This window comes from Puccinia triticina, chromosome 1A (genome assembly GCF_026914185.1).
Source record: "Puccinia triticina chromosome 1A, complete sequence".
Classification (NCBI taxonomy): Eukaryota; Fungi; Basidiomycota; class Pucciniomycetes; order Pucciniales; family Pucciniaceae; genus Puccinia; species Puccinia triticina.
In genome coordinates this window covers 2,781,354-2,851,034 of record NC_070558.1, presented here as the reverse complement: position 1 = coordinate 2,851,034, position 69,681 = coordinate 2,781,354, and the positions used below count along the sequence as shown (strand labels likewise).

The 69,681-nt window shown below is 49.5% G+C and overlaps 11 protein-coding genes across 11 annotated transcripts; 7 read left to right on the top strand and 4 right to left on the bottom strand.

Annotated features, from left to right (window-relative positions):
- Window positions 1-9,932: 9,932 nt before the first annotated feature.
- Window positions 9,933-10,469, top strand: PtA15_1A351 (uncharacterized protein; the record flags this gene model as incomplete). Its single annotated transcript, XM_053165370.1, has 4 exons — window positions 9,933-9,948; window positions 10,034-10,054; window positions 10,136-10,199; window positions 10,280-10,469. The coding sequence occupies 4 exons, from the start codon at window positions 9,933-9,935 to the stop codon at window positions 10,467-10,469; spliced, it is 291 nt and encodes a 96-aa protein (XP_053016568.1).
- A 3,322-nt stretch (window positions 10,470-13,791) lies between these two features.
- On the top strand, window positions 13,792-14,365 carry PtA15_1A350 (uncharacterized protein; the record flags this gene model as incomplete). The annotated part of the gene is made up of 2 exons (XM_053165369.1): window positions 13,792-14,169; window positions 14,255-14,365. The coding sequence occupies 2 exons, from the start codon at window positions 13,792-13,794 to the stop codon at window positions 14,363-14,365; spliced, it is 489 nt and encodes a 162-aa protein (XP_053016567.1).
- An 18,166-nt stretch (window positions 14,366-32,531) lies between these two features.
- PtA15_1A349 (uncharacterized protein) lies at window positions 32,532-38,386 on the top strand (the record flags this gene model as incomplete). The annotated part of the gene is made up of 6 exons (XM_053165367.1): window positions 32,532-32,714; window positions 32,780-32,824; window positions 35,553-35,628; window positions 35,743-35,823; window positions 36,332-36,729; window positions 38,378-38,386. The coding sequence occupies 6 exons, from the start codon at window positions 32,532-32,534 to the stop codon at window positions 38,384-38,386; spliced, it is 792 nt and encodes a 263-aa protein (XP_053016566.1).
- Window positions 38,387-47,220: 8,834 nt separating this feature from the next.
- On the bottom strand, window positions 47,221-50,087 carry PtA15_1A348 (uncharacterized protein; the record flags this gene model as incomplete). Its single annotated transcript, XM_053165366.1, has 13 exons — window positions 47,221-47,260; window positions 47,354-47,456; window positions 47,540-47,565; window positions 47,687-47,787; window positions 47,888-47,927; window positions 48,055-48,238; window positions 48,335-48,515; window positions 48,601-48,720; window positions 48,807-48,913; window positions 49,005-49,099; window positions 49,221-49,334; window positions 49,419-49,498; window positions 49,593-50,087. 13 exons carry the CDS (start codon window positions 50,085-50,087, stop codon window positions 47,221-47,223), a joined length of 1,686 nt encoding a protein of 561 aa, XP_053016565.1.
- A 1,284-nt stretch (window positions 50,088-51,371) lies between these two features.
- On the top strand, window positions 51,372-55,527 carry PtA15_1A347 (uncharacterized protein; the record flags this gene model as incomplete). Its single annotated transcript, XM_053165365.1, has 5 exons — window positions 51,372-51,419; window positions 51,485-52,251; window positions 52,328-54,987; window positions 55,092-55,271; window positions 55,355-55,527. 5 exons carry the CDS (start codon window positions 51,372-51,374, stop codon window positions 55,525-55,527), a joined length of 3,828 nt encoding a protein of 1,275 aa, XP_053016564.1.
- Window positions 55,528-56,415: 888 nt separating this feature from the next.
- PtA15_1A346 (uncharacterized protein) lies at window positions 56,416-58,643 on the top strand (the record flags this gene model as incomplete). The annotated part of the gene is made up of 3 exons (XM_053165364.1): window positions 56,416-56,759; window positions 58,019-58,124; window positions 58,233-58,643. The coding sequence occupies 3 exons, from the start codon at window positions 56,416-56,418 to the stop codon at window positions 58,641-58,643; spliced, it is 861 nt and encodes a 286-aa protein (XP_053016563.1).
- A 1,469-nt stretch (window positions 58,644-60,112) lies between these two features.
- On the bottom strand, window positions 60,113-61,477 carry PtA15_1A345 (uncharacterized protein; the record flags this gene model as incomplete). The annotated part of the gene is made up of 5 exons (XM_053165363.1): window positions 60,113-60,433; window positions 60,524-60,586; window positions 60,673-60,726; window positions 60,812-60,975; window positions 61,063-61,477. 5 exons carry the CDS (start codon window positions 61,475-61,477, stop codon window positions 60,113-60,115), a joined length of 1,017 nt encoding a protein of 338 aa, XP_053016562.1.
- Window positions 61,478-62,294: 817 nt separating this feature from the next.
- On the bottom strand, window positions 62,295-62,929 carry PtA15_1A344 (uncharacterized protein; the record flags this gene model as incomplete). Its single annotated transcript, XM_053165362.1, has 4 exons — window positions 62,295-62,397; window positions 62,473-62,580; window positions 62,655-62,726; window positions 62,802-62,929. 4 exons carry the CDS (start codon window positions 62,927-62,929, stop codon window positions 62,295-62,297), a joined length of 411 nt encoding a protein of 136 aa, XP_053016561.1.
- Window positions 62,930-63,443: 514 nt separating this feature from the next.
- Window positions 63,444-63,930, top strand: PtA15_1A343 (uncharacterized protein; the record flags this gene model as incomplete). Its single annotated transcript, XM_053165361.1, has 3 exons — window positions 63,444-63,498; window positions 63,578-63,705; window positions 63,799-63,930. 3 exons carry the CDS (start codon window positions 63,444-63,446, stop codon window positions 63,928-63,930), a joined length of 315 nt encoding a protein of 104 aa, XP_053016560.1.
- A 560-nt stretch (window positions 63,931-64,490) lies between these two features.
- Window positions 64,491-66,520, top strand: PtA15_1A342 (uncharacterized protein; the record flags this gene model as incomplete). The annotated part of the gene is made up of 9 exons (XM_053165360.1): window positions 64,491-64,606; window positions 64,718-64,757; window positions 64,828-64,889; window positions 64,967-65,075; window positions 65,196-65,322; window positions 65,480-65,727; window positions 65,815-66,208; window positions 66,287-66,323; window positions 66,436-66,520. The coding sequence occupies 9 exons, from the start codon at window positions 64,491-64,493 to the stop codon at window positions 66,518-66,520; spliced, it is 1,218 nt and encodes a 405-aa protein (XP_053016559.1).
- A 1,557-nt stretch (window positions 66,521-68,077) lies between these two features.
- On the bottom strand, window positions 68,078-69,006 carry PtA15_1A341 (uncharacterized protein; the record flags this gene model as incomplete). Its single annotated transcript, XM_053165359.1, has 3 exons — window positions 68,078-68,293; window positions 68,379-68,713; window positions 68,799-69,006. 3 exons carry the CDS (start codon window positions 69,004-69,006, stop codon window positions 68,078-68,080), a joined length of 759 nt encoding a protein of 252 aa, XP_053016558.1.
- Window positions 69,007-69,681: the final 675 nt, after the last annotated feature.

The window sequence follows — 69,681 nt, the reverse complement described above, 5'->3', positions numbered from 1 at the left end:
GGTCTAATAAGAGGCGCTTCCTCGTCAAATTCTGACGCGGGAGGATCTGACTCGTCGTCACCTTGCAGTCTGCGGGAAAGTCCGTCCGGCATTGTGAAGGATTTGCCTGGGCGATGAGTGATGTCGAAGGAAAACAAGTGGATGAAAGAAACCCATCGCGTCATTGGAGCGTTGGGTAAGCTCGGCGCATTGATCATCTGAACGAGTGACTGAGCATCGACGAGGAGCTCGAAATGCTGCCCCCAGAGAACGATTTGAAGCTTCTTCAGGATCCTCGCAACTCCACAGAGCTCGAGTTTAGGTTGCGAATAACGAGATTCCACATCGGAGAATAACAGGGATTCATAAAGCGCAGGTCAATCGAGACCGTTGCCGTCTGCCTGGGTGAGAACTGCCCCCGCGGCGTAGAAACTGGAGTCCACCGCGAGCTTGAGACGACCGGCATTCGGCCCGTAATCCACTTTGACTAGAACGATATCCCGCCCTACCAAAGACTTAAGCCGCTCGAATGCCTCCGCGCAATCATCCGTCAAGAGAAATTCAGTATCTTTCCGGGTTAAGCGCCGAAGAGGAAGGCAGATCTGGGACAGCGCTGGAATAAAAATCCTAACTTACACCACAACGCCTAAGAAACCGCGGACCTCTGTAGCATCGATGGGGGTGGGCCAAGACAAAATCTTGTTAACCTTGCTTTTCGCCATCCGCCGCCCCTCCTTGCAAACCACGTGGCCGACAATCTCCAATGCGGGCACACATGCGGCCAGCTTGGCCGCCGAAACGGTCAACCCGGCCTCCTCAATCCGGAACAAAATCCGCTCAAGCGTCGCGGCGTACTCCCATATGAACCGCCTGACACCAGAATGCCAGGACAGAACCTCCCTGTTGTAGTCGGAAGCCGGGCCCTTGATGCCCCCATCATTGATGAATACCCCCGCATGGTCGGGAATCTCGTCCTGCAGGACCCACATCATCTGTGCCTGGTAGACGGCAACAGAGTTGGTGGCGCCCTGCGGAAGGCGGGTTAGCTGGAATCTCCCGAGGGGAGTGTCAAAGGTAGTTAGTGGTCGAGAGATAGGGTCGAGGGCGCGCTCGTCGTAGCCGCCCAAAATATCTCTGAGCCCATAGCAGGCTCGGCCAGAGAATGAGTCCACAAAGTCTTCAGTTGCCGGGGGAACACCGGCGTCCTTGACCGTCACCCAATTCAACGGCTGGAGGTCATGTACGATTCTAAGCTTTCCGTTGCCCTTCAAGACGCAGAAGACGGGAGACGAGTATGATGAGGTCGACTGTTCATACAATCCGGTTCGCACCCGCTCGCGGAGAATCCTGGTGTATTCGTCCAGCTTAGCGGCGGGTATCGGTATACGCTTCTTTTGCCAAGGTTCATGCTTGACAACCGGGATGATGTAGGGAAGACCATACGAATCTTTCAACAGTCCGCGCTCAGACTCGTCGAAAGCGATAGCTTGATTACGCTCCGACAAAACGTTTTTGATGACGTTCAGCTCGTCGGGCCAGAGCCAGCCTTGGGGACCAAAGTTCACCACGGCAAGGCGCTCTTCGGTGACACGCCCTTGCGGAATAAAAGGGCCGGCCAAGGATCGCGGAAGGGGTCGGTAGGGATCCCGGGACAGAGGTGGCCGTCGAAGAGGAGGATTGAGGCCCTGCGGCATCGGCTGGTTGACGGGTTTAACTTTCCGCGCAACGGGTTTGTACTTAGCTGCGAATGCTAAATACTCGCCAGCTCTCCACGCTTCCAGAAGAGCCACTTGAGCGCGCCCGCTCATCCCTCGTTGGAGCAAGCTCCAAGTCCGCAACTCCGCCAAATCCTCAAACGCTGCTTTATCTGCATAGGACAAACCGGAAAGTGGGGGGCGGCTCACAAGTGTGGCATGTCGTAGGGTTTTGACAGAACGGTGGGTATCTACCCTTGGAGGTGCACTATGGAGAGAACTTACTTTGAGTCCCTCCATCCTCCACGGCAGATTGAAATATATCCATCCTCCTTCCGCTTCCATTCGATACTGATCTTGTTTGCCCATCGATCGTAGTTTCACCTCATCTCGGAGGATCTTTAGTTTTCCCTCGTCGCGGAGGCTCGGAAGTTTAGCCTCATTGCTGAGGGTCTCTGCAGACAAGCCTAGTTTAGCCTCATCGCGGAGGGTCACAAAGGACGAAACTAGTTTATTCTCGTCGCGGAGACGAGGATCGGATGATAGTTTAGTCTCGTCGCGGAGACGAGGATCGGGTGATAGTTTACCTCCTAAAACAGGAGAGAAGTTGGAGTCCACGGAGTTGCTCACGAGCGTGGCACGAGATAGTGTTTTTGACGAGGAGGTAGTATCTACCCGGTGGTGCATACAGGGAAGGGGACTTACTTTTACACTTTGTGCCCCCGCTGAGACCCCATGCTGCCCGTCGCGAACTCGTCGCCCGCCTCTTGAAGAACCATAAGAGAATATTTGAGAAAGGTGAGAGAACGGAGAATTGAACGAAACCGGACCAATGTTTTTGGGATTTTGCTGGTTTTCTGGATGTTTTTGATCTTGATGTTTTCTTGATGAGTCGCAGAGTGAAACCGAAGTGGAAAAGACTGGAAAATTACTGGAATTTTGGGCCGCTGGATAGTACAGTTGCGCAAGGCAATAACCTGTACCAACTCACCTGCAAAAAAGGCCCAACTTTGAGGGCTTATAACTTGTGTAATACATATGCCAAAATTACATCAAAAATACCTTTGGAAACTACCAAAGCAATAGAACATGAAAATATCTAGTGACAGCCTGTAGCAAGCCTCAATTTTTTTTTCCAAGTTGTTAGAGGCATTCTTTGGGTATTTACCACATACTTTCATGTTCTCACACTTTTGTAGTTTAAAAAGATACTCAGTATGTAACTGTAGCATGATTATTACACAAGTTATAAGCCCTCAAAGTTGGGCCTTTTTTGCAGGCGCGTTGGTACAGGTTATTGCCTTGCGCAACTGTAGGTCGATCCGCCGGTAAGAAGTCAAGACCCTAAATTAAGACCTCCGGCTTGTGGATCGACCCTACTCATAAAAAATGAGGATCTTCTTTGGAGGTTTCCTGGAGACGCCCGCAGTGCACCAATACACCCTTCCGGCCGTGAGACGGAAACTCGCGCTCCCACCTCCCCTTGTCGACGGGGCAGAGGGTGACTTCGATGTTCCTACCGCTGGGATCCGGCAGGATAATCCGCTCCCCGTACGTAGGCGAAAACAAAAGCGAAGCTCGGAAATCCATCAAAAACGGACGTCCCAAGATGAAGGGTCTGTCCGCTCGGGTGATCCAAAGGTGGCAAGTGCCCACTATGGAGCGCCCTATTTGAACTGGCACGTCTTCAGCGATACCAATCAGCTCGCATGCTTGATTGTTGATCCCATAAACCGCTGAACTAAAATTTACTTGCGGCGTGAGATTCAGTTTGACCGCTAACAAGTCCGAGATTAAGTTGAGCTGGGAGCCAGAGTCGACCAACGGGGACGAGATCGCCTCGCCTTCCCCTACACTACAGCTTAGATAGCCGAGTGGACAGGAATACAGATTGGGGTCGAACTCCCCATCTGGATTGATTCCCTCGGCCAGCGTTCCCGAATTCACTTTTAGGTCCTCCGAGCCAACCTCCACGCGGCGGCGGGAGACCCATTTCTTCACTCCGTCCGAGACCGCTGGGAAGACCGAACAAATCTCCCCTACAGTCGTGGTCACTGGTAGATCGAAAATCCTCTTGACAAGTCCGTCGACCGCATCTGGGTGGTCGCGAGAGACCTCGCGCTCGAATCGGACCTTTGACGGTTGCCCTGTGGCTTTAGAAGGAGTGGCTGGACGTGTTGACTGTTCCTTTGATGGAACGGGCTCGGCCTCCGGCTCATTCATAATCCTGTCGAGGAGCTCCGGTTCGTCCTCCTCTTGAGGTCTTGTTGAATCTGTCGATGCTCCTGGTGTCTTCCGCAGCGGCCTCCGCGACTGAGTTGACGGAACCAAGGGGGCCTTGAATGGCCTTGGCTCTTCGTGTCGCTTCCTTCCTGCTGGGTCGGACTCGTACGCTCCGGCAAAAGACTGAGAGGACACTGCTGGCGGATACCAGGGGTTCAACGATCCGCAGCTCGCCTTGTATTCTGCAGCAGCCGCATTAGATGGCTGTCGAGTCGGAGTCGGAGGCCTTGGCGGAGTTGCGGAAGAAGTGGGGCGAAACGACGCCACAACATGCCGAATAGGTCTACTACGATCAAACAGGATGAGCGCCCCGTTTGGGAGGAAAAAATTGGTGCCTCGTTGCTCAACAAGGCCCGCCTCCTTGTCCTTCACCAGTTCCTGACATCTCGAGGTCCCGTGATTCTCTCGGTGGCAGTAATAGCAGACAAGTGGAGGGCGATCCGTAGGCGCCGATGCCTTTCCGGGAATAGCCGCAATTTTCTGATCAATCTTATTCTCAAAGGCTTCCAACATCCTCGAAAGCTCGTCGATGGTCGTGACAGCTTTCGAAGGCGCCTGAGCCTCTTTGGGACGACGATCGTCGCCCATCTTCTTCATGACGGAATTTCCCTCTTGAAATGAGGGCCCAACAACGGGCTGTCCGGTCCTCGACTCCTCAAACGTGAGCGCAGTTTGCTCCTTCATCACGGCGTCCACGGCATCTTTAAGAATCTTGAAGGTGGGCAGCTTGAATCGGTGGTCCAGGGTCGTCACCATAGTACCATCCCGGATTAACTTCTTCCTGATTTCGTCCTGAGCGGTGGCCGAGAAGGCTTGATAATCCAAGTTTTGGATCTCCTCCACTGAATCGATGTGGGCTTTCGAGAGCAGGTACGACTGTATTGGCTCCCAAGACTGGCAAAACTTCTGATAATCCGTCGCTGAAGCCACACCGCCCTTGGAAACCCAATCTTCGACCAGAGAAGTCAGGTCCCGCGTAGTGAACCTTGCAGTGTCCACCTGGCCCCAGTAGGCAATCATCACGGCCTTGAGCTTCGGCCAATCGGGGGGGCTGAACCCTTCCAGCGTCTCGAGAATATCCAACAGCTCGTCGGTAGCAAGAAACAACCGAATCTGCCGGGCCATGTCCAGCTCGGTGGCCTCGTCCAAACTAGCCACCATCTCGTAGGTTTTGATAAACCTCTCGACCTTGGTTCCATCGAAACATAGCCGCTTGTTCGGCGACTTGATTTTGACCATCGTGACGTCCCTAGGAAGAAATTTGACGGGCGATGGGGTATGGCTCACAGCGTGGCTAGGTTGCTTTTTTTTCGACGATGTGTAGAAATACCCTTGGAGGTGCACTAATGGAGGGGACTTACTTCTACCTCTCCTTTGCCCCGCGACTGAACACTTGAAAAGATAAAAAAGAAATTAACGTCGACCTTGATCGGAAACAAGAATCGGAGACAGAAGCACTCCAAATCAAGCGAGCGAAGAGGTTCGACGAGCGACCACAGGGCGATGAACAATGGTTGGATGGATGGAGATTGCAGAGAATAAGAAAAGAACCGAAGCAAATTCAGCTGCGGTTACCGGATTCTACTCGCCGAGAGCTAAAGAGAAAAGAAAAGAAAAAAATATAACCGCCAAACGGCCTCAAAACCACAGTGCAAGACTGTAAATCTTGAGGTCGCTGGTTCGATCCCGGCTCGGGGGACCAAATATGGAGCTCCGCCCGATGCTAGGCCGGCGGCAGCGCTATGTCGGACTCGGATTCTTGACTCTTGACTCGAGATGGCGGATCAGAATGCCATGCCGCTCCCCTCCTCCAAGTTCTGCGAACTTGGACTCGGGGAGGCAACATGTCACATACATTTCATCATCTCCTTGCGCGCCGTGCGCGCGCACACAACACAACACACAGACAAAAGACAAGAACAAAAAAGAAAAACAAGAAGCAAAACCAAAAGAAAACAACACAACAGATCACACAGCCTAAGAGATGAGAAAGACATGACACACACCAGAGAGAAGAAAGAAAAGAAATAGATAAAACAAACAGAAGACAAGGAATAAAACCAACAGCACAAACTGTGTTAGGACCAAGAAAAGTAGAAAGGGAGAGGGGATAGAGGAATAAGGACAAAACAAGAGAAGAAAGGGTAGTCTGAGAGCCTTGAGTCTTGAGAGTCTTGATCTTGAGATGAGCGCCGGTGGAATTTGAGAACTGAAAAATAATTTGACTACCGGGTTGACCACCACATCGGTCATTGATTGGAGGGTGTACTCCAATTGATGACCGGGCAACATTGGTCATCCAGTGGAGTGGACCCTCTGATTGATGACCGGTGTTGACCGGTTGTTGATTGGAGGCTATGCTCCACTTGATGACCAGTGCAGGTCATTGAGTGGAGTAGTCAGTTTTCTGGGAAGTGACATTGATGGGAGGGACTAGTCACTAGGGGTAATGTGTATTTATGTATGTATCTAAAGAAACTGGTTGCTGTGGTACACCAATTTAGGTGAACCTGTTTCTCAGAAGTCAAAAAAAAAAAAAAATTGGTAAAGTGCTTTTTTGATTCATGTGGGAATCCATTCCAAAAAGACCTAAAACGTATGGTACGCACCCAAATGTTCCCTCAATTTTTTGGAACCCTGGTACATGTAACAAAAAAGATATTCCCTTAGGCCCTGTTTGAAGCCAATATAAATATAGGTGACATAATCATTTGTAAATTCAATAAAAAATACAAAACTCAACATAAAGAATTCAATTTTTTTTGTAGGAAACCTACAGTACTGGTAACTGGTCTCATCAACTATGAAGTCAGATTTAACTGATTCAGCCATCTTCAGCACCATAATACCATTATATTGCTTTGTTTTGGTCAAAAGCGATATAATGGTGCTACAGTACTGAATATGGCTGAATCAGTTGAATCTGACTTCATAATTGAAGAGACCAGTATTGTAGGCTGCCTAGAAAAAATATTTGAAGGCTTTATGTTGAATTTTGTAGTTTTCATTGAATTAACCAATGTGTCAGGCTCGGTGATGCCAAGACACGAAGTCCTCTAGCTACACGAGTGACTGCGGCGAGTGGGCGCGTCTGTAGACGCGGTAAGATGATGGTTTATAAAGATTTATATCCCTGATGGGATGTAACGGAGGGGCCGCGAGAGCAGCGGAATGGTTAAGGTGCCCTCCGGGGCGGTTCTTACAGGGCCTGACAAGCAGGGGTAGTATGTCCTGTGTTGTCTGGGGTCCGACAAGCGGGGGTTGTTCGACAAGTTCCCAAGTATATAATTGATGGGGATTACTCCCGAGATGATAAAGAGAAAATGAGCTGGACTTACTGTTGGAGCAGGAGTCCAGCGACGAGCAATGAATCTAAAAACAATCTAACACAAGCTGAGAGCGAACTGATCAACGAATATGTTCGGCGAAGTAGTGCGCTGCTGGGCGGTTAAAGTGATTGATGATTCTGGGGAGCCAGAGTCCTCCCAACACCGGCTTTTATGCTGTTTCTGGGAGGCTCGTCGGCTCGCTATTCTCCTGGATGGCCTTCCAATACATTTTGTTGGAAGGCACAGCCTCTTTACTGGTCTTGCTACTCGTAAGACCCGTATCTCTTGGATACCGGTCACAAGGAAGATTCTTTCTTCTCGGAACTCGTTTAAAGAGTTCTACTCGAAATGACACGCTAGAGATCCTCTGCTCTCGAGTGGAGGATCACTAGGAGTCGGTTCCTATGCGGAGCTCTTCGGTGATTCGTGTCCGAGTCTTTCCGCTACTGTTGCTGCGACGGAGCTCGGAAGAAGATTGCTACCACGCGACCAGGTACTGTAGTTCTCTGAGTCGCGTGGCTTGATTGTTTAGCCGCCTACTGGCGGCTGTTGTTTCCATGCGACCAGGTACTACAGTACTCTGTATCGCGTGGCTGAGTGATTTAGCCGCTAACAAGCCCACGTAGTTTTTGCGCAACCAGTGGCTGTCTGCTGAGTATTACGTGGGTCTTCTGAGTGGGTCTTTTTATACATGCTCCCTTGTTTTTGTTACTTGTACCTAGTTGGGATATATTGTACAGAAGAGATTCTGGACCGCGCGGCGGTCCCGTTGGTGTCTAGCTTCTCTAGGAAGCTATTTGTAATATTTAAAACAATTTAAAACAAATCTATGCTGCGCAGAGATCCGCGCTGCGGTCTGCTCTGCACCCGGTTTACGGTGCTCTTGGCTGCGCTACCGGAGCTGCAGGCGGGGCTCTATTCTAGAATGGTAGCCCGGCTGACACAATGATTACATCACCTATATTTATATTGGCTCCAAACAAAGCCTTAGTACACACTTGGGAAAAGGGGGTATGCAAAAAATTAATTGAATCATTCAAAGTTGTTTTTTGGGATTTTGAATGCATGATAGTTGTTTTTTGGGATTTTGAATGCATGATAATTCTTTTCAGGATTTTAGATGAATTTTAAGCCTATAATTTGCGTTGCGTAGAAATGAGTAGAAAGAAACCGGGTACGTACGCGGAAAAGGGGGTACGCAAAAACCGGGTACAGACGCGGAAAAACCGGGTACATTTATTGGAGGACTTCCCGTCGCCTAAAAGGCCTGATTTAGAGGAGGCCACTAAACCTTGTTTGCTGGTGAAAACTCAATATCAATCAAATTTCTACAGCCACTAAGGTTTAGCCTGTCCCTCTAGATTAAGCAATTTAGCCAACGGGAAGTCCTCCATTAACCCCCTAAAATTATGCAAACCAAATTTGAACATCATAGTTGTTTCAAAAAAGTTTGTGTAATAACCCCTCTGGGAGTCCGAGTGTCAGGTCGCGCAGCGACGACCAAACCTGAAGACTTGCGTCAAATTTTGCCTCTTTCCTGTTTTCTATCATGTCTTCTGTCAAACGGTTTCTATTATTCGTGCCCTGTCATCCTGTGTTGTTTCAAAACTTCCTGTCTTCAAGCCCGCTGTCATCTCCAAGTTTGTATGATAACCCCTCCGGCTGTAACTTGTAAGGTCGCGCAGCAACGACCGAAACTGAAGACTTGCGTTAAATTTTACCTCTTTCCTGTTTTCTATCATGTCTTCTGTCAACCGGATTCTATTACTCATCGTTTGTGCTCTGTTAGCCTGTCGTGTTTCAAAATTTCGTATCTTCAAGCCTGTTGTAACTTGGAATTTTGTAATTGAACATCCTTTACCAACAGCCCCCCGCCTTTTGAGATTGAAATCCCATCCAGTCAGTGTGAAAAATGTGTTACCATGCTATGTACTTCAGGATGACGAAATGGGCTAAGATTGTATTTATGTGCGGCGTTCACGTCTCTGCTAATACCTATTCCAAAGCATCAGTGCATTGGGAATCCAACAATCTGGCCTAGTCCTATATTCCGAATTGTTTTAACGAGGTGAGGGAGGGCCGGTGACATGACGGCTCGAGTTTGTACCAGCGGTTGAAGTTCATATGCAACAGAAAAACTGATTTCTTCACTGTCGGAAGAAATCAGATCACCCTTTGGCCATACATGCCTCAAGTTGACTGTGACGGCTTTCAGGGAGAGTTCTCATCCAGATTGCGCTTATAAAGACTCCACGACGACCCTCGAACACTCCAACAATCTGCAAAATTGAAAGCCCACTCGTGTTACGTCCGCAGGTTTTTTTGTGGTTCACACATTTTTCAATCCCTTTTCCTGCCTTCTTCAATGTCTATTTTCTTGCAAATAATAGTGGTAATGGCTGTATGCCTCTTTCAAGTAGCAAGGAGCATGCTTCCATTTGCACATGGTTTCGTACACCATGGGGAACCAGGTGCATAGATCTTTTCATTTTCTTGGCGCACCATATTCCGAGCAGCACGATGTAAATTGATATTAATATCCCCTGTAGTAATTGATCCTACCAGAGGGTCAGCAGACTCCAAAAGCTCTCAACTTGCACTAAAGCTTTTTGCATCTGCCAAAGGAAGTGATTGGACGGTTGACCAGATGCCAAATCTCCAAGGTCAATCCAAAATTCTCTACTAGATTTTCAAATCCTTAATGGTTCAATGCTCAACATTGTCTATCTTCCCCTTCGTTATCCACAGGCCGGATTGCCATTGTCACAGGTGGAGTTGACAAAGCTCGAAATCTAATGAGGGCTGCCTCAATCAAATGGTTAACAAAATGGCTCTTGAATTTTTTTACAGGTTCTAGTACTGGTATAGGCTACGCTACGGCTTTGGAACTCGCTCGTCATGGCGCAAAAGTCTAGTGAGCATTGGAATCGAAAATTGGGTTGAACCCAAAAACAGACAAGTCCAGAGGGAATCTAACGGACTTCCGTTGAACAGTCTGGCATGTAGGGCTGACAAGGACACCACGGACGCGATCAAAAAGATCAATGTCATTGTGCCAGGTTCAAACCCTCAATTTCTACATTTGGACATCACCTCACTCAAATCTGCCCATTCGGCAGCTCATGAGTTCCTCGGGAAGGAAGACAGGCTCGATATCCTGGTGAACAACGCTGGAATAGTCTGAGTTGATTTTTTTTCACCACACTCTAAACACCTCAAGCCTTTCATGTTTCTGATTATTGATTTTCTTTTTTCTCTATTTGGGCATGTCTTGACGGTCCTCCAGGCGTTTACACCATATCAGCTGAGCGAAGATGGCATTGAGCTGCAGCTTTGCAACGCTATTGGTCACTAATTTGCATTCACGTTCCCATTGCTAGACTTGCTCAAAAAGACGTCCAAAGAGCCGGGTTCACATGTTCGAATTGTCAATGTTGCCAGTGTAGCGCACTCGTGGGTAAAGGGCACCCCGGATTTCTCGTCGGTGGACAGCTTAAATAGACACTCGTACTTCACTACGGACCGGTACGGCTTGAGTAAGCTAATGGTAAGTTCATCTGATTTTTTTGCCGCATAGAAGATCAGATTTTCTGAGTTGGATTTGTAAAGGAAAACTGACGGGCAATTTGGGCAATTACTGCAATCTTCATGGAAAATACTTTTTACCAACGAGCTACAAAGGAGGCTCAGCTCTACAAGAATCATTTGTACATCAGTTGTAAGTCTTTTTTACTGGGAAAATTACCTCCAGCAAATCATCATTTGGAGGCTGATGGATTTTCAACATGTAACTCTAAAGTATCCTGGTGGGGTAAACACTAAACTTGCAACTGGTAGGTTTAGTTATTGCATTGAGATTGAGTTATAGTTGAAAGAATTAAGCATTGATGCAAGTTTTTGATAATCAAAATATAGGTGTTTTGCCAGTGAAATGTCTTCAACAGTCTTTTTTCCTCGTGAGCTGAAGCACCAGTGTCAATACTATATATTTCACAAAGAACCTGCTGAACTTTAATGGCATGATTGTCTGTCTAGTGGGCAAATAGTAAGGTTTTACTGACACCAAAGGATGGTGCATTCAATTCCCTATATGCTGCCACAGCACTTGAGTTAGAGGATAAAAATTTAAGGTGAGGCTGATTTTCTTTGTTTGGCCACTCATATCTGGCTTTTTATTGGAAAAATATGTAAATACCCTGAGCTTCAATGTTGATGATTAAGGTAATACTTTTCCTATGTAGGGCTGCTTATCTTCACCCATTTGGGGTGGTTACTATACCCTCAGTACTTGCTCAAGATACGACTCAGGCCGAAAAACTCTGGGACCTGTGTGAAAAACTTGTCAGAGAAAAGGTGGCAGATTACCATCCAGATGGTCCAAAATCACACGGGATGGTGACAGGAATTTCAGATCTCACCCAAAACCCAACTCTTGCAAAAACTTTTTGGAATGTGTACAAGAAACAGACTCTGAAAGAAAACGTGGCAAGTCACCAGTCAATAGGTGTTCAAAATGTCCTAGCATCTTCTTCACTTGTGAAAAGTATGGCAATTTATGGCCTTCTTTTTTCGACCTTTCTCCTTCTTTTCGCTCAGAAGGCGGACAGGTTTGTCTGATGTGCTTTAGTTGAATCATTGTTATCCTTTATGCCTTATTGTGATACAACCTAGGAAAAGTTTTAGTTGCCCAATAAGACGTTGACTTTCTCACATACATCCCAAATTTCATGTTACGTCTTCAGTTTTCTTGTGTCTTTTTCAAGCCTCATCTTTTCTTCCCATCTGCATCCCATAAGCTACGACTTTTCTAAAAACAGCCCCGCTCCCCTGCAAGGGGAGCGGGTGGAGAGGAGGGGTACCTTTTTCCGATCGCAACAAAACCCATCTGATAATTTTCCCAGTTTTACTGGACTTGTCATTTGGCGGCTTTTTGGTTGTTTTACGCGGCCACGTCCATTTGCTAGCTGGTTGCACTCATCCAAGTTTATTAAAGAAAGCAAAACATAGAATTCAGGATCAAGGGTTCCCCCTATACTTGGGCACATAAACAAAAAAAAAAGACCACTAACAATTTTACAAGATTCACAAACACTAATTAGCTCTAAATACAAATTAACACAATTTTTTTTTTGTGAATTGTCCCTTCCTGCCTAGCAGGTTTAAAAGACAAAACACGGATGACCCCCAGCGCGCGCAGTTAAGGCATTATGCAAAGGGGGGCCAACAAGTTTAGCCCCTCAAACTGCGCAAGTGCAACAGCGGAGGGGGCAAGGGCAAACTGCACGCTGGAAGTACAGCGGCAGAGGACGCCTGGGGGATATTGTAACCCAAGAGCAGGTCCCCTTTTATGTATACACCATTGACCGCTGCAAGCCTTGATCTTGACTCCGCTTGCATGTATTCTTGACAACAACGCCACCGCCACACTGCCGATGGATTTTTTACCCGCGAGGCGTTAGCTACTGCTTGGATCTTCTGGCCTTCCTGGTCGACACATCGGTTGTGCGCTACTGGAAAGTGAAATCAACTCGCCTCAACAACAGACTCGCTACCTGCTCCACTCCCTGGCCGAAGTCGGGCCGAGTTGCTGGCGCTACGTGAGCGCAGGAGAATCCAGTTCTCTACCGACCCTGAAGAGTATTGTCTTAGCTTTATAAACAAATTCAGCGGGGCAGAGGATTGCTCAGAATCAACTGTACTCATAGAACTATGGTGCGTACTGCTCACTCTATGTGGAACCCATAGTTCCAATCACGTAATTAGATTTATTTTTTTATGTTTATGTAGCTAGGTGCTTTTCTTCAGTCATTCAAGTTTTTTTTTCTTTGGGTTTCTCCATTTCCCCTCTTTCTTGACTTTCTCATTGCTGGCGTTAGGCAATCAGGGTCGAAAGATATGCAGCCACCAACCACGAAGTCGACCAATACCATATTGTGCCCCGTTTCTGGCGGATCTTTGTTGGGTCCATCGTATCAGCCCCCGAAGCCATTACAAGACCGGTTTGTTTCATCTCGTCCTAATCAACGCCACGAGATGATGGTCCCTATCCCCATAAAGTCCTCATACTCGCCAGCTGGATCTGAGCTGATCCCAAACGGTCACTCAACGTCTGCACAACCTGCTCAACTTGAGGTCACAGAAGAGGGGTCAAAGGTCAATCTGAAACGCAGGACTCTGACGATGACGCCAAAAATCAAAGTTTGGAAGATGCCCACACTTGTTCAGGAAGCTTTTTGATACACAATTGTGCTATGAGTCAGCTCAATAAATCCTCATCATCCAAAAATTCATCTGACAGCGACTAAGACTCTGAAGATGACAAAGATGCCGCTGAGCTTTATGAGAACAAACACGTTAATACGCGCCCAAAAGATCAAAAGGCCCTGATAGAAGATACCCAATGGCTTTCCAGATAAACTTAGTGATGATTGAGAAAGCAGAGACAGACAAGTCTGACTCCTCTGCACATCCTTGAAAATTTTTCTCCCGCTCAGTTTTTGTTACCTATGCATACTCTCCCATCCCCAAAGGGTGTAGCCCCCACTACGGGATCGCGACGGCAGGACGAGGTGGCGGACCCAAAGCCGTCAGGCAGTGATCTGGGCAATGCAACATTAGCGAGCCAGCCAACAAGTGTGAAACGGCGGGACTTGGGCCTGACAAAAGAAGACACGGAGGATGGCCTGGATGAATCTCAGCCCAGTCAAGACCAAGGCTGGGAGAAACACCCAGTAGCTAAGAAGAAACGCGTCCGCGCAGAGCTCAATGCCTTCAGTGGAGAACATGCCCCATCTGCTCATCCAACTGGTCTTGCTGGGCAGGAGTTGGCTGTTGGCAGTTTGTCTGGAGCGGGGTTGCAAGAGGTCCGCCGTGCCCGTAAAGAGGTAAACTATGCATTTCCTAGCCTAAACAAGTACGTCTTGTCCATACAGTTCCCGTGGTTCTTTTCATTTGCATACTGATGATCAGTTGGATGGTATTGAAGCTGGCAAAGATCATGGGTCTCAAGAGCTGCATCAACATCTGGTTGGACTCGCAGGTGGGGTTCATGTCAAACACACAGGCCCATACCATCCTTGACCTGCGCCTTGGACACACTGTCAGACCAATTCCCCCTGTTTCTTCTTCTAGGACAAAACTTGTAGGTGTACCCACCAAACTCAAGTTCTCAGTTGCAGAATTCAAACATCATTGTTCAAAAATATTTAGGGATCACAATTATCCCCAGCTTCTTGTACTCACCATTTCCCCTGTTGCCATCCTCTCATTGAGGTTTTATCTGCCTCTCACTTGTTTTTGACACAATCTGATCATCTCTTAACTTGTTCATGAACAAAGCAATGCATGGATTGAATCCAGTTTGCCAAAAGTCAAACTTGATTTTTGTTGAAATGTGACTTTGTGAAGCTGCTCTCATAGCCTCAGGCTTTCCACTTGAGTCTGAATGGATGAAGTCCTGCGTCATTTGGAGGGTGTACTTCCTATCCAAGAAAGTACAATACAGGCACTTAGCAAGTTTTTGCAAGATGGTGACTATGCTTGCAAGGTGTTGGAGCTATCAATTATGCTAGAAAAACAGTTGAACCTTGCAGCGGCGAAGCCGCCTTGGCCTCTAGTTTGTTTCCTAATTTTCACTTTTTACAACCATTCTGGCAGTACCTTTGCATGACCTCGAGTTTGTTCACATGCACCTCATGTTGATTACTGTTGAAATGAAGGTAAAAAGTAGGGTGCAATACGTAGTGGAGAAATCAAGTGCTTCTTTTCATTTGATAATGTCAATATACATGATGCCATAAAAAAATGGGTTTGTAATGTGTGAAAGAATTCTAGGAGGGTACAAATTTAATGAGCAATGAAGGTAGGAACTGCTACAGGATGATGAGATATATTGGTAGCAATCTTGTGATTGGATCAATGGTTAAGGAAGATTAATGAAAGCACTGGAAGCCATAAAACCAGACAAGGGAGGTGAGAAAGTTTCATAACATTATGAGACAAGAATATTTCCTAGATAAAATGAAATTAAGAGATATAAAGCATGAGCTTGAGCTCAGTAATTTCAAACTTCTGATGATCACAGAGCTCAATATCAAATTAAAAGCTTTTCATAAAGCCAAAACTCACCTGCAAGATGGCACCAATGAAAACAGTCACAATGCGGTACCAGAGACATTCTCAAGTGAAAAGATGATCTTTTCCGTCAAACAAATTGCATTCGAGATCCAATTCAACGGAATCCCAATCAACACCACCACCAGAATAACAAGCCTTGTAATTCATCATACTGATTTTGGATAAAAATCTTTCAAGAGGCCAAATGTTTTCGATCTTTTTGATTCTGTTCAGCAAGGGCTTTCGGCGGTCGTTCTGAGAGCCATGCGGAGGGATGAAATCTTGGGGTATATTTGGAGTTCTGACACTGAACAAGAATTTTTGTGATAAGCTTGGTGTCATCAGTCAAACAAACCAAGGAGATGATAGTGGAGGTGGTGAGGGCGAGTCCCTTCTACCATCAGAAAGTTGATTCGCCAAGCTTTCTCGTAAGCCCTCCGCAATAAAATTAATGGAGGACTTCCTGTGAATCTGGGAGCTCAGTTTTTTCCAGATTTTGCGGGGAAATCTGGGCTCAATTGTCCCAAATCTTAGATCTGCCTAGATTTCCCTGCAAAATCTGGGAAAATCTGGGTTTCCAGATTGGCGGGAAGTCCTCCAATGATTGTGTGAGGGTATTAATCTGGGAACTGTAAAGTTTTTGGACCCTTTGGGGCAATGTGGCTATGGTTTTGATGGTGTTCCTAATTAGTAGGACACCGGCCAAAATGCGCGCACAGTAGCACACCCCATTCCTGAGGTGTGGTAATGCCGTGAACCTCACAATATGCTCTTGAGAGGGTTTATGCCCTCTGTAAAATTTTGGCGGGGCTTGGGCGGCGCAGGGAGGAGTTGTTTTTTTTGCCATTTTTGCAAAAATTGACAATCCAACTACACCAGGAAAAATAAATTGTCACCAGACATCAGGTGACATCAAGCAACAATGGCTGTCACTTTTTTCCAGCTCTGGCACTACCACAACTAGGCTAAAATGGCCCCTTTGTTTCCTAGAGGGGGCTGTACATGCGGCCAACTGTGCAACTGGTGGGTAGCTCAGTGGACTTAGGCTGATGTCACCTGTAGTCCAGTGACAATTTATTTTTCCTGGTGCTACCGTTTTGTATTTCCATTTTTGACTTCCAACTACCAAATTGCGCCCAGGTCAATTTTTGGTCCATGTGAACCAGGTGCAAAATTGGGTAGCGGTTCTATCAACTTAAACCTTGGTAGTTGGAAGTCAAATTTATGGTAGTCAATTAATCAAGTCCCTATATAAATAGACCCCCATGGACTGTATCCCTTTAAATATTATTACAGCAAATTTAAACCCATACTATAGTTGAACAGTGCCTTCATTCTCACCCATCATTCAATTCAGGAATCACATCTATTCTTGATTACCCTCACCTTTTTGTAGGTAAAACCATGAAACCAAGTTGAGTTATTCCTTGAATGCCTATTAAAATCTTGTGTTGATATGGATGCACATTCATTGAGCAAGCCTCCCAGTTATGTGAATCCTTTTACAGGTCGTACCACATCACTCCTGGCCCATCATTGGCGTCTTACACTATCAAACTGCTAGTAAAAGCCCTCTGAGACATTTTTAGTGTTATGTTCTGTTCTAGGGAGAGGAAGATGAAGTCTGGGGTCTGGGGTTCTGGGGGTTCTGGATCCAAGATGGTGGATTGCAGGATGAGGAAGAGGCTTGGATCTCCAGCCTCTTGAACCTTGAGTATGGTCCGTGACATGTATGTGTAGTCTATGTACACGTGAGTCTGCGCTGCAGAGCCCGCCCTAAAGCTCATAACATTATTCCCCCTTTAATGCCCAAGCCGCCCCCTTTTCTGGTTGATCAATGAGAAAATAAAATTCCTCCCTGTTGGCTCTGCATTCTGTCCCCGGGCAGCATTAAAAATCCCAGTGGGAAAAAGCTTGCCCTCTCACTTTCTTCTCCGCGTCCTCCAATGCCTGGCCGCCGCCTCCGGAAATTTTGAGTTGAACTCCGCCCATAGGTCCCCGCTGTTCTTCAGGTTTGCCTCCGGTTCCCACAAATTCTCCGCCAGTCCAAATCCGCGCCAGCTGACAAGGTATTGACTCTTCCGCCCTCTCCGCCAGCTGTACAGTATTCCGTCGACCTCCCACTCATCTCCGCCGTTGACCGTCACCGGCTCCGGGGTCCACCGCTGTCGGTGAGCAATTTTTTCAGGCTTGTGTTTGCGGAGTACTGACACGTGGAAAACCGGGTGGACTCCCTGCATGGAGAGCAAAAGGGTCAGTTTGCAAGCGGATTTTGAAATTCTGTTAGCTACTGGGAATGGTCCAAGCCAGCAGTGTTCCAATTCGGGGCTGGGGTGGGTTGTTGAGATATTGCGTCCATCTAGCCAAACCTTGTCTCCGCTGTTCCATTCCGGTGATTTCCGCACTGCGCTGTCAAACTGGCTTTTCATGGCCTCTTGCGCCGCTTCCAGGCAGTACTTCAGCTCGTCCTGTACCTCCGCAAGCTGGCAGAGCTGTTCCGCCACAGCCGGTACGCACTGTTCCGCTGTATGATGGGTTGAAACCGTAATTTGCCTTGAATGGTGACACCCCTGTTGACGTGTGGTCGTTGTTGTTGTAAGCAAACTCCGCCGTTGCCAGGAGCAGAGCCCAATTATCCTCCCAATAGCTCACAAAGTGGCGGAGATATTGCTCCACCGCTTTGTCTGTGATTTCCAACTGTCCGTCTGTCCTTGGATGGTACACCATAGATGGTTGGAGGCGGATGCCAAGTCTGTTGTGCAATTCCCAGGTAATTTGGGACACAAAAATGCTCCCTTGTTCAGAGACAATAGTCTTTGGAGTGCTGTGGAGCTTCCAAACGTGCTCTGCCATCAGGTCTGCTAACTGCTCCGCATTCATGGACTTCCTGCAGGGGATAAAGTGTGCCATCTTTGTCAGGTGGTCAACAACAGTCAGTATGCTTTTGTAGTACTAGGAGTGGGATTCAGGCAGGTCTGTGATGAGATCATAGCTGATGTCTGTCCACGGCCCCACCGGAATTGGCAGCGGCTCCAGTGTCCCAAATGGCTGTTGCGTCAAGGCTTTAACCCATTGGCAAGAATCACATCCATCCACGTATTGGTTGACAAACTTCTTCTGGCCTCTCCACACAAAGCTTGTTGGAATTCTGTCAGATTCCTTTTACTTTCACCTCTGAAACTTGTTTTATATCATTCTCAAGCATTTTCAGAATCACTGTTAGTACAGACGTTATCACACCATGTAGTCTAAGAACCGTGAGTAGTAGATAACATTTTGTCATACTTCTATCAAACATAGTCTCTGAGATAGAATACTTGAAACTTGTCTCATAGTCACCTTCCTTTTGTTTTTTCTTCTAACCACATTTTGGCCACTTGTTGTTAGTCTATTTAAACCTAGCATACAACAAGCAATTTATAGATCATCAGTTCTCCTCATTCTTTCTCTGCGCCCCGCTGAGCCGCATCCGGTGAGAGACTCATCCTCACTGCCCCAATCCTTGATTTTTTTATCAATACTCATCTTAGCCCTCTTACTTCTTGTGCCTGAAAGTTATAAATTTCTACAAAGCTCCGCCGGACTAGGGCAAGGGTGCGGGATTGGCCAGGGTGGCCCGCCGCTTTGCTGTCATGCCAGCTCTTCAATATCTCCGTTGGCAGTGTCGGTGTAAGACTCAAACGTGGTTGTGAAACCCTTTTGCTGAATGGTGAAGGGTATGATGGAGGTGCAAAACTCTGCCCTTCTGCTATCAGATAACAAGACCCACCAAGATAAGCTTGGCAAGTTTTAATCAAGTGATAGGTCTGGTCTAGTTCCAGATGAAGTTGTTTGACAACAGGTTTGTGAGAGTTGAGAGAGTTTATGATGATGGAAAAGGGTGAAAGTTGACTTGATACTTCCGGTGGGGGCTGAACACAGGTCCTCATGAGGGTGATATAAAAAGTTGAGAAGAGTGCCTGGGCTGAGAAGGGTATATGTCTCAGTTGGGAGTTGAACCAGGAACCGGGTAACTCGTGACAGGTATGTGATATGTCAACCAAGAGATATGAGAGTATGAGAATATGAGAGTGAGCTCAGTGGTTATTGCAGATAAGAGGGATGATATGGTATGTTATAAAAGTGTAAGGATGATGATAATGGCTAATGGGTGATATCTGTATAACTGGTGGGTACTGAACTGAGGGAAAAACAACTGGGGGAGAGAGCTCCTTATATAGACAAATGTGAGGGATTTTAGCTACAAGGGGAACCCTGGATGAGGGATTTTAGCTGGTGGTCTGTGTACAAGTGGTGTCAGAAGATACTAAATACAGGTAAAAAGTGGGGTGAGAAATGAAGAATGATGTCATACTAATGCAAGGAGTGCATAAACAAAGCCGAGAAATGTCAAATAAAGGGGTACTTCATGCAAGGGGTGCATGAGTGGTGTCAGACTAATGCAAGGAGTGCAGAAATGGGGTCAGAAGACTGCATGCAGCTGCAAGGGGTGCATAAATGAGGCGGGGACATGTCAAATACAGAAGAAATGGGGTTGGTCCCCTGCATATGCAGTGGAGATAAGAGGGATAGAAAAGAGTATGTTTTTGGCTGGGGCTGAGTATGCATATAACTGGTAAAGGTGACTTGAGGGTTGTGACAGGTTTATGACTGGGGCTGGCTGTGTCCATGAGGGTCCAAGAGGGTATAACTTCCAGTCCAGCAGGGTTACAGTGACTCTTCCAGTGGTGACAAGGGGTAACATTGGCCGTAGAATCCATTTCTGAGGTCCATTTGGTGGTATGTTGAGGCCTAGGGTGAGTAAATATATGTATGAGAAAACACTTTTGATTTTTCACTTTTCCGTCTACCAAATTGGGTCCGCCGGGGCGGTACCACTATCCGTCCCTTGTTGTAAAAAATGCTGTCTGCTTCCGTGTATCTGTTCCCCTTTCCCACTGAGTTTCTTAAGGATTCCATCCATCTTGTCAGTTGTGCGTCAAGCAGAGTCAATTCCCTGATTCTGCTGATGAGCTCCGTATCCGACAGGGGCAGCCCGTCCTCCGCCTCCGCTCCTAGCATGTCAACCTTGAACCAATGCTCCGTCTCCGCCAATTCAATCAATTCGTCCTCAAACCAGGATTCAAACTCCAATATCTCTGCAAAGGTCCGCTGTGTGATGTTGTTGGGCTTCAGCAGCTGCCCAAAGGTCAGTTTCTCGCCAGGGGCGGGGGCTAGGTCAGGTATTCTGGAAAGAGCATTGGGTTTTGTGGCTTGGTGGCCCGGGCGGAAGATGATTTTGAAATCAAAGCAACCCATGGTCTCCGCCCACCGCGCCTGTCTTTGAGTGAGCTCCTTGGTGGTCATGAAGCTTTCTAGGTTCCGGTGATCTGTGTAAACAATGGTGGTTAGGTGGTGCAGGTTTCCCTTGAGGTACTGCTGCCACTCTTTAAAAGCAGCAACAATGGCCAACAGTTCCTTGTTGAAAATCCTGTAGTTCTTCTCCACCTGCACCAATGATTGGGATAAGTAAGAAACGGGATGGAGTTCTTTGTCTTTGTCGCAGACTTGAGACAGAACTGCTCCGAGCGCGAATTTGGAGCAGTCGCATTCCAAAATAAACGGCTTGTACAGGTCCGCAATCTTGAGGATTGGAGCAGAGGTGAAGGTGGTCTTCAGGCATTCAAAAGTGGAGTTAAATTTGCTGTCCCAGACAAATGGGGACGGCAAATTTAACTTGTGTAGGGGTCTGGTCTTCCCCGAGAAGTGGTCAATGAACCGGCGGTAAAAGTTGGAGGAGCCAATGAACCGCTGAAGTTCTGTAACGTTCCGCAGTGCGGGCCTCCGTCACCGCCTTCACTTTTGTGGGGTCCATTCTAATCCGGTTACACGCAATCAAGAGTCCGAGATATTCCACCTCCGGTTTTGAAAATTCACATTTCTCCGGTTTTAGCCATAATTGATGCTTGCTCAGGGTCTCCAGGATTCCATTTGTTGAGTTGTCTGTTTGTCTGCTACCATGATGTATCACCACAGTATGGAGGGCTGTTGGATCGACCCATGTGCACTACCAACCAACCACCCAGCTGGCAGCCACAAGCGTCTGTAGCCTAGTTGGTAAAGGCAGCACTCTAGTATGTGTCTCAGCATAGCTGAGGTCGTGAGTTTGACTCTCACCAGACACATCTTCATTTTACAGTCTCTACACCGTTGACCGCAGCCGTGTGATCAGAGCCTTTCTGTGTGTACACCATAATGTCATCCAGGTACGCGGCAGTGTCCTTTCCAATTTGTCCAAGGAGAATGGCTTGCATGGAGTATTGAAAGTATCCCAGCGCTCCGGCATAGTGAGCGGAGCGGATTGCCCCGTCTCACCAGGGGAGAAAGTGTTGCACTGTCTAGAGAGTGCCAGGCCTGAATTTTATACGTTGCGTGGTCTGATGTCAGTCCAATGTCAGCACTGCAGTCATGTACATGTCATTTCTATCCTTATGTTGAAGTCATTAAGAACTGTTTGAAGCATGAATCAGTCTGGAAACCTGAAGTCATGACTCCAACTGAGGTCATGTTCAAGCATAGTGGATGCTACTTACACAACCAAATTAGAGTTTTGAAGACCCACACAACTGAACCCACAACGTGCGATTTCTGGATAACATCAGAGCTGGGCAATGCTGATCTTGGTAGCACACATCATGTATGTGGGTAAGTCTGTTGAGGTTGATTTTAATGTAGCGGAATGTTGCCAAGTGCACACCGCCATCCCTCCATTGGATCATGGTGCACACCCCTGAGCTACCATCTTTCAACAAGAATAATTCTTGGTCAAGATTACAAAGAAGGTGCTAGTCCTATGTGCATTTGGGAGGGAGGAAAGTATCCCCAAGGGTTGAAGGCGGACCAAGCATTTTTATCCCAATGATCCTTGGAAGGGAATATCCGGAAGTAAACCCATCATGATCCTTAGGCACACCATCCCTGCCTTCCAGCCAGGAGATTTTATCATCTCTTATTGCATTGGCGGCTTTCTATGGCAATTGAGTGTGGTTAATCTCTGGTGGGGATGGATGAAGAGTATTCCTTCCCCTGAGGGGATGAGGTCCAGTTACAAATGTCCCACATTGTTGACTGCTTGGACATCAGCAAGACTTGGAAGTTGTGCAAGTTTGGAAGTCACACTGGTAAATCTAACAACCTCCTTCCCAGTAGCACATATATGTCTGAATGTCTTGACACATCTAGACTGATTTGGCTCGTCAGATCCACCATGATACCTCAATTAGAAATATTGAGTGGGTGGGCTGTCCTGTGGGGTGAGGGAGTTGTTACAAGATAATGAAAAGTCAATCTGCTTGAAAATGCTCTGGGAGTTTAGCCACAGTACTTACCTGTCCTGAAATTACTTCTGTGGCAGTCAAACAAACAATCCTTCATTGAGTTACTTTACATGCAAAAGTTGGACCTAGAGATGATGAAATCCCTTTCCCTCTTGTCCCTATGGAGAAGCTTACGATGTGTCCAAGACAAGACTTTGTCTGCAGCCTATATCAATCTTATGTAGGTAAAAAGTTATCATATTTGGGTTGGGGTACAAGTGTGTGGATGCCGGGGAATGTTATGTAACAGCTACAAACACACATCACATGCAAGGGTCAAGGGGCGCGTGGCTCCTGATGGAAGCTGCTTGGCATCTCGTCAAATGTAACAGATTCAAGAATCCACCAGATATCTGTGATCAGCACCAGTGGAGCTTTTTTTGGAACTTCCGCGGCGACCCTTGCAATCAACACGGCCACCCCATTGCCTGGTGCAATGAGCAACACGTACTGTCTCGGTCAATTTGTTGCTCCAATTTCAGCATCTCTGCACTTGACCGACAACCATGTCCCACAGGTCGGCTTCCTCCAACGAGGTCGCAGTCGAGTGCATGTGTATTGTGCCCCACGGCAGGCGGTAGGAGATCTCAGCACAAAAGCAAGTGAGCACCTGGGGCCGTTACTAGGCCCGACATCGACCTGCTCAAGTCCAGTTTCCACGAACGAAATTGCACCAGACGATATCAATATCATGAAGATTCGAGCGTTTTTTGTGACCCACCATGGGATGCAGCCCGAGCTGTGGGGTTGCGTGTTCAGCCGCTCCGAACACATCCACCGTATCCAGACCTCCTTCGCCGCTGCGAGCGTCGAGCTTATGCCAATCTGGAACTACAACCCAAGACTCTTCTTTGACATCCCCCATTTCGTTTCCGAAAGGCCTGAGGGGGACGTGATGGGTGGAGAACGTTGGCTCGGAGTGGCTCTTCGACAATGCCGTATCAATCTAAAACCACATCAGATGTCAGCACTTCAATTCCTCCAAAAGAATGAGTCCGCCGATCATGATACAAGGTTGCTGTGGAATCATCCGGCCCATGCTTGGATTCGCCGCCACACGGACGACGCTGGTATCAGGACGCCTCACGATGAGACTGATATTCGGCCCCAAGGATCCATACTGGCAGACGATATGGGTTTGGGGAAGACCCTGACCACACTAGCTTACGTTCTCGCAACACGTGATTTGGTGGTCGAGTATCACTGGGCGGATTGGATACAGCACTCAGCAGCGACACTGGTGATTTGTCCCCTGGCAACGCTGTCTAATTGGGATAATGAGATCAGATTACACTTTGAGGATGAGGCGATCACTTACAAAGTCTTCCACGGCTCGGATCGGAACAAGCTAAAACGGTGTGACCTGAAATCAGCTTTGGTTGTCCTCACAACCTACGAAATGATTGGTGAGAGTGGAAACAAGTCACATGCAAACCAGCCGACCATTGAGTCACTCAACCTGCGCTGGTTCAGGATTGTTCTAGATGAAGCACAGTAAGTAAATTTTGCTTGAACACCATGGAAGCCACATGAGGATGATTGTTAATGATGAGCACAGTCTGATTAGGAATCCAACTGCAAACCGGACACTCAATATTCGCCAACTTCAGTCCAAGTTTCTTCTTTTTTTGACGGGGATGCCACTCCAAAATCGCCTCTCGGACCTACAAAGCTTGATAACAACTTTGAAGGTTGCGCTGTGGGACAATGAACTTATCTGGCAAAGATGCCTCATTCCAAAAATGAAAGTCGGGGCTCCGGAGGCTATTAAGAGCCTGGCACAGTTGATGAAGTCCATCTTCCTCCGAAGAACAAAAGATGTCCTTTTGAACCTCCCCCAGAAAATGGAACACGCTGTGGTAGTCCAATGTAGCAAGAAGTGGGAGCCATGTTCACGGGAATTGCACGCGAGGTTTATCCGGACCTTTGGAAGACTTTGCACATCCGGGGAACTGTGGGACCCTGCAGAGTTTTTCCGACAGTTGATGATGCTCCGCCAGTTCTGCAACCATCCGATTTTCGCACGGGCAGATCTACCGAACCAAGCAACATGGCGATGGCAAGACTCCAGCAAGGTTGTTCATCTGATAGGCAGTCTGCGGAGCTTCCTAGAAGGAGATTGAGGGATTGAACGCACAAAGGCAGTCATATTTTCGAGTTTTGTTGCATTTTTGCAGATGTAAGCAGAGAGGTTTGGCTCAGATTCTGATGGCTGCGTGCTGATCTGCTATTTTTGAAGCATTGGGCGAGCCCTGGAAGAGCATCATATTGGGTTTACTTGGCTCACAGGGGCCTTAAGGGTAGCTCAGCGTGACGAAAACCTCAACACTTTCCGAAATAATGATAGCTGCAATGTTTTACTCGCGTCTGTAGAGGCAGCGGGAGTTGGGATTGATTTACGATGCGCGCAGAATGTTTACATCATGGTATGTGCTGATAAATTCATTGCAGAATTCCCAGCTGGATGACATATTCTATGTGAAATTCTAGGAACCGAGTTGGAATCCCGCAAGTGAATTTCAGGCCATTGATCGGCTTTACCGTTTGGGACAGGAGAACAGTGTGTTTGTATATTGGTACTACTTACAACAAAGTCTGGAGATGAACATACATCAAGTCCAAAGACGGAAAGGAGAATTGGCGACGTAAGCAAACATTATTTTAACGGCCATCAATTCTCATTGATTCATTGGGAAGCTGATTCAAACAGGAGTAAAGACTAAGTGTACCTAGGGCGGGAAACAAAGAATACGAGTGTGCTCAGCTACTCATGAAACATCTATGCAGTTAGAATTATACTGCTTACCCGAGCTGTAAATTATCAGCAATAAGTGACCAAATTTGGAAACACAATACAATCCCGTGGGTTGAGTAGCTCTCTTTGGGAGTTGGAAAGGTGGGACAGGTATTGTGGAGCGTAGCAGTTGATGGGTAGGTGTTGTGGCACATCTTTGAAGATGTCTGAGGAGCGCACGTCCGAACTTTTTCGGCGGGACTCAAGGATGAACTGAGAAACATAGATGCGTCCGTTGGTGTTGATCTTCTTCTGTACATATATGTTATCAAACTTTGCCGCCAGCCTGCCGAATTCTTCAGATCTCCAAGACATTGGCACCTTGACGAGAGACCGAGTAGGTGCGGTTTCAGTGTCAGAAGTTGCTTTGATGTTATCAAATAGCGATTTTACAGAGGATGGAACAGGGAGTGTAGAGAGAGTTTCTTGACGGTGTTGCTGAACCTGGGAATGCGCAGCCAGATGATTAGAAGCAGTCACCAGAACATCAGACATTGAAAGTGCCCACCTGCATGCGGATTTTGGATTTGCATTCCGACTCCTTCTTTTTCAACTTCTGCTCAGGAGAAAATCGGCCAAGTCTCAGTCCGTTTTGCCTCCCAACAAACCACCGGTGGAGAATGCCAAGTTGGATGGAATGATTGTTGGCTTCCACGGGATCCATGAAGAATACTGCAAGAGCGCCCGCCTGGTAAGCGTTACACCAATGCTTCAGGACGAATTTTGCAAACAACTGGTTCCAGTGGGTGTCCCACGGATGATCCCACGCAAAGGTAACACCGGGGAAGTGAGAGTTCGCAAGGTCTTGAAGAAAGATGTTTCTGAAGATGGGGTGGATTGTCTGGGATTTGCCCAGCAGAGCTTCTGGTGGAATGGGATCTATCGTGTGTCTCAAGATCGAATCCGGCATGTTGGAACCAACGTGAAAGTCATGAGCAAGGGGACGCATCAGCCAATCCGTTGTTACCGGTTTCTTGGGGGAAGTTGCAAGGTTGAGCAACGTTCTGATGAAGGCGGCAATGCTTCGAGTGCAGGGTGATTTGGAGTTGGGGAGGAAAGTTGAATGGACAGCGTTGATCTTGGCGACTCCGAGGGGCGGCTTACCGGTTGAGAAAGTGACCTTGGATGAGGACATAGTGGGATCGAAGTGGAAGGAGAGTATGGATTGACAGAGCGAAAGGTCACAGGCGCTGACATTAAATATTGTGGAGTGGTGGAGGCCATCTGTCAGGCAGGTCAGGTCACAAAGGGGTCATCATTGCCGAGGTCAAAGGGGACAATTATTAGTCAGATACAACAAGGGGGCGGGGTACTTGATCTGTTTGGATGTTGACAGCCCGCAGAGCGCAGAGGACTGTGTGGGGCTCGTGAAATTGTCCACCACAACGTACGGCCGAACTTGAGGGTGGACACTGGCCCACAGATTGCACACAGGTGGAGCTTGTGCCAACCCCATCCGGGGGGATGGGGGTGCACCCGTGCAAGCAACTATTGCACGGGTTGTCCTTTGCAGTGAATGTCCACCGTCATGTTCGGCCGTACATGAGGGTGGACAGCCTGTGCTTGAAGTGACAATCCCCATGGAGCCGGACCAGGTGAGCCAATAGTCAAGACTATTTCACAGTAGGTTATTAAGGACCTAAACACCACCCGTTCTCATCCAGCCGTCTTTCCTCCCACAAGCATGGCCCAACCGCAAGGAATTGGTAGCCAGCACACGCATCAGAGGGGGGGTCAAGGGGCCCGACCGGAGTTTTTGTCAGCATATGCACAGGAGCGCGGTGTCTCCATCCAGGAGACATGCAAGTTGACCGTTGCACTTGTGACTCCGAAGATGCTGCTCCATCTGTCAACCGGTGTGATACCAACGGCACTATGTATGAGTGCCAACTGTTACATATCGCGCGGCGGTGGGCAAGTTGGGAATTTAAATTGGGTTGCAAAGGGGGCTGTGGAGGGCCTGGGTGTAAACTCCAAAGGCATCCATCGGTGCAACACCGTTTATACCGCAGCTGATTTCAGGTCGCCTCAAGTGAGTGGTCAGAAAGGAGAGGCGTGACTCAGTGTCGTTCAAGATGTTCAGCTTTCCTATGGAGACCTTCATGCCACAACTGGGTCAACCAAAGGCTACATGATGACCTCACTTGAGAAACCCTATACTGACCCTTGTGGTTATCTGGTTGGGTCGTCCAGAAAAACATACTCAAGCTGTATTTTTGACGCCGCGGATACTCTCTGTGTTGATGGGACCTGGGCATAAACAGAATTTCAATGTATTGGCCATATGAGCAGTGAAGATGATGGTTGCCCAAGACCTACCCTTCCCCTCGCGAATTCTCATAGCATTCCAAGTCGCGAACACGTCCGGAACGGCCCATTGGGGTATCTTGAGGTCTAGGGCGTCGGCATCCAACCTTCGTTGAAATTTAAAGGCCAAGTCCCAGTTGACTTGCAGATGCTCATGATTGTCTGACTGCTTCACCACACGACTCATTTCGGCGTCTACAAACAGTTGGGTATCTTGCAACCAGCGTAATTGGGATGGAGCACATTGAAAATGTGGCTGGTGCATCTTGTCGAGATGTCTTTGTGTGGGTGGGAATGAAGTTGGCGAAGAATTTGAGAGAGAAAGACAAACTGAGGCCCAACATGTGCAAGACAGGGAGTAGGAAATACCGTCTTTTATCAGGCGTCCAGAGCCTCACAGCAGAAAGTCATGCTCTTTTGCACACTTGACCGCCGACCGCTGGTCTGGACAGTGTATATCACATAACGTGTCTTAAGATTGGGGGGAGATAACACGGGGATAGCAGGTTCACCTGTCTGCACAATGAATAGGTGCAGATCACACGGCCGCCACAGGACACTTTTGATATTGAGCTGGCTGCTGGCATCAATTGTTCTTAAGAGTCCCTGGAGATTCTTGTTTTAAAAGGCCGGAAGACTCGGCGGACAGTCTCACGTCAAATAAGCCTTGTCAGGTGATCGCATGCTGAGTGTTGTGTTGCTATAGGTTCAACCATGTGAACTAGCACTTTCTTGCATTGAAGATTGCACAGCCAACACAAGTCTAAGGTGCTGCAGATCGGAAGGTGAAACGTTGCAGCCTTAGATCCCCAAGCCGCTTTTGCGATTGCCCAGACACAACTTGCATCGCATTCACCACCACGAATTGACGGAGACGCCGATGGCCGAGCGACCACTTCACGTTTGTCTTTGTGAGCGCCATGGCTGCAACAAAACCCAACACAAAGAACCAGGGAAAGGAATTGTGCCTGGTAGGGTTTTGTCTAAACGCGTATTTCAAAATCACCAGATGAGTGTAGCCACTGGGAACTCCAACCACCACATGTCCAATCCGGAACCATCTGCCAAAGCGCTGCACCAGAGCCTCGTGAGTGAATACGTTCTGTGGAGATGAGTTTGGTGAACGCGGAGGTTTGATGGATGGGGGTGGCTGATACACCATCTTTGCAGAGCGGTCCAATCGCCACCAGCACTGAGTTGACAGGTGGGATTGCTACCAGCTGCACAGAGTTTGTAATCGAGGAGGCTTATTGCAAGCAGGTAATGCTTCAAGTCGCTCGGTCTGTCTGTGCCAACAAGCTTAGTAAGGATGGCGCAGTCAAATTCTTGAAGGCCGCCCGGGATAATGTTGTACTACTTGCGAAGATCTGGAGCGCCAAGAATTGAATCACCATCAATCCAACATCTATCCTGCGGCAGATCCCTCAGAGTCAAGACGCAGTGTTTCATCGTCTTGGGCTCAATCCGAACTTGACCACATGTCTCTGCTGCAAAAAATGCTTTGCTCTCTACTCAACTGAATCAGGGCAGGGAGACCATCCGAAACAATGCACACAGCCTTATCTGTCACCTAAACAAGGCTTTTGCAAGTGGGCGAAGGCCAGAAGCCTGATCCCCAAGTGCGATCAACCTCTCTACACGATTAATGCGACGCAGCAAGAAGTCCCTGTTTGGACATTCACATACGTATCACTGAAGTCGTGGTTAGCAAACCGGCTCTCCTGAGCTGCATTTGAACGCCTGCTAGACTCCAGTCTTGCCGCTTCCAACTGGCCTGCCGGAAAACCAATGGAAGATGTGTGGCACGGCCGGGTCTGGCAAGAATTTCCCAATTCGGATGACGGCACGGGGACATATACGAAGCATTCGGGGAACCTCGTCTTCAGCCTGTATCTGGACTGGTTCAGCCCAGGAGGGAGCTCAAATCTCGGCAAGCACACGACTGTTGGCGCAATAACTTTAATCTGCCTGAACCTTCCTGCAGATCAGCGATACAAGGTAGAAAACATGTTTCTTTTTGGCATCATTCCCGGACCCAAGGAACCAAAGCTCGAACAGATCAACCACATACTGCGACCTTTGGTCCTCGAGCTTAAAGAGTTTTGGAGTGGAGTTTTGTTTGAATCGACCAGCATTCATCCTGAAGGTAGAACGTTGCGTGCAGCCATATTCCCTCTGATTGCAGATCTGCCAGCAATCCGCAAGACCAATGGATTTGGCAGTCATGCAGCGCTCCTGTTTTGTTCATTATGTCTGCTTAAGAAGGAGAATCTGCACGAGACAGACACCACAAGGTTTCTTCCACGAACAGACGAGGCGCACCGGCGAGACGCTGCCGCTTGGCTTCAGCTTGAAAACTACACTGAACGGAAGAAATTCGCCAAAAAGCATGGTGCACGGTGGAGCGTTCTCAATGAGCTGCCATATTGGCGGCCTGTCCAATACTCTTCAATTGAAATGATGCACGCCTTAGTCCTGGGTGACTTAAAGGATCACAGCATGCAATTCTTGAATTTGCCCGCAGCTGGTGCACAACTCAAGTCGATGCAAGAGCTAGATGAAGCCTGGCAAAACGACATCTCTTACGCCGAGCGTCCTTTCGGCGGCGAGCCCCGATCATCCACCAGTGGAAAGCCCGGGGGGAAGAGGAAGCGTGAAAGTTCTATTGCCGAGGTTCCTGAAGCTCAAAGACCAAGCAAACGAACCCGTCAGACCGGTGGTCAGGGGAGCATGGCTACCGAGACAAACGATCTGCGAGTCCGCAATTCGGCAGATGCAATCAGCGAAGCTGGCCCTCACGCCAGTTCTGATTCCTCAGCCACGCACTCCTACCAACTGCGGGTCCGGAAGAGAGCATTTTACAACACATGCGAGGAGGAGGAGAGTGCTGATTCTGACACAGGCGCGAGTGACGATACTGTGACCGGTCGGCAAACAAAAAGAAGCAGTGCGCAACTGCCAGTGGATTCACCTGATCATCCTCGACTATTCCCCGAGGAATTGGATATTGTCCGTCGAACCATTCTTCACACCACCTTACCTTCTTGGATTGACAGAGTGCCCCAAAACTTGGGTTGTGCCAGCCATGGCTCATTGAAGGCCGCTGAATGGCTGATCCTGTACAAGGTCTACTATACAATTGCGTTGATTCCCTACTGGGTCAAATCTTGGGAGAGCGCGGCAACGAGCCAAACCAAAAGAAGGATATCACTGCTATTAGAATCAACCACAACACTTTCAAAAGTAGCACACTTCCTCACTCTACCGGTGATAAAGGTGGAAGACCTCACTGAACTAGACAGCCTGATCCTCAAGTACCGCCAATGTCTACAGGATGGCTGGCCCTCTGCACCTAGCAAGCCTAATCTCCATTTGACCCAGCATTTCTCGGAAGTTATCCGGAGATTTGGGCCTCCTCGGTCAACAGCAGCATGGGCACAGGAACGAGTGAACGGGATGCTCCAGAGGCTTCCTACCAATCACCACCTGAGTTAGTTTTTTGTGTTGCGGTATGGATTCTGAGAGATTCATTGACATTTGGTGTTTGCGCGTGTGCAGCTGAGATCCCCAAGACCTTGGTAACCAAAGGCACATCACCTCGAACCTCCGCTCTATCCAACATGATACACCGTATGTTTCGTCCGATTTGTCGGAGGCGGAGTTAGAGGAGGAAAGGTCGGCTCCGATCCAGCTGGATAAGCCTTTGTATCTCAAGTGGCAGCATGCGGTGGCACATCAAGAGCGCGCAGGACCTACTCCCGTGGCTCAGTCTCATCGGCATTTAGATGCCACCGTTGCCACTTTGCGGAGCGTCCAGGCCGACCGTAAGACATTCACTCCAAAGCAGCAGCACAAAGGAAATTGCTTGGTTGAATTTTACCATTGCAAGATCCAACGTTTTGGTGAGATTCAAGTCATATTCCAATCAACACAAACTCCGGGCAAGACCTGGCTGGCGGTCATGCCATTCAAAGAGCTACAAAGGAGCGAAGATCCGTACGGTGATTACCCGGATCTCAACTGTCAAATGGTGAAGGCGGAGCATGAGGTCACAGCAGTCATAGAAAGGGATCACATCATCGGCCACGTCGCGATCATGTGGCATTCTGCCGGCACCTTTGGATTTCCCGGGGAAACAATCAGCGCTCTGGGCTTACGAACCGCGGTAAGTGGGGGCTCTCACTTTGGATGCGAAATGTTGGTGCGTTAGCTGATTGGGGGTGTTTGGACTGTCCTACAAATCTGTAGGGATGGGAAAGCCTGGTGAATGATTGAGCATACCTGTAATCAAAGGGAAGGTGGGGCACATCGCAGAATGTGGCTGACACTAGGGCCAGGTTACTGTGTGTGGAGCCTTGCGGAGCGTTTGAACACATCCCTTTATGTGGTACCCCGACGAATTGAAAGAAAGGCCACGGTTTTGTTGGAGGTGGAGATCACTGTGCTTGATTCGTGTCTGAATTGTGTCTGAATTTGCTCATGAGTGGTGATTCAGACTCACTTCCCACCTACTTTGTCGATTCTTGTCCCCCGACGTTGCCCCTCAGATATCCCTTGGCAGTAGACTTTCCTATTTCCATGGTCACCAGTACCACTTCATCGATCTTTTCTGCCACAATATCTTTGAACCTGCCTGCGCGCTTGATCACCAGAGTGCCCAACATCACGGTCTGCAATGACATCAAATCCTCCTACTTCTTTACCGCCGCCAGGCAACGAGGGCGACGCTGCCCCTGCTCCAGGCAGAGACCAGAAATGGATCGCCACGTTAGTGGATAAACTGGTCCCTGTGTTTCAAGCCCAGAGTGGAACTTCATCTGCTGAAGCGGCAATGCAGACCGATTCTCAAGGCAAGACTGTCGATTCTACAACTTTGAACGGGTCATTTCTCTGCCACTGACTCATTTATTCTATATAGGTCAGCCTTCCAGCGGACAAGCTCCGGGGCCATTACAGCCGGATGCCGCAGCGGAGCTGAGCCCCAAATTTGTTGTCGGGCAAGCTAGGTCAGCTCGCAATCAAGCAGAAGAGACGGAGGGGGCGCGCCGATGTGGACGGCAAGCAAGGGTGATAGCGCAGAAGGGAGCCCTCGCCGAGCACTACAATAAGTATTCCCGCGGTATCCACGGCTTTGTCAAATTCTTTCTGGGCCATCCCGACAAGCCACAAGAATACCCTCGCGCTCCCACGGAGCAGGAACTCAGTGATCAATATTGGGTCGAAAAGCGCAGCGCAGCCATTCTTGAACAGCTTGAAAGAGTCCGTGTCGCTCTGGAGGGAAAACCCGCCGCTGAAGTCGACTACTACGTTTCCGTTGCCGAAAAGGAAATTCGCCAAAACATCGTCTTACCATCATTCACTCCAGCTGCCCAGAAAGCTTCTGCGAAGGGCTGTAAATCTATTAGCTCTCAAACCAAAGCAGATGTGGAGCGCGCGTTTGCATTGGCGGGCATCTCAAGAGTGACCTTCCAGTGGGGATCCGACCGCAGCTCTGCATGGAACTCGGCAGTGGTTGAGATCATGGCCTCGAAGTCTGTTGAATGGATGCGACGAACCACATCAATCACTGAGGAGCAAGCCGGTCAAGCTCCTGCAATTATACACCGTTGGCTCCAGACAAAGTCGCGCGAGATTCTTGAGTTTCAGGACATGGAAGTTGTGGCTTACAACCGTTTGAAAAACCAGAAGGCCACTAAGGAGCAATATACTCGCTGGCGGAAGAGGGTAAGTGCTGTGATGCAACATTAATCCCGTGTGACCAGAATACGTGTGCTGACTAGAATGGTCGATTTTATAAACGGGCTCTTCTTTGGCCAGATCAAGGACAACAGATGCGCGATCGTTGATAAAGTATTCAAGACTAACATTGCACTCGCGAGCATTGTTGAGAATAAGGCCTGTGGCTTGGATATCGAAGACGGCCCCGCCGACGCTCTCCCGGTCACCCAAATCCCTGACTGGCGCAGTGACGAACTCACCACAATCTTACATTGTCTTGACAAAATGGTCATCGCCAGAGGACAACACCACAAGACGGTCGCAGCCAACGAAAAGCTATATGGTCGCTCAAAACGCAACTTCAAGAGAACAAAAGGAATAATCGGCGTCCCTTGTGGTCTTCCCCTCGACGCTTACAGCAAGACGTACTGGGGTCAGCTTAATTCCTTCGAGCGGGATACTATATCACAAGTCCCACCAATTGGTCTAGATGTCATCGCGCAAAAGATGCAGAAGAGCTGCATGCAACCCGCCGGAAACTCGGGGTCTGGGATGCCAGGTCCGTCTCTCAATCAGCCCAGCGGATCCAACACTCTCACAGGTGAGGCCAATCACGGGCCATCTGATTCCGCGGCGGCGGGTGCCATGCACGTCGATTGTTGAATGTACCTAGCGACCGGACTCGGCTTGCACATTAACTTTCTTCTCACGGATTCAGTCTCCCTCTCCCATGACAACCCCACTCTGTTCCTAGTTCGTGCAAGAACATCACACCGTGTTGTGGCACAAGATGTCGATGTCTCTTGTGCTTTGTTTCTGCTTGGCGCAATATACATTTGCCTGCCAATGCAAGTATGGCTTTGTTAGGTGGTGTATCGCTTCCACACTTCCTGCACACTGAGATGTGATTTAGACCTTACAAAGGCTGTGAGCACTATCGTCAGTAGTATTTCACCCTCACAGAGATGTTCCAAACGCTGTGAGGTAGTGCCCATGCTGAGATGTGTGTCAACACTGCCTACTAACATGGCGGCAAAACTGTCCACCGCAACGTTCGGCCGAACATGAGGGTGGACACAATCAGACTACAAGTCGTTCTTGTTGTCATGCCCAGTTGTCATTCTTGGGGAAGCTCCATTCAAATCATACTCAAGAAGCGTCCCCAAGAAGGCCTGCTGAAGGACTGTCTGTATTAGTGGGCATCATGTGCCCCCTGTATTTGGATCGTTACACTCGTGGGGCCCATGATTGTAGCGGCAGAACTGACACAGACTTGTGACCTTGGACACATGTAGCACACCACAGCAAAATTTCATCAGGCACCCATCGGTGTCCACCCTGACGTTCGGCCGAACTTCAGGGTGGACATACATAGCCGTAGAGAGCCCGATGGCCCAACCGAAGGCCCGCCCGCACTACCCACCCCACTGTACAAATCCGCCTGTCATTGACAGGGCTTCCCGCGTGATCTTCGGATGCACTTTCCCAGAGGATGGAGTCTAATTACACCACCATCCAGATTGATTTGCAGTTGCGTTTCACCGCCGGAACCGCATCCACCAACATACATCCTTGTATTCCACTTGGATTTCAGCTCAGGAGACCGTGCACATTTATCACCCACTTCACCTGAGCGGCTGCGCAGGGTGAGCCCATGTGTTCCGCTCGGCGGGCTCAAATGCCTTTGGCCAGACGATATCGCAGTTCACTACATATAACACAGTCAGACACCATGCTGCCCAGTGAACCCTCTTCCATAGTAGTGACCACTATCACTGCCTTCGCAACGCGCAAGACAATAGACAAACAATAAACACCGTTAGACAAACTAAGTCGCATGCCTGCTTCAGCCACACATCAGCATCTTCCACTATATGAGAAAGGACCCTCATTTGCTGAACATAATGCTGCCATCAGCCACATGCATTTGGCTCATGGTCTAACTGCACATTGTCTTGCACTATCTGGATTACGTCAGGTCCCGGGCACAATCGCAAACTTCATCACAAAGGACTCTGGTCATGAACAGCACCAAGGCTTGGGTCCCAATAGGGGTAAGCCATATAAACCAGCCCACATTCCCCTTGAGTTCCTCTCCTCCCACTTGTCCCCAAATCCACTCCGCATTGACCTTTGCGCTGAATGAGAATACCTCATGTCTCATCCAGGTTCTCCCCGCGACAATCCCGCAACCAATGACTCCGGTTGCTTGACGGAAACCGAATCCTCAGGGACCACACCACCCCCCAGTGAGTTTGCCTGGTCATCGTGCCAAACCCGCAGTGTCGAATTGAGCCAAATTTCATATTTCCAGCCCAACAGGATCTCGAGCAGAACAACATCACTCGGTCAATCCCAGCGCCTTCCCTTCAAGCATTCCTAATTCAACATCAATCCTCCTCGTCCGCAGCCTCACTTGATCCGGAGGAATCTGTCCTTCCCACGGAGATACAGGAGATCACACCAGAAGAATTTGCTTGTTCAATTGATGCCGCCGCCCGATCAGCAGCCCATATCCTAGCTCTCAAGCTTCCCCGTCACTGTAAACAAAAGGCTGAGGAGCTGGCTGACTCCTTAATGAGCAGCAGACGGAGTAAGTATCTAACCAATTCATCAACCTCACCGCCGATCATGTTTATTCACAGCCCACTGGCTCCTTCCTACCACCAGCATGGGAGGAAACCGGTGCTCTCCCCGACGCAGACAATATCAAGATTACCAACCCTACCGATCCTTCACCCTCGACGTCTCGCCCAGTCAAGAAGTCACGCAAGCGTGTGACTCGCAGTCAAACAAAAAAACCCTCAACTGCCAGAGCGGTGGATCTGCTGATCAAGAACCCCGACAATCCCGTGCCGTCTCCACAACAAGCCCAGGGCTCAGTTCCCACCACCGACACCGGCCTGTCCACCGGCCCTTCAAATGACAACCCATCTGCCAGTACAGCAGATCTACAGTCGCCCACCCTCAACACTCAAGCCGCTGAGCCAATGGATATAAACCCCTGGGACCCCATTCCTGATGAATCACTCCAGGGCATCGGTCCCCTTCAATCATCGACCAATCCGCCACCTCCTCATGTTTGCACGGCAGACTCCAACCGTTCCCCCAAAACCTCCGCGCCGAACAATCCAGCGCACAGCCTTCATCAGACAGTACCCGATGATCCCCCCGGGTCTGGGGCTGCCAGACCCAAATCGCCAAATCTCTTCACGCCTGCGAGTCCTACTGGCCCTGCTCAAGCCTCATCTGCAACCAAAGAACAGCCATCGACCACGTCAGAGAGCCACACCGCAAACAGCGAGCCAGCCCGGTCATCTGCAAGCCCTCACCCTGTCAAGCTGACCATTATCAAATCTGACCCCATCCGCGCGCAGGTATTCAGCATTCACCAGCAGTTCACCGGCTCCAAACCATCCTGGTCAAAATATCAGACCACCTGGCAGTCGCTGGTTCCGTTGCTCCAGAATCGCGCACATATGATGGCCCCACCAGCTCCACCTACGCAGAAATTCCAGTTCCAACGCACAGGTGGTTCATATGGCGGATGGGTACAAACTATCACCGAACTTGGTAAGCACCTTTCTTTAATAAAACCGTTACTTGCTAACTAACATTATGTTTCCCAGCGGATGGGTTCTTAGCGCCATGTGCCAGCGAGCAGTGGTATTGCCCCGACCTCATCGACTTCCCCAAGCTCTCTAGCTTTGGGGACAAGACTAATGACCTCCAACCCGGGTCATTCATCCCAACACTCACCAAAACTCCCCATCCAGAATCAACAATTGTCCGCGGCCTCTTTCGGCTCCTCAACCCTCCCCGCCGCTTGCACACTGACTGGGCAAGGCTTGTTGCCGCTTCTGTCGAATTCATGGCAGACACCATATTCCGACCACCAAAAATCAGTTCATCTCAAGAAAATGATCATGTTGCTCAAGGTGTCGCGACCCTTGCATATCTCGATGCCGTTAAGAACTCGTCCCCCGCCTTTGACCCTCCAAACCCGACTGGTGACCCTTCCGACGTCTCCGCGCAACGTTTACACTCCGTCGACGTGATCCACGAATTTCGGAATGTCGTCATTGATGTTATGATGGCGTACATCATCCTTCAGACCCACTACCTGAGTGATGCACCTTTGACACCTGCTCAGAAAAAAGCAAACACCCGAAGCAATCAGCCATCTGTCAATGACACGATGACTCCGGTCCAGAAGGCTCCTTTAGACCTAGCCAATCCCACAGCCCACGCAGCACATCACCTTCAAAATTACCAATGCAAACAGAATTTCCAGCCGCTTGTGTATTTTGTCCTTGCTGGAGTCCGCGGGCTGTTTGTCACTTCAAGAGACCACCGAGTTGCTGGAATCTCGACTTGTATGTTGTTCATCCAGGCAATGTCTGTCATCAGACAGCACTCGACAACACCACACACGCCTGAAGAATCAATCTGGAAACATCTTTCTGCGTATCTGGTACAGATCTTTTGACCTCTCTTTGAGTCTCGCGATATCCTCTGCCCCATGGCTCAAGTCAAAGTGCCAACTCAGTTTGAGCTTGCGGAGGCGATCACCAACGATTTTCTCAATTGATGGGGGGCTGGGAACCCCACATCGCCCTTTCTCCTGCCTTGTGCACCTGCAGAAATAAGCAATTGACCATCCTGGTCATGACACAGTAAAGGTGTAACTTGTACCTTCAGATTCCTCTCTCTGCGTGTCAGATATCCATTCATGCCGCTGCATCACTGTTTTCTGCTATATTATCTCACTGATCTCCCTGTCTGAATCCACGGTCAAAATAGCGTAAATGAAACATCTTGTGTTTGAATTGTTGGCCATTTGTTGTATTCCTCGCGCGCGAAGCGCTAGTATGTCTCTTTACTCTCAAGAAATTCCCATTCCCTGGGTCAGAGGAGGCTCATCACAACAAGAGCGTGATTTTATTAGGCAGACATATAATGTCAGCCGGCGAGGAGTATTTGCCCTGGGTGGTAGTCAAGCAAGCCAATGAGCTATCTGCTATTCCAGAGATCACTACTTCAGTTGTTGCTGGCTGACAAACAACCATGAGAGCAGTAACAGAGCATGAGCCAAGTAGGCCGTCAGACAATGAGAAAGAGATAGAAAACAGCAAATTGGAAACTGCCTGGGAGGGGAAGGTAAATCGACCCCATCTCTGTGTCCCGACGGTCATGCAGTGGTGTGATGAACCTTCTTCCGGCGGTTTTGCTTGGTTCTTGATTGCCCGTTCCAATTGTTCACTTGGAGTTTGAAACGGTTTTTGGGACAGTTCCTCAAGCCGTAAACAGTCTTATTGCATCGCTGCAGCTTTGTCGCATATTCAACCTGCAACCACCACATCTCATTAGCGTCCAAACGGCAAAATTAGCCAGCAAATTGCGTACACCCAAGGCAAACAACCCTGTGTCACAGTGTGACCTTTCCTCCACCGCACCTCCAAACCGAATGGAATCCCCACGTTGAAGAGTCTGAAACGCCTCGTGTGCTTGGCCGTGCCTCGCGATGAGCTTGATGTGAGCCGGCTTCGACTGTAAGATTTGAAGTGAGTTCCTGTGGGCCTGCTGCACTGAGAACTGTTATCATGGTTACATGGGGGAGTACTGACCAGATGAAAGTCCTGATCAACAACCTCAATGTGCCCAACACAACCTACAATTGGGTTTACGTGGACCTTCACAACATAGACCGTCCCAAAGGCATTTGTCCTTTTGAATTCTTGAGCGAGAGGAAACTCTCCGCAATGAACCTGCCACTCCAGCTTCTCCACACGTATAATTGGAGAAATTGAGTTGACGGGTACAAGAAGCTGGCCGGAAAAGAAAATCTGGGTGCAGAAGTCATATAATATTGCAGGAACTGTTGTAGATGTGGCTGACAAGTCGAGGATAACTCTGTACTCATGGTAGGACCTAGAACAAACTTCCGGGGGGAGCTGATGCAAAGCAATGACCGTATTTATCTCTATCTTATTTCCGACATATTTGATGTTATTCGGATCAGTATTCGAGAGATGGATATTGCCGGACACCTCAATCATCTTCAAGGGTATCACAGATGGATGGATCAGATCAGGCGATGCTTCAGTTGCCCCATGCCCAAGTAGGTCGAAAGGACAAGGCATATATACACTTCTAGGTCAGGAATCAGTTGTTGGCCGCGAGAATGATTGGCTATGACCAAGCCTGCCTATGACCAGCCAACAAAGGGAAAGCTTTGCACTGTGCCTCGGCATGGTGCAGGTGATTCCACAGATTCCACAGGCAGTTAATGTTCTGCACATGAAATTAATCACACGTGCCAGTCCCCACTCGCCTTTGATCACTCTTATCTTTGGGTGCGTCAGTTCTGTTGTGAATAATCAAACTATTCTTGTTTGGGTGCATTTGTTGCCCCTTGTGGTTGTTGGGTTTGCCCCGCCTGCCCACAACCAAGCCTTTGTTCATTCTCCTTGATGCCCCAAGGCCATTGAGCCCCGGCCCCTCACCTGTCCGGTAACTTTTTGTGAGGCCGCATATGTCCACCGTAACGTACGGCCGTTCATCGTGGTGGACATGATCTCGCGTCCAACATGGGAGAGGCCCATCAACTTTTCACCAGTTTGATGTCCCCCCTCCACGTCTTAGAACTTAATATCACCACAAAAACCTCCTCATGGCGGCCGTCATGTAACACATCGAACAGCATCACAGCATGACCTATGATCCGGTTCACCACTCAATTTTTGCAGCTGGTCTTGCTTCCTTCAAACGCAGTAGACATGATGAATCAGAGTTTTTGTGAGGTTGCCTTCTGAGCATCACATTTCTTGTGGTGGCCAACCAGAACCCCCAATTATAACATGCATAGTCCCTGGCTGCAATGTGGTTAGCCCTCATGCCCTCACAGACAACCCAGTTGTGGATCGCTCACGCGGATGATGCCTCTGCAGGGATTATTGCTTTCTGAATGTGACGCCAACACACATGCTGAATTCTTCCCAACCTCTCGCCCAACGCTGTTGGCCTCCACGACCCACATACCATATTGGGTTACAAAGCCCCATTGTCAAGTTGGCTGCGCCATCTCCTGCACCGAAGTCTGCATCTGTCTTTTACTCCTGGGATCATATGGGTTGTTCAAAAAGTTGGCGGGACGGGTGAACTAGCTGCACCACCAACCTTCTATCTGGCCAGCCTCCCATGAGGATTCCCGCGGGAGATCACCTCTGGTTTGCCCTTCATATGACATTAATTTATTCTATCACAAATGCCACTGTCCGTCAGCAGAGAATAGTACATGCGCAGCTCTGATCTCAACCTCCTTGGGTGGAATTTGAACTTATCCCCGGGAAAAGACTTCCTTTTCTGGATCCCATTCGACTCACTCGTGCTCAAGTCTACCCAGAGTCCCAACATTCAACCTAGGGATTGTGGACAATCCACCAGGGTGAGCAACCCGGAAAAAATGGTTGTAAGATAGGGGGAAAACCCTCACTTGGGTGAGGCAAGGGTTGAGACAGAGCAAACTAATCAGCAACAGCATGACCAGCCACGGTGACAACCACCACTATTCCTTTACAATCAGGCTCTGATGTCCATGATACTCATGCCGTCATGGGAAACAATGCAGCTACTGCAGCCTGTCAGATATATCAATCCTTTACATACCTCAATATTTGTCATTGTGGAGTTTGATCAGTTAGTGGATGTGGTGGTGTCTTGGGTTTTGTGACTGTGTGCAAATGGGTAGCCCAGCAGTCAGAAGCAACTGATCAGTTTGCTGTGGCAGGCACAGCTGCAACCGGATTTTGGCAGTGCGGCCACTACGCACTGCAGGGTGGTTTTGCGGTTGGTAGGTTTGTGTTCTGGCCTCTGTCATTTCCTGTTGAATTTGTGCACTGAGGGGGAGCTTCTTAGTGCATCTTTCCAGAGGAATTGGGATGGATCAACACGACGGATCCTTTGCACATGGGCTCCCTCAATGACAATATTTATGGAAACTGCTCATCTTAAGCTGACATGAAATGCTCCTATCTTCATACTGTGGGGATCATGCAACAAAAATGCATACCGTACTGGCAGAAAAGTCAAAATTTACATTGTCAAATAGCCAATTATCCATTGAATGTGCCATCCTTCATGCTTTTCTCTTGCTTGAGGGGTCAAAAACATTGATTTATCTAACCTGAGCTGCCACTGGGACACTTCAGATGACATACGCCTTGGGAATAACAGTCATCTCTCCCAAGTTGAGCATCTGATTCCGTTTCCAAAATTGAAACAAGATACTGGTCCAAACAAGTCTTGAAGTGCAACAGCTATACTCCAGCACCCACCAAAATCAATCTTTCCTGATCCGGTCTATTGCTGAGAAAGGCTTGATGAACAATCAGGACTGCCCTTCTCCTAGTGATCAGTATCATTTGTTTGAATGCATTTGTAACACATAGATGAACCTTTGTAGGTGCTTCTTTTGGGGTCATCCACAGCGCACATCAGCCAGACTCCTTCCTTTCATGAAATATGGCCAGCAGCTCAAAAGCCTGTCAGTAAGGAGAAGTTGAGGGCTGCCATGGTGCCCTGTGCCACAGATGAATAATTTTGGATTTCCCTGTATCACACTGAGCACAGGTGCCCATTGTTGAAGCAGGCATCCGTTGCAAAGCATTTAAAAATATTACCTTTTCCTCCTCTGTTGAAATTGGCTGTATTTCTGAAAACTGAAGTCTGAGGGCTCCACGATTATCATCCTTGTGTTTCACTTGGTCATGGAAAATGAAGAGGATGATGAAGTTCTGAACTTACAATAGTGATGAGTTAACACAAACACACTGGACAGCAAGGCTCTAATATTAACTGTTGGTGTGGCAAAGTGGCTGAATGGAAGTTGAACCTCTGAGCTCCACCAGATGGTGCACCCAACCCAGTCAAATTTGTAACTTATGATCTTCGGAGGGATTCAAAATTATTGTTCATAATGCCCTCTTCATAGCAGGAGAGCTCTTGCTAAACTTTGATTGGGTCAGTCTGCACAGAGGTCATCCTAAAACTAACACCACCGTTATTCCACCGAGTGTGACACGATTCCATGGAATACACTAGGACTGAAAATTTTGCCAAACATAACTTCAACTTCATGTGCACTAAACATTGGCATTTGATCCTGCAACTGCCATCAGTGGTTGGTCATGAGTGGCATGTGAAATTGGATTGATTTCAACTTGACATCAACATGATTCATCTTGACCGTCACATACCGTAACGGTCGACATTAGTCAGAGTTCCTGAAAGACATTGTGGCCTGGCACTCTCTAGAGAGTGCAACACTTTCTCTCCTGGTGTCTTGCAGATGAAAGCTAGCTTGTCCTCATCTCCCTCTGCCACACGGAGGTTTCTGTAGGCGTTGCGGAGGTCCAGCTTCGTGAAGGTGTTGGCATTTAGCAGGCTGTCAACCTGGACCATGGTCAGCAGAAGGGGATAGTGGTTCTTCACTGTCAGCGCGTTGAGTTTTTGGTAGTCAAAACAGGGGCGGAGGTTTTGGTCCTTCTTCCCGGTGAATAGAACTGGGGCCGCCCATAGTGACGTGGTTTGCCGGATTTTTCCGCTGGCCAGTCCTTCCACAATCAGTGTATTGAGTGCCTGGTTCTCCGCCGGTGAAAGTGGAATGATCCGGCTTGCTTGCGATGTGGCTCCGGGGACTAGGTCAACACAAAAGTCATACTTTCTTTGTGGCGGTAGGCTCTTAGCGCTGGATTTTTGGAACATGTCAATGAATCAATGGTAGCACTGCGGGACTAGTTCTCTGGTGGTCCGTGTTGCCATAGTGGCCTTTCCCGCCGCCGCTAGCCGGGCAGAAGTCAACCACAATGTTTTGGCGGCGCTAATCTCTGCAGTGTAAAGTTCTGGGAGAGAAAGGGGCTTGCCAGCTGCTTCAGAGAATGATTGTGGAGAAACTTTATTGGACTCACATTACAGGGGCGGTAAAATACACACCCCCTTGTCACAAATCCTAGCTTTCCCCATCATGGGCCCTTGGCCCTCTGTTGAGGATGTTTGCAGAGTGGACAATACCACCAAAGCAGCAGCAAAATTGTCGGCGGGGTTGGCGGGGTTCCATTCAGGTTGCGGAGGGGCGGGATTCCAGTCGGGGTGTGGAGTACTATCTACGGGGAAAACAAGCTTGCCAGCCGTTTCAGGGAGTATGGATGAGGGTAGTCTATTGAACTCACATTGCGGGGGCAGTAAAACACACGCCCCCTTGTCACGAATCCTAGATTTCCCCATCATGGGCCCTTGGCCCTCTGTTGAGGATGTTTTTGGAGTGGACAAAACTGCGGAGGCAGTTGCAATGTTGGAGTGGTCAGGGCGGAGGGTGTGGGTGGTCCAGTCAATTTGGTATCCATGTTTGCGGATCCATGGCATCCTGAGGATGCTGTTGTAGGTGTCTTTCAGTTGGGTAATGATAAATTTTGAAGGGTGGGGTTCTTCATTCAGGGTCATGTCAATCTCATAAACCGCTTGGGATGTGGATCCATCAAATCCCAAGACGGTGTGTTCATTATTCCTGTGTTTGTAGGAGAAAAATTCAAACTTTTATGTGTACTCACAAAATGCCTCAAGATACAGCCAAATGGACATCATAAAATGGAATCTAGGACCAAAATAACCCCTAGTCACCCACTGAAACCACAATCATATCTCTACCAGATCAGAAGATACACAAATCACCCCTTTCACGCACCAGTCTGAGTGGGTTCACACACAAACTCAACTCTTGGCTATCATACTTGGCATAAATGCATACAACACATGAATTACTTTTCTTCCTTCCTTTTATCAGTCCTCACCTCCTATTTTCTCTTTGCGTGTTTGTTTCACAATTGCATATCTTTGGTCTTAGAAAATCCTTGTATGAATATATATGATCCTGTTTGCATATGAAAGGGATGCATTGTAGATAGTCTAGCTAAATTCCCTCAGTTGTAATTTCTCACCAGCCAAATTCCCTCAAAGCTGCTCCCCTGGAGCTAAATTCCCTCATCATTGTCTATATAAGGAGGCCTCTGCCTGCCAGTTGTTCCCTCCTCATGCCATCCGGCGGTCTATATTCCCTACTCACTTATCACCACTCATATTATCCTCTAATCTATCCATATCACAGTTATCAGTTCATATCACCACTCAGTTCACATACCTTTCACACTTTACTTAAAATTTATATCACCACTCAGTTTGCATACCTTTCACCAGTAACCCAGTCCCCGGTTCCACTCCTGGTTGAGCTTAGCTCCCTCTCACCCTCATCAACCCTCACTTTTTGAACTTATATACCCCCAGGCCAAGGACCTAGGTTCAAGCCCCACTTGAGAAATCAAGTCACCGTCACCTATCTTATGCATCAATAACCCAATCAACCTCAGACATTGACAACAATCCTCTTATATATCTCATCTTTGAGCATATCCTATCACAAGATAAATTGCCAAGCTTACCTTGGTGGTCTTGTTTCCTGATATACAGAAAGGCAGAGCTTGCACCTCAGCCATACCTTTTGCCATTCAGCAAAAGGGTCTCAAGACACCTCTTGAGTCTTACAACGGTCCACCTTGAGGCGGTGGCGTTGCAAAGTAATCCCGCCGCGGCGGCGTAGGATTCACTCAACACATCGTGGGTTGCTCTGGAATCAATCAAGAAGGAGGCAGGAGGCAAGGGGGTCTGGGTTGCGGCTCTGGGAGTTGTGATGGTGCAAGAGATAAAACATCGGGATCAATTTCATCTCTGTTTAAAGTTTGACTAGCACCAATACTACAAGACAACTCCGCCGCGCTCAGGAAAGGCACAACCTTCATTCCTGAGCACCTCCATTTTTTGACAAGTCGGCCCGGCCTTTTCCACCTTTATCCGCTGGTCCGCCTCCGCCTATTGCCGCCATCCCTTCCACTAGTTGGCGGATCTGATCCTCCATTGCCGCGGCCTATTCCCTTCTTGGTTGGACAGTTGCGGGATATGTGGCCCTGCACTCCGCATCACAAACAGAGTCCTTCCCGCATCATCCAGGCCTTCTCAGATTTGGAGAGTTGCCCATTTAACGCTGATAGCTCCATGGCGTCGGGGTCGATCTTCTGTTTGGTCGGCGCTGTACCGGTGTCCGCTCCGCTCATTGCCATGCCAAGCTAGCAACCTCATTAACAGTTGTGAATGCGGTGCGGGAAACAATGAGCCCCATCTGGATGTCCTGCTTCAGGCCCTGGCGGTACTGGCTGATCAGGGTGGGGACTTCCCATCCCGCTGCGGAAGCATGCTGGACAAAGGAGTGGGTGTAGTCCGCCACAGAGCCGGTCTGCTTCAACGCTTGGAGGGCTTGTTCCGCCTTTGCATTCTTTTCAGGGTCAAAAAACATGGCACGGAAGGACACCGTGAACTCCGCCTAGGTCAGGGTTGGCGGGTCCGCCGCCGCTTGGTTGGGGAATGGGGCGGCCCATACGCCTGCGGTTCCGGTCATGTACAAGGACACAAATAGATTTGTGTCAAGTCCGTTGGGAATAAGGCCTTGTTCAAGGTCATATAGATGCCAACCTGCCGGGCAAACATCTCCGCCGCCGTTCTGCGTTTGCCATTGAACTTGTTGGGTTGGGCAACCTTGGGGGCCTTGGTTGCTGCTACCTCCGCTCCAGCAGTCGGTATGGGGAGGGGTGGGTTCTGGGTGTGGAGTGCGTCCTCCAACTTGCCCTTGGCCTGGCAATGTTTTTTTGCTTCTTCATTGGCCTTCTTGGTAATGTTGGCCAGTTGTTGTCGGAGTTTGGCGGCTTTGGAGGCATCCATTGTATTGCTGATAACAAGGGTTGGCTGTGATGTTGGAGCGGGATATCCAAGGTTTCTAAGGGCAGAATTGGGTTTCTGAGAGCGGAGTACTGGATATTCAAGGTTTTGGAGTTGGGATATTCAAGGTTTTGGAGGCGGAGCAATCTGTTTCTTGTTGGTCTGTTGGGTTCTTAGTCTTTGTCTCCGTGAAGTAGATCCTGCAATATGTTATGGTCTGTTCTAGGGAGAGGAAGATGGAGTCTGGGGTCTGGGGTTCTGGGGGTTCTGGATCCAAGATGGTATATTGCAGGATGAGGAAGAGGCTTGGATCTCCAGCCTCTCAAACCTTGAGTATGGTCCGTGACATGTACGTGTAGTCTATGTACATGTGAGTTTGTGCCTGTGCTTGGGGCAAAATCCCGCCGGGGAACCAAAAAAAACCAATGACAAGCGGGGTTCTGCAGGTTTTTAGTGGATTTAACTGAATTTCAGCGGAAATTCAGATTTAAGGCATGTTTGGTGCGTACCCTTTTGGGTTTCAGATCCCATTCATACCAATTTGGTCACAACACTTTGTAAAAAAATGTAAAAATTCATACATTTAGGTTACCGACCAGTACCCGCATCTTACACATACATACAATGGACCTAGTCTACTAAAGTGCGAATTGAATGTATCAAGCGGATGAGGGGGAAAATGACAAGAGCTCGTCGATCGAATGATCGAGTCTGAGGAACAACAGCCGAATGAACTGCCTCTAGTCTGCATTCATGCGGACGATGATCCGGAGATACATTTTGATAAAGCTGACGTCTGATAGGATCCGCGAGGCCAGCCTGTGGAACTAGTGTTTTAAACCTCCATACCACGCCAAGTTACCTCGACTAAATAACCGTTTTGGACTCAGTATGAAAGGGTCTTTTCAAAAATGTAATATAATGATTGAGAAGACACATAGAAGATGAACCTAATCATACCTGGTAAGTAAGATCGGTTGAGAGTCTTTAAAGATCATGCGAGGCTTTGTTTCGGCAAGGTAGAGGATCGCTTCTGCGAAGTAACTATTTACCCATGCAAACCCTATGAAGAGATTTGGAGTCATCAGCTTTGAGACTACAAATAATTCGACGCCACACGCTACATTCGATGGTCTCCTGACTCACATGTCCTGGTGAATTCTTCAGGTTTGCTGTTTTTTTTTTTTTTTTTGGTTGTTATTTCCATGTACATGGAAGTAGTCAGCAAACAAGACACCTCCTCGAGGGAACTTTTGAGGGAAAACAGGTAGGCCCCGGTAGGGGAGCGCTCACAAGGCATCAAAACTTTCATGTAGTACACCATAACCTTGGGTGGATTCAATCAAAATTTGCAGGATTGCTTCGATCTCTTCGTCACTTTCACTACTGAAAAGCTGCCAACATTAAAAATAAACACCAAGATGTGTTAGCCAGCGAGCTAGCACTTTGTATTGTAGGGTATAAATTTGGCAATATGGCAAGACAGGTACTTACAAGAGTAATTAAACTCATAGGCCATATGTTACCAGGCCCACTATTTTCAGAATTGAAGAAACAAAATGTTAGAATTTCTTTCCATGATTGAAGATGATTGTGAAAAGGTGTCCCCATTTTCTCCCGTTTTCAGGGCGAAGTGGGTTGATCGAAAGGGTCGGACTGACGTGTGCGATGATCCTATTCCAAAGCCACGCGTGCCATTGAAGAAGAATGGGTTTCCGTGGGGAGAGGTGACTAGATGTCTTGTGGATTTGAAAATGGTCGAATTGAGTGACTCCCACCCGATATACGGCAATGAAAGAAGCGACGGGACAGCTGCATCATCCATAACTACAGTCGAGCCGAAACCTGCACCGTAATTGGTTGATGTAAGCATTGGTTCTCTTTTGATGACCGTCTTCTCAACAGAATTTGTTTCTTTGATTGTTTTCTTTAACCACTCACCATCCAGCTCATAAGCGTAAACCCTTCCCCCTGTGGGGTGGGTCGTGACCGCATGCACACCCAGCGCTTTATTGATGTTGTGTGATAACGCGGCTGCCCGCCGTGCCAGAGATACCGGGGATGAGGGGATCGAGCCTAGGAGCTTTTCCAGCTGAGAGGTCTGCACAGAAACCATCGCGTTCTGCGAGAAAAGCGAGTGCTGATCAGAGACTGATTCACAAATGGAACAGTGCCAGCAGGATGACCCAAAGTTTCGGAAGACTCACCACGGGTACGTTGTACGGGAATATTGTAGCCTCATTAGAGGGTCTCAAACGAGTACCAACAAGTCCAATGTAGGCATGGGGGTGGCGGACGCCTTCGTCCGTAGCTGGTGTTGATGGCCCCTAGCGGTAGGGGTAGGAAGTTGGAAAACCAGGCAATGATATCAGTTATAACGACACCGGCACGAGACATGCTGACAAACCCTTACCGGTGAAGCGACGTTGTGAGCTTTTCCCTTACTGCTGCCAGTCGAACCTAAGTGTGCGCGCGATTCATCCTCGAAAACTTGAAGTGATAGCTCGACTGCCTTGAGCCCTATGATATCAAGTTCAAGTTGAGAAGTACGGGCTATGAATTACTGGATCATCTGTGCTAGTAGACTTATTTGCTACTTTACCAGACTAACATGTAGGGGTAACAAAGGTTGTTTCATTAGTAATGGAATGGAACCGGTTAGAGAGAGCCAAGAATGAAGCCAATCCATCAACTCCTAGTTCGCAACTGGTCGGATCAAAATTCAAACGCCATGAATTCCAGTTAGTGAATCAGAACCGCTCAGAATCACTGGCTACTATTGGCATTCAGCGGCCTGAATGGCGAACAATCGTGCTGGAAAGCTTACAGGGAAGCCGAAGCACCAGGCTGGATCAAGCCCGGGGTAGCTTTGGGGTCGATCTCGATGTGGCTCTCTTTGGGTGGATAAAAGCCGTTACAATAAACACCCTCGGTGATAAATCTGCAAGTTTTAATAAAACACATTATCTCAGAAACTCGTTTGTAGCAAATGGAAAGTCAATAGACCCTAAACAACTGCACTCACTTTGCTTGCAAGTTAATCACACCCAAGATCAACTGCCTCAGCGGTTTGTCGTTCTCTATCAGGGGAAGGTAAACATTCACCTTTTTTGTGAATGTCAGCAACGTATTATCAGCGAAGCTAGGACTTCTGGCAGAAGAGAGCTTCAACACGTAGTAAGGCTGGGAAAATGTATACCTGGTTTGTGGAGTCTCTTAGCCATTCTGAGGGGATATCGCCGGCGACTATATAAGTTTCAGTGTCACTTTTTTCAGGTGAGAACCATCTAATTGTACTGTCGAGCGTTTGTGAGATCGCATTCTCGAACAGCCTGGCCAGTCTTTCATCCTTGAAGTGTCCGTTAAACTTCGAGATCAAGATCTCCAGGCTCGTCGAGTTGAATGTCCGGCAGAGTGGACTAGGGCGGCGATTGGGCACGGGGATGATGGGCGAGTCGGAGAGTGAGGACTGCGTGGCGATCGTCTGTGCGTACGTAGGGCAGATTCGATGGTCCCAGGCCAGAGGGACACCTCCCTCACTCACAAAATGGTTGGTTTCCGGCTTTCCAGGTGCGCCAGAGGCACTAGATAAGACGGCGATCGATACAAGCAAGAAGACGTGCCAGCTCATGGGATTAGATTTAGAAAACACGACGGATTGCGGACCAGTTGCTGTTGTCGTCTTTGATCTCATGAGGGACTTGAGGGTGTGTGGGGTTGCAAATAATTATCAACACTCTTGAAGTCCTGATAGATCTTGATGCGGAACAAACGCCGCGAGATGAAACGGCAGATATGCTCAACTGGGTCCAGCACAATCGGAGTCTTTGCGATCGGCGCTTATCAGGAGATCACAACCGCTAAGGGCTCACATCGGCAGTAATTCAGAACGATTTTGTCATCTCTTAGGCACGTCGTATGGTGTTCCAAAGCTGAAGGACTCAATGGCGGCTCCGGAGATCTGCCGAGATGGGATCGGTTTTACATCGAGTCTATGTAACGGCAGATGGCGAGGTGGATCAGTTGCCGCGTCTGCCGCTCCGTCAACTTAAACATCATATGCCGGGTGGCATCAGCACCCGATCATTGTCCCGACCCGTGTCGGGCGTGACGATTCCGCGCTGTCCCGTGGGCCGTATCCGGCCCGGCTGCCCGCGTCATGTGGCAGAAACGGAGCTCACATTTCATTTATCGCACAGTGCGCTGCTGAGGATGTTCGTTGGAGGTCGACTGGAAGTGGCCACCTAGTAGGTCTTTCTTTATCCCCTTCTCCTAAAATCCAAACCACAGATAGCAATTCTACATAGATTAGCACCTTGCCCACTGCTTTTATCCTTCAAACTATTCCACTCATGTGTTACCTCGGTCAGGTGATTGTAAAGAGCCTATCTGGCCCGCCTTGACTCTGATTTTGACTGTATTGTGCGCTGGCGACATGTGGATGTGGCCACAACAGCCCTGAGATGAGACTCTTGGCTTTGGACAAGCTGGCAGGGTGTGATTAGGTGTGATTATGTAGCTGCGGTCGGATCTGATCGGATCAAACGATCGGTGTGAAACTGGGTGAGGTCTGCTTAGGTAAGCGCTGGCCTTATCCTTCGTCATCACCCCCAGCCACAGCCACTCCACTCCCAACCACCACCGACCTCCATCGATTCCAGTGCCAGCCTCTCAGACCGACTGCCCCGGGTCTCGTCTACACCAGCATAACACAGTGCGTCAATACAGCGTGAACTGTTGCCCTTCTCCTGTCGATCAGCTCACCAATACATGTTCGAAATATGGTTCTGATTCTCTTCGTGACTTTTCGAGCCTTTTCAGGTCGTTTGAAGTCGCCCTCAGAAGATGCAGGGCAACTACAGTTTCCTCCAGCAGGATCCCCGATTTCTTCAGCAGCAACAAGCGGCAGCCCAACAACAACAACAACAACAACAACAGCAGCAGCAGCAGCAACAACAGCAACAACAACAAGCTGGCTATGTCCAAGCACAACGAACCGGCTACGTTCAGCCACAGCAGACCAGTGGTTTCCTTCAAAATCAGCAAACAGGCTATCTACAACCTGGCCAGCAGCCCGGCCATTTCCTTCAGTCCCAGCGCACCGGCTTTGTTCAGCCTCAGCCTACCGGTTTCGCTGGCGGAGGAATGATGCGAGCTCAACCGGCTGGTATGGCCCTCCCACCCCAGCAAACCGGCTTTGGCCTCCAGCCTCAACAAACTAGCTTCGGCGGTCTCCAGCCTCAACAGACCAGCTTTGGCATGCAATCCCAACAAACCGGATTCGCTATGCAATCCCAGCCCACTGGATTCGGTATTCAGTCTCAGCCCACTGGCTTCAACGGACCCTCTCAGTTCAATATGTCCAACCAATTCTCCAGCCAGCAGCCTCAAAGCCTCGGCGTCCCATCCCCCCAGAACGCACCCTCGCGTTTTATGACGAGTCCTACTCCCCTGGGTGGCATAACCGCCCAGCCAACTGGCTATCCTATGGGCTTTCGTGGACAGATGCCCGCTCTCGCCGCCTCATCCCAGCCCTTTCTCAACACATTCATGCCTGCACCAGGTGCTCAGCAACCGATCGGCATGGGCAACTTTCAACCGTCACAGATGCAGTTTGCCCAACCCACCAGTCAGTTCAGTGGGATGAGCCTTCAACAGACATTTCAACAGCAGAACCAACAGCAGATAGGACAAGCCGAAGTCAAGGTACCATGGAAGCTTTCAACCGAAGAAAAGAAGAGTTATGACCAGATCTTCAGAGCCTGGGATCAAACTGGATCCGGGTTTATCGAGGGCAAGATGAGCACCGAAGTTTTTGCTCAGAGTGGACTTGCCAGAGAGGACCTCATGCAAATTTGGTCGGTTAAGACTTTTTGTAATGCGTAGATGTCTTAACCGCCAAGCTGAGTGTTTTGATCCGAATTTCTCATGCAGGGGTTTGGCTGACGTGGAAAATCGAGGAAAGCTCAACTTGGCCGAGTTCCATGTGGCCATGGGCTTGATCTACCGCCGTTTGAATGGGAATCCCATACCCACTACTTTGCCTGCGGAAATGGTGCCACCCTCGGCAAGAGATCTGGATAATTCGGTTGACTTTCTGAAAGACTTGCTCAAAAAAGATAACTCTCGCGCTACGGGCGAGGCTTATGCCCAACACACCCTTGGTCCTGTGCGATCTCTACACGGTGCCAGGAGTTCGCCCAACCTTCATAAGGATGCGACTATGTACAAGCACGATGAACGAGACAGCTCGAACACTTACAAATCCCAGTCTCGCCACATCGATCGCCGTGCCGTTCGTCACGCCGGCGAAGATAGGGCGACAGCAGATCTAGACGAAATCAAACGCGATCTCGACCGAACCGACAGCATGCTCGAGTCTTCAAGGCAACGAGATAATGATCAGAGCCATCTCGATGATGAACTTGAAGACCTTCAGTATCGCATCAAACGTCTTCAGGATGACATCGAGTACGTCTCACGACCAGGCAGACGATCGGAAGCTAACGATCAAGAGAGACGAAAACTCGAGCGTGAACTGCTCCGATTGCGTCACGAAGATCTACCGGAGCTCGAAGCCAAGATTTCGGATCGCGATCGTGAGCGTCGGAAAGAGTCGCAGGCCTATTCTCGACAGCGAGATCAGCGCAACAATCGCAATCGCTTTGAATCTGATCGTTATAGTGAACCGAACGATGACGATCGTCAGCGGGATGGTTATTCCGATCGTGGCTACCTCCGGGGTACCTACGACCGTGATGTTCCTTCCCGCGTTTCTGATCGCGGCTTGAGAGATACCCCTTCTCGCTCCTCATATCGGGATACTCCCTCCCGCGCCTCTGTGCGCGAGGCACGGGATGACAAGGATGATCGCTACGACAGCAAGCGTTCACCATCCTCTCCACCGACAAGTGCAACCAAGTCTCCCCCGCCACCTGCCACTGCCCCGCCAACTAAAACCATGACGGCCGAAGAGAAGAAGGCTTTTATCCAAGCTGAAGCTCAGCGTCGAATCCAGGAGAGACTTCGTTCATTGGGGATAGGTGGGGGCTCATCCGCTCCGGTCGCCGACACAAGTGTCAACTCACGCTTGGAGCAAGAAAAACAAGAAGCTGCGTTGAAGGCGTCCCAAGCCGACCAGGAAGCGGCTGAAAGAGAAAAGCAACGTCAAACCCGACTTGAAGAAGAGCGACTTAGCCGCCTGCAGACTCAGGAGGATATGAATTCTAAGCCTAATCCTACAGCTCAACCAGTAACAGTCGAAGCGCCCCCACCTTCAAATGTCAACAGACCTGCGGAAAGCGACCTGTCGGCTGAAGAAGAGGCATTGCTGAAAAGGCGGGAAGATGCTCTAGCGAAAGAGAAGGCTGCAAGGTTGGCCCGAATCAAGCAATTAGAAGAAGAGGAAGAAGAAAGCCGACGACTGGAACAAGAATTCAAAGAGAAGAAGGCCATGTTTGCATCTCGTTCCACCTCATCTCCAGCAGTCCCCAAAAAGGCTCCACCCCCACCAGCACCTCGAAGTAGAGCGCCACCTCCAGCTACTGTGCCGCGCTCTGCTAGCCAAGTCAAGCTTCCGCCCTCGCTGCCTCAATCCGTCCCGCCCCCATCGCAAGCGGTCTCGACTCCTGCAATCGCTATCGGACTTGCTGAAGGACCTCCGACTCCTTCGATTCCGCAGGCCCCAACAGCCCCTCCCGCTCCACCGGCTCCTCCAGCACCCCAAATCGTACCGGCAGCACCGTCCCCCGCAATTCCACAAGCGCCCCCACCCCCTCCAGCTCCCATTTCGGCCCCACCAGCGCCATCCGGCTCGACTGCCAGCACCAATCCGTTCCACCGTCTGGGCACCTCGACAGGCAACGACTCGCCAGCGCCCACGACGCCCGGCTCATTCCCGGCGCCATTATCGGCCAACAATCCATTCTTCAAACCAACCAGCACCACCACGCCAGCCCAACAACCATCATTTCCCTCTCAGCCCAGTTTCCGGCCCCCACCCCGCCCCCAGGACTCTGATGACGAATGGGATGCTGCTGCCAAGGAGAAAGACGACGATGATGACAGCGACGATGAAGGGGCAGCTACCGCCCGGAAAGCCCGCCAAGGCTTGGCCGAAGCCTTATTCGGTGGCATCATGCCTTCCCGCCCTCAATCGGCAGCCGCGAACCCCTCCAATCCTCCGCCCTCTGCACCTCCTGCGCCGCCACCAGCTCCGGCGGCTCCTGCAGCGCCAAAAGCTCCCCTCCTGCCCCTTGCCAATGCTCCGCCCGCTGATCGCGGGATGCTTCTGGGGGAGATCCAGTCGGGGAAACGGCTCCGAAAGGCACAGACCAACGACCGCAGCGGGTCTGGCTTAGCGGGCAAAGTCATCGGCGGGGCCGATCCTCCTGTCCAAAACCAGCGTCCACCCAGTCTTGGCGAAGACGATAAACGCCGCTCGGTCGACTGGATCGGTGGGATGGCCGCCGACGGGCTGCGCGTCCCCGCTCCTAGTCTGCCCGCTCATCCGGAAGAACCCGCTTCTAATAAGGAGGAGGCTTTGGACCGGGCAGGAGCTGATGATTGTACGAAAAACTTCGACATGTCACAAAGTAAGAGAGCTCTGAATCAGACTTTTCCCGCGCGCCCAAATGCTGACTACTTTGGTATGTTTTTTTTTTTTTTTTTTTTTTTTTTATCTTGATGATGTTGCCAGCGATCCGGGTCAGGTCTCTGTACCCTTACGCCGCGCAGGGCGACGATGACTTGTCGATGGACGTCAACTTGGTCATCCTTGCACATCCTTCAAGGGTCGATGAGGACTGGATGTACGGGACGATCGAGGGGAGCGGGGTCTCGGGCACGTTCCCGAAGTCGTACGTGACGGAGATCGAAGGTCAGCAGAGTTGGCCGATGTTTGAGCGCGCAGAGACTGACGACGGACTCTCATCACTCAATCTTTTGCTGGGCCATCGGCAGTGAGCTGGGGTAAAGCTCTGTACGACTATTCGCCCACTGGCCCCGATGAGGCCCGCTTGGTCGAGAACACCAGAGTGGCCGTCGTCGATTGCTCGGAGCTTGATTGGTTCAAGATCGTGGAGGACGGCAGGGTCGGGCTGGTGCCTGCTGCGTATATCGAGCTTGATGGTTAGTTAGCTGGTCGTGCTGGTGCACATCGAGACGACCTCCCATTCCTTCTTCCTGCTTCCTGTCGTCATGTGTGGTGCTGTTGTTCTTTTCTTCTGATTCTTAAGAACATCAAATCTTACTTGCCTCGGTTTCTGCTATGAATGAGCGCAAATCCATCTATTTACATACAATAGAGATATCACTATTATTATTCTCATGATTGTTGTTTTTCTACTCGTCCATGCTGCAGATTAAGTTGTGATTAAATGAATTCATTTGTCATTTTGTCTGCGAGTCGAGTCAAGCAAGCCTATGTACAATGACATGTAGCCTCATGTATAGCCCTGTGGATCTGATTGGCAGTGTGTTGATGCTTGTTTTTCCTTCTCCCCTCCGCCTGGCTCCGGCTGCAATCTGTCTTGTGCCCGCGGCCACCCGCTTCGGTCCGACCTCGGCTGGCGTGGTGTCGTCATCGCTGCTGTGCCGCCCGCTCGTCTGACTCCGCCGCCGGCGCCACCCGCCCCCTCATCTGGATCACTCCGCCTGGCCCCGACTCCACTCCCCCAGGCCATCCTCGGAATCCACAGAGACTGGGACTGGGTGGTCCAGCCACCGACGCCCGAGTGCGTTCCCAGCAGTCGTCGCCGCCCCAGCCCCTGCGCTCGCCTGTATCGCCCTCCACGCCAGCGCGTCATGAGCCCCGCCCGACACCCTCGCTTGTCCTGACACCGCCCAGCCAGCCAGCCAGTGCACTGCCCCTGTCAGCTGCTATAATGCCGCCCCACATCCATCCAGCCTCACCCCCGGCCAGCCCATCCCAGCAGCCGCCCGCCATGCAGCACTCCCACCCCCACCCCCACCCCCAGGAACTCAGCGCAGCATCAGACTCCGACAGCGAAGACGCCCACCAGATGGCTGCAGCGCACTCCGAGCGCCTCCAGTTCCTGGCCGCTGCCGGCCTCGTCCAACGGCCTATCACCAAACGGCAGCAGCTGCTGCCCCCGCTCCCCCGCTCCGCCGCCCCCTCCGTCTCCTTCCTTCCAGCCATCCCGACTGACACGCCACCACTCCCCCGCCAGTCTACCCCCAGTCCTCCACCATCCTCCGCCTCAAGAGCCCGGCATTACCATCAGCCTGATAACGACGGCCCAATCAGTCCTCGAACATCCCCCCCATCCAGAGCTCCGGATTGCGAGCATGATCATGATGATCCACTGTCTAAAATGGAAGCGGCCTTCGCAAGATACCTGAACATGTGCGTGTTATCCTCGGGAAGCTTGTACAGATTCTGTAGTCTGATGCGAGCCAATCTTTCTTACATGTACAGCCAACAGGACCCCTCTTGTTCAGGGCTATCAGTCTCCTCAGCTTGGCAGTCGACCCGCAACAGGAATGGGTCCCGGACAATATCAGGAAACCGGCCGAGTTCCGAGCAGCTCAAGCCGCATCGTGCTCCGCAGGATTCGCGCTCGATCCCTCGTCACCGGCCGTCGAGCTCAGGCTCAGCGGTTCCGTCGACCAGCAGTGGCTTCCGCTCGTGGCTCTCAGGGATGTCGAAAACAGTCTCCTCGGCGACCACCCACTCCTCCTCCGGCAACATATGGCTGCCCGACAGGCGCCAGTCTGCCGCCAGCAGTACCGGCAACTCCCCCGATAGACGTCGGCCTTCTGTCAGCGGGCCCATCCATACAGTCGATGAACACCCTCAACCTCGGCGGCCCTCAGCCGCTAGTAACCTCGCGCTTCCTTCCATCATACCTTCTCCTCAACTAAATGGCCATCCTGGAAACGTAAGCTTTTTCCTCGACTATCCTCTCCTGATGTATCTCCTCAAGACTAACACACCAGCTCTAATTTATGTGGACCTAACCAAGCGGACCTGGTCCAGTTCGATGGACCCGATGACGCTGTCGCTCTATTCCGAGAAGGAGAAGAACCGCCAGGAAGCGATATACGAGCTGATCCAGACGGAGGCGGCGTTTGTAGAGAACTGCCAGATCCTCTCGCAGGTGTTCTACCGGGAGTTAGAGCCGCTGATCGGGGTCCGAGCGGCGACGATAATCTTTGCGAACATCGAGGAGATCATGCTGTTTGGAACGACGTTTGTGAGCGCCCTGGAGCGCCGCCAGGCCCAGGCGGGCCCCCAGATCGACACCGTCGCCGATATCGTGCTCGACTACATCCAGGGTGTCGAGGTGTTTAGACCCTACTGCAGTAACCAGGCTAATGCCTCCCGCACGCTCTCTCACTTGAAACTGAAACCCTCCGTCGCCCATCGTCTTAATGGTCTCAAAGTCAAGGGCCTCGAGCTCGAGCACTATCTGCTTCAGCCCATGCAAAGACTGACCCGGTACCCCCTTCTGATCGCTCAGGTGAGCAACCTTCCTGATCTGCCTATACCTCCCCTCTCATGCCCATGGAATACTAAGACAAATCTCTCCCTCATATCCAGATTATGAAATACACCGATGAAGGATCCTCAGACTACAACCGCCTGGCTAACGCTTTAAAGAGGGTCCAACAGGTCCTCACGGCGACGAACGAAGCGATCAGGAGACAAGAAGACGAAATCGCCCTGGCCACTTTATCCGAACAGCTGATGATTCCCGACAGCGATGCTGTTCGTTCTACCCTTCCTTGACCATTATCGACCCCTCTACTCATTTCTACATCGACAGAGTTGGTACTGACAGTCTTGTTTTTGCCGGACGATTTTGTGTGTGAGCAGAGGTTGAATCTAGCGACGATGACTCGGTTTGTTGGGCCCCGACGGCTGATCAGGGAGGGCGTGCTGACGAAGGCGCGGTCACGGAAGACGTTCCGGGCGTACCTATTCAACGACTTCTTCCTGCTCGCGAAGTCGACGGGCCTGTTAGAGAGCAGCCAGACCCGCCGGAGCGCAGGCCAGCTGGTGATGTACCGCGCCCCGATGGCCCTCGAAGAGTGCCAGCTGATGCCCGGGAAAGACGAGCACAGCTTCACGATCGTCCATAACTCCGAGTCCTTCGCCCTCAAAACCCAAGACGGACAGCGCGCTTGCGCCGCTTGGATCGCCGACTTCAAGGCCGCGCGCAAAGAAGTCTTCAAAGCCCTGGCTAGTCGCAGATCTAAACGAGGTCTGTACATGGCTCCTTTCTGATCCTCCCCTGCTTTTCCTCCCTGCTTCTCTATCCTATCTCTCCATCATTTTTCTGTTCTGTTCAGTCTTGTGTTAGTAAGCACACTCGTGTCTGCATACACATATATCCTTTTATCTGCCCCCCCGCCGATCCCTCCCTCCATTCCTATCGCCAAAACTCTCATCCCATAGACATGTGGCTTTTCCTCTTGTAAATCTATTCTGTCAAGTCGAAAGCTACGCCATACACCAAAAAGTACAGTTATATAGTTACTACCAGAAAAAAAAAACAGTGGACATGTCACACTGAAAAAGAAAACCATGATTTATCCAAATGTCTCTTGTTCCATCTCTTGTTTTACTGACCATGAACGATTATCTCGGAGATTGACCCCATGTATTACTATGTGTGTGTGTGTGTGTGTGTGTTTATGAACACGATATGAAATGCAGCATCATGGGCGACGAATGAAGAAGAAGAGAAGATGAGAAGGAACCCCGAAAGCGGGGGACCCTCGGCGCCGACCCGCAAGACCAGCAGCTCCCTTGCCGTCCCGTCCGCCGAGCCCGACGCGCTCGATCTGCTCTGGCCTCGCTCCTCCATCCGACCCGGCTCTTCCCCGCTGCCTTCCCTCAATCGATCCTCTATCAGACTCGTCATGTAGCAGCCTCTTCCCTCCTCATCCTCTCTGACTGCCGCCTTTTTTTGATCGCTTCCATACCTTACAGAAATCACTAGTATACTTGCCGTGTCTCGTTAGTCAGTCTTCCGGCCCTAAAAAAAACTTACTCTCATGTTGGCTCTCTCTGCCATGATGCTCTCTATAGCTCTTTGTTTTGTTTTGTCTTGACTTGATGTGCGTTTTGTTTGTTTCTTGTTTGTTTGTTTTTCATTTCGGAGAAAGGTACCCGAGCATAGTTTGTAAATTTCTCTCATTTTATGTATCTTTCAGTATCATTATCAGTAATGTATATATTTATATACCTATCAAGTATTTATCTTCCCCAAAAAAATGCAGTTTGTTCCTAGTAATAGTATCTTAACCTATCGGGCTTTTCTTGAGCGCTCTGGAGCCAGGTTCTTTCTTGTGATAAGTGTATATCAAGTTGTTCCTCTACGAATATAATGTGTGTTTATGCTTGTGTTTTTTAGTTTGTGCATCTGGCCATGTGTTTTCAGCAATCTTGCCTTCCCAATTGTCTCAAGCTTGTGAAGCTTTTTAAACGTCAGATCGGGCCGTTGATGGATGGGTGTGTCAAGAGTTGTATTTCCCGTTAATCTATTGAACTATCATACTTTTGAGCATCAGAGAGAATTCAAAGCTCTACAAATAAGGAAGAAATCTAGCTCGCCGGGATTGCACATTCACCAGCAGTCATGCAAGAAACATAAAATCATTTGGATCAGAAGGAGAAGGAAAAAGATACACAAGATGGAAAAGTGCCCCCAAAACAATGCCCCAAAAATCAGATAACTCTATGCATGTATTTTACAATTCTTTCAATCGTTCGGCGCCGGTCTTGAGATCACCGTCCAAACCAGTCCGAATGATCTCGAGGTTTTTGAGCCGGAGGGATTCATACTTTTGGAAAGGCTCGAAGGGTTCGGGCGAGACGAGCCATTCCTGGGCAGGGTTGAGGTTATAGCTGTTGGAGGAAGTTGGGTGATGGGTGCCATCGTCCCGGAGCCGGAGCCGGGCGAGTGTGTCCCATTGTGAGGCTTCCAGGCCGAGGCCGCTCAGGCCCATCAGTCGTTCAGGGCGCACCGTCCGTCGGCCGACCTTGTTCACCATCCGGGTTATCGATAAGCACTGCAACAGAACGTGGGCCACATCCGGATCTTTGTCAGTCGCGGCCGCTTGTATATCACAGACAAGTCCCAGACTTATAAAAGGGCTCACGTTCAGAGTGCGGGTCTGGGATCCTTTGGGTGGGTCGGTTGTGAATGTCGCCAAAAGGTAGAGCTGAGGTAGGACGGGCAGCGCAACGAGTGGGTCAGATGTCAAGCGTCTGTGATGGACGGAGAGAGAGAGAGGATGAGGATAGTCACCCATTTCTGGTCCCACGCAACCGGGCGGAACTCTACCTCAAAGTCAGCTAGGATCTACATGAAAAGCAAAAGAAACAGATCATCAGACAAATGGCCGGATCGGGGCAGATTCCAAAGAGCATCAGATATGATTTCTTACTGGGATTTCGGCGAAGTAGGTAAAGTGGGTCGAAGCTATCATGGGTCGGACCCGCTCGTGGTCCGCTCGCATTGCCGCCCCAATCATCTGGATCTGCCACATCGCTCGTGCTTCGTCCAGGGCAATCGCATAGGCCGAGTTAGACATGTGCAACATAAAATCGCCTGTTCCATTGGAAAAAAAAAACATACACAGAGAAATTTGAGTACATTCCATGAGAATGAAAATATATGTATTAAGGATGGACTGACAGGAATTCCAAGTGGCACAATGCTTGGAGACGATGCGAGCCTCGAACGGGCTTCTGCCCAGGACGCCCAGATGGGAGACGAAAGCGGCGGTGGAGGAGCCGAGTTTCCAGCGGAGGAGTTTAGCCTTGAGGATGGGGAAGACGAGGGTCATAGCGTGCCAGTAGAAGGGGAGGATGCGCCAATTGAGGACGGCGAGCGCGAGGGCGAGCGACTGCAAGAGCCTGCGGACCGGGCCGGTCGACCGGGCGTGTCTGGCCACTCGGAGGGCCAGAAGGGACATGATGATCGTGCTCGGCCGGGGCCGCAGACGGAACAGAAGGTCCGTGGCCGGCCGGCTCTTCCGGGGGCCCACCGCCGCCCCGCTCGGGTTGTTGGCCTCCGTCGCCCGCTCGTCTGTCGTCGAGGCTGCTGTCATCACGTCACTGCAAGCCAAGCAGCCGATCGGAGAAGAGGTGCGTGCGTCTGGGGGTGTATGCGCTCTCTGAATATCCAGTTGGCCGAAGGATCCTGCCGGGCGCGCAAGTCCGGATCCTGCAGAGTTAGTGCTCGAGTGGGTGGGGGAGCTTCGTTTGGGTTTCGTCGCTGGATGATGAAGGTTGTCCCTCCAGCTTATGTATCACCCAGTCCTTGTGCCCGCCCGACAACCGTTGTCCAGACACGTTGCAATAAGCCAAACAGCATCGCATCGTGGGCCGTCGCAGACTGTGACGGCAAACTGTATTGCTACATGACCACTGACGTCACAGCGTTGTTAGGCTAGCGGTAAACTGGGGCCTTGCCATCCGGCGAATGGCCTCGTCAGGGGTTCGACTCCCCTACAACGCACTGGAACACCATGGCACTTGCTGCTTGATCCTTTTTGTGTGTTGCCCAGGGGCTCCCGAGATTCAATAGGAGTCAAGTGGCTAGACGAGAAAATCGGCAGGCTCCGCTATAGTATCGTCAAATGGGCAACGATTCACACCTTCACGATAGCGTTTTACCTCTCGCATGCTCATGGAACGATTTTGAATGTAATAGTGTCTGAAGGAACTCGGCCTGACTCGGCGGTTCAGCCACACCTTGAAACCGAATGTCGTGTCATGTACTAAATATTATGTTTTTCAACATCAGAACTCTTTGAAAGGCTTGATGATTAGCAAGAGAATAGTACAAGGTGATCACTACACAGGAGACAGAACAGAGATGAGCAAGAGATAAACAACTGGGTATTATGTATTTTGGATCCCTGGCTAGGATCGTTCTCCTCTCAGCCTGCGGGCCAGTTGAATGTCCTTGGGCTGAATGGTGACCCGCTTAGCATGGATTGCGGCCAAGTTGGTGTCCTCGAACAATCTATGGTGTGCGGCAGGGCTTGTCAGTTAGGACAGTTTCAAAAGCTGAAATGAGCTAGACACTCGGCTGGCTTACCCGACGAGATAGGCTTCAGCTGATTCCTGGAGGGCCATGACCGCGGAGGATTGGAAGCGCAGGTCGGTCTTGAAGTCCTGTGCAATCTCCCGGACCAGACGCTGGAAACTGTAAAATTCAAGTAGATGCCACCGTAAGTAGCCGGACCTAGGCAGATGGTCTGGGATTCCGGGAGGACTAACGGTAATTTGCGGATGAGGAGTTCGGTGGATTTTTGGTATCGACGGATCTCTCGAAGGGCTACGGTCCCGGGACTGGGTGGGGGGCGAGAGGAGGTAAGCAATGAGCCCATAAGGATGATACATAGCCAAGGAAGGATGGGTGCTCACCGGTATCGGTGAGGCTTCTTGACGCCTCCGGTGGACGGGGCCGACTTGCGTGCTGCCTTGGCGGCAAGTTGTTTCCGAGGAGCCTTGCCTCCGGTGGATTTGCGGGCTGTTTGCTTGGTGCGGGCCATTTCTCGGGAGTGGTGTAAGGCAGGGGGTGGGGTTCAGATAGGAGCTAAGTGTGGTTGGGGTACTTTGATCTGGTGAGCTTGAGGGATGGGCAGGGCAGTGGGGAATGCCGAAGCCGGGGCTGGTTTTATAAGCCATCCGGGACGACGCGTGGTGCCCATGTCGATGTGTGTGCATACCACCGCCCGTTGCAGGATGAGCGAGCTTCGACAATGCAGGGCGTGGCCGGTGGTTGGTGGAGCGCGGGATTTGGGCCGGCAAGGCCTGACCAATAGGGTGCTGGCATTCGAGCTGGGTGCCGCCTCGGGATCAAAGCTCGCGACCGAGGCTCCTCCGCGTCCGGCTGGCGGTCCTCGGGCGCAAGGGGCTTGTGTATGGCCCGGCACTCCTATATAAAGCCCCCTTCTTCCTCCCTCTTTCCCCATCACCACACCTCACTCACACTGCCTCCACCCCTGCCTCCCACCTTCAACCCATTTCAACCCCCTTCAACCCAACAACTCCAACCAATTCAAGATGTCCGGACGTGGTAAAAGCGGCGGCAAAGGTCTCGGAAAGGGCGGTGCCAAACGTGTGTTATCTCCACTCTCTCCTTGCAATTACCGCTGCATCTCCTCCTGACCTGTCATCACCCTGTTGAATCATTTCAGGTCACCGCAAGATCCTGCGAGACAACATCCAAGGAATCACCAAGCCTGCCATTCGAAGACTCGCTCGACGAGGAGGGGTCAAACGGATCTCCGGTCTGATCTATGAGGAGACTCGAGGAGTTCTCAAAGTCAGTGGCTCCCCCTATTTCTTGAACTCACAGCCGGCAATTCCACGGTTCTTCATGCAGAACAGGCTAGCTGACCTTTACTCCACAACGCAGATCTTCCTGGAGAATGTCATCAGGGACTCGGTCACTTACACTGAACATGCCAAGCGGAAAACAGTCACCTCGCTCGACGTCGTTTACGCCCTCAAACGACAGGGTCGAACACTCTACGGCTTCGGAGCTTAAACCCTTGTTTCCCCAACTTTCTTCCTTAAAACTCTTCGCATAAGTTTGTAGTTCTTCGCCTCCACTATTGCAGTTGTATGATTTCCATAAGCCTTCGCTCTAAGCTCTAAAATTAATAATGTATGCACAAGGATGCCTTCATTCCCAGATCAGTGAGGATCGATGCTGCTCAGTCCATCCACTATTGTATTCAAGGTTGAGCATTTCTGGGAGGAGTAGCGAGCGTAAGCTGGCTGAATCTCCTGAATTATGTTGGGAAGTGCAACTCGTTGAGAGGAAGGGACACCCGGGTTGAGGGGATTACCCGGCCATCCCCGAGCCGAAGACATATTTCGGTCAGGTTGGGGGATGGCGACTTGGCCAAGTCCCCGCCGGCCGATTCATACATCTAATGAAACCGTCAAGACCGACAATAAACAGACCCTACAGGCGGAGGAAGACCGACGCTTGAACGAAACCGAAGACTGCGCCCTGGCCATAGCCGATTTCCGCCCCGAGCCAAGCCAAGCCCAATTGGAATCCGAGCGATCTCAATCGCAGATTGAAAATACTACACCAGGATGGATGGCTCGATATCTTCGTTGCGGACGCAGACTACCCCATCTGCCCTTGGTCTTCCCGCATCCGAAGGCTCGCGTCCCGATCGTCCAAAGCTACTCTTCATGGGCCCACGCAGGTAAGTGCGGCTATCTTGCCTCAATAGCAGTGTTGTGCTGTGTCCTTCTGACTGAATGTGTTGATTAATTTTACTCCTCCGATACTCCGATTGATGTGTGCTCGACTCAAGTGGTGGAAAGTCTTCAATTCGAGAGGTTGTCTTTCATAAGGTGAGTCCCTATAGACTTGAGATCATTCACCATCAGAAACTCAAGTTGCTCTATTTTACTCATGACTTAGCTCCAACCAGACCAGACCCTCCATCTCGAAACAACCAGAAGAATCACTCAGGATGACATCAAGTAAATTCACCTGGATCCGATGCGATTGCCTTGATGCACGTATAGCTCATACTGTAATCTTGCGTTTTTATCACCAGATCTTTTATCGATTTTGAGATCTGGGACTTGCCCGGACCGCTGGATTCAGATGGGCTAACCCTGCCATTCGCACACGTGGGAGCCGTCATCTTTGTGATCGATGCTCAAGTCAGTCGTTCTTCGAAATCTTAGATCCCGATGTGAAGCGCTGCCAGCTTTGCGTGGTATCAAAAGCTTCGAGCGCATCTCGCGCGAATGTAGGCTCATCCTGCGATCTCGTTCTTCAAGTCTAGTTACCTCAGCACCATTCCACAATTGGCATCAACCGTGATACAGGCTTATCAGACTAACCCGGCGCTTCACTTTGAGATCTTCATGCACAAGATTGATGCTGTTACCCCTGACTACCGAAGCGGTAAGTATTTACAGTGTCTGTCAAACCTTTACGCATGGTCCCAGGACAAGCTTCCCTACCTGATTCTTGCGACTACATCCCGAATTGCCTCCCACGTCTTCACATTTATCTGTCAAGCTTATATTGTAGACTGACTCTACTCACTCGGATAATGCAGAAATCATTGAGCAAGTTAAAGATCGCCTGACGGACGAACTATCGGATCGAGAATTATCAATCTACGGCGTTCCAACAATTGCCATCGAACTCAGTCATCGGATAACGTACAAGCTCACGACTGTTTTTGATTACTCTATCTACGATGCCCTGAGTCGAGTGATTATGAAAATCGTCCCCCAACAAGCGGCTCTTGAACATCTGATGAATCTGCTTGCTCAGCAGAGTGGAGTCGAGAACTGCATTCTTGTGAGTCGCCAAAGCTTTTTTTTGGATGTGATCCCTGATCAATCGATCCCCGGACTTACCAAGTGGTTGTTTTTTCTTCTTTTGCAGTTTGACACCTGGACCAAACTATATATCGCCACGGATTCGTCACCCACAGAGAAGCCGCTGCTAGAGATGTGCACTGAATTCATGGATATATTCACAGACCTTTCGGAACTCTATGGAGTACCACAGCAGATCTCGCCAGTCACAAGACCTACCTCGATGACCAATGGATTAGGAAAGAGTCTACCCATGGTTCCTCCACGGGTTCCCGACGGTTCGCACAGCAAGCGTAGCGCCAGTCGTGGCAGGGCATCAGAATTGAGCCCAGCCACTCGATCATCCTCGGTCGCTCTAGGTCCGACCAAAAAACCGCCGAATGCCGCGGGCAGGAGAATGATTACGAGCCAGGTCAAGGTCGACACAAGCTTTGGTGGACCCCGCGGGGTTGGTATGCCAGGTATCGAACAGCCCGGACGGGTGATCTCATACTACGAAATAAATCAGTATCTTACTCTAGTTTGTATCACACACGAAGAAATCATGCGCACTCAGGGTACTTTGATTGAGTACAAGTAAGCAGTATCTGCGCTATGTTATCAGCGTCGTCTTTTTTTTTTTGGCTGACATGGTCTGGTTTTCGTACTGTTTTCGTCTCTTACCCCTATTATTCGGTGGCTTGGTCAGCGTCTCCCGAATCCGAGAAAGTATCGAGAAGATATTTCAAATCACAAATGGAACGCCTTCAAAACATAGACGCCGAGTCTCGTAGCCGTACTCCCTCGGCTTTGATCTCAACATTTGACTTCGTCGACTAACCCCCGATAACACAACCTCTTCAAAATATCAAAGTCTTCCCACACACTACTCAATCCATTCTGGTGATATTCCACTGAAAACAAGCCAATCAAGAAAAAAAAATACTAGACAAGATACTGATCTCTTCACTAATCCAATTTCAGCTCATTCTTACGGGGGGTTATTTATTTACCGATTTCTCATTTTCGGTACTTTCTGTTTTATTCACCCCCACTCAATCAAATAAACTAGAGTAAACTAACATAGAGAGAACAAGTTCGTTCGGAAGGAAGCAAGCGTAAAGGAGGTTGGCAGACAAAAACCAAAGCAACAAAAAAACTTACTTATTTACCCACCCGTTATAATCAAACAGAGAAAAAGACAAATCGGCTCGTTGCAGTCATTTTCACTCGTCTCTCTTCTCCCCTCCTACCTCCAAAAAACCACATTCCTTTCCCCACTTAGTCATTCCCCCTCCTTCATCATTTATTTGTTTGTTTGTATTAACTTCTCAGCTTTATTTATATGTGTGTAAATCACGATTAGCACTTGATTAGACTCGATTCTCTCGGTCTTGTTTTTGGGTTTGTTACACACTCAGTCATTGGTTGTTCATGCTGACATCACATTATCAGATCTTATCATTAGCAATCCAATCAATAACTCTATGTTCATGAATCCTTGTCGTACATTAGTTTACGTAGACAAATTTGCACATAAATGTGTGTAAAGTAAAATTGAAAACTCGCCAGGATTTTTGGATTTCGTGTTTAAAAAATCCCTGAATGGGCGTTGGAGGACAAGGGGAAACGCGTCAATGTAGACTACAGCCACATGGGTAAAAACTGAGCGATACGTAACAATAAACAAGTTGATATAGGCTGAAGCTTGGAACTGCCAAGAACCACCAATCTAAATAATAGTTGGTATTTATACGCAACTTGCTGGCAACTCTCCATGGCCTCCCCCGATAGCTCAGTTGGAAGAGCGCGAGACTGTAATGGCTGTAACAGGATTCCGTAAGATCATCTTGAGGTCGCTGGTTCGATCCCGGCTCGGGGGATTTGCCTTTTGAAGTCACATCTTTTGCGCCCCGGGCTGTAACTTGTTTGATAATTATTGACAGGGTGAAAGCAATTTGTTAGCATTTTTTTAGCCAGGGAGATCACAGGTCTTGTGGTTCACTTGATGTAGTCTAAACAAATAATACCAAAGGAAACATAATCATTTCCTTCTCTGTCAGGTGCAATATCCACCGGGGTTTCCATTTCCGGTTTAATATATGATATAAACTGAATCACAACAGGCAAAATGCATTGGGCCAAAATTTCTAGTCAAACAAGGTGAATGCCTAGCTGGGTGTTTTACATATGTGTGAAAGCTAGGAAGATGATGGGTGTGATGCTCATCTAGAATACATATACGTATTACAACATTAAAGACCATTGAAAAAGTTTCCTAGGAACACAACAAGAAAGATGCGAGTATGTATTTAAGTAGGGATATTTCTGACTACGCGGCAACAATCCGCTTATGGACCCGTAACCCGTAGATGATCTGTCCAAGAAGAATGAAATTCGCCTGCATCTTTGTTTGGTGCGTTGGAAATTTGGACTACGATGGCAAGGCCAATTATAACTTGAACTACCATCGCGATTGTCAGCGGTACGAAGATGTGTCCCGCCGACGCTTGATTGTACACATAGCCGGCTGAGAAAAGGTTATACTCGTCTCCAAAACCCTCGACCTGTGTTCCGAGGAGTGCTTTGCGAGTTTTAGAGGATGGGGTGGCACTGGATGACATCTGCTTCTGACGTCGCAGCAAGACTTACAAAGCAAGCCAACGATAAGACGGCTGAAAATCCAAGAGTCCAACCGATCCCCAGGATCCATAGTGTCGCCGAGAAAAGCTTTTGACTCCGAAACCTGTGCTGGCTGAGTTTTTCAGGAGCGTAGACAGGCAGACAGCCGACTATGTGGCAGAGTAACGCTACAATTGAAATGAGCCACCAAGTGAAGAAGACTGGAGGCAGGTCGGGCATCATGATTTCCAGATGTTCTGCATTGATATCCTTGCCACCTCGCAAGATTGTCGTGTTGTAATCGGGTGGAAACGCGGCGGGTGTACAATGGAGCTGGTCCCCGGCTGCTGCTTGATAGCACGAACCTATGGTCATCAGGGCAGTCGGTAGTGTCAGAACCGAAAGATGAAGAATCATTAAGAATTGAAGCAAATTCAGATGGGAAGTGACCTAGTAAGCCAAAGTGGAACGACGCGGTATGGTTATTCTGCGCGTCGGAAGACGTGCGATGGATGACCATAATTGTTCCACTCGACTGCTTCCAAGGGACAAGTCCACAGAGCGAAAAGATAATCAAGATGAGACATATCACGCCTAGTAGGAGTGGGGTGGTGTATAGGACATGCAGTCGGGTGCGCGAAACAGGACGGCAGCTCATTGTAGGTCAAGTTTGGGATTGGGATTTAGGCAACGGCTGTTTTGAACGAAGGCGTTGGTTGGAAGAAAGACTCGTCAAGTCACCAAGGTATAAACTGGCTTGAGTGGAATATGCGGAAAGATAACAGCACTGCCAGTGGTCGAGATGTTATAATGACTGGCCGTGGGTTGGATTTTGGAGGAAGGGAATCGAGAGTCGACAACGACAAATTCCTATGTCTCTTAGTCCGGGGGCACTTGGGTAAAAGGGTTCCAGCTAAATGAAATATTCCCTTCGATGGATAATTCCGTCTAGAATGACTGGGATGGATCGCCTGAGCCGAAGAGTTGTACCAGGAAAACAAAAGGAATTCTCTAGACTCAAATATGCCTTGACTGCTAAAACCCGCCCGACAACCTCCCAAAATTTACGATTATGGTAACTGGTTCAAGGTAACCGTTCAGACGGGACATCACCGGAACACATGTCATAAGGCTCATTGTAGGCGCACCCACGACGAAGTACATCGGGAAAAATCCCTTTGTTTCGAAATCAGCCCTTTACCTACCACTACCAATGTAGCACTTAGCATATCAAGAACCACAAAGGCTTCAGGTGATCAACATTGATATCCATCTCGCCCAACCAAATTACACACAGCGTTCTTATATGCAACAAAGGCCGATGGTGTAAGCA